At 45.4% G+C, this 72089-nt stretch overlaps 2 protein-coding genes across 10 annotated transcripts; both read right to left on the bottom strand.

Annotated features, from left to right (window-relative positions):
• Positions 1-21492: 21492 nt before the first annotated feature.
• On the bottom strand, positions 21493-50790 carry ubox5 (U-box domain containing 5). The gene is made up of 5 exons (XM_041190914.1): positions 50764-50790; positions 34138-34234; positions 28728-29889; positions 26216-26359; positions 21493-22939 (listed from the first exon to the last, which is right to left on the bottom strand). The coding sequence occupies exons 2-5, from the start codon at positions 34189-34191 to the stop codon at positions 22731-22733; spliced, it is 1569 nt and encodes a 522-aa protein (XP_041046848.1). The 5' UTR covers positions 34192-34234; positions 50764-50790; the 3' UTR covers positions 21493-22730.
• Positions 34137-51456, bottom strand: LOC121279640 (FAST kinase domain-containing protein 5, mitochondrial). 9 transcript variants are annotated; one of them, XM_041190903.1, is made up of 7 exons: positions 50764-50780; positions 49142-49262; positions 48145-48233; positions 47956-47979; positions 46631-46842; positions 44169-46410; positions 34137-34234 (listed from the first exon to the last, which is right to left on the bottom strand). In XM_041190903.1, exons 6-7 carry the CDS (start codon positions 46377-46379, stop codon positions 34205-34207), a joined length of 2241 nt encoding a protein of 746 aa, XP_041046837.1. In that variant the 5' UTR covers positions 46380-46410; positions 46631-46842; positions 47956-47979; positions 48145-48233; positions 49142-49262; positions 50764-50780; the 3' UTR covers positions 34137-34204. The 9 variants fall into 9 exon arrangements, with proteins under 9 accessions (XP_041046837.1, XP_041046824.1, XP_041046775.1 ...); XM_041190890.1 differs by lacking the exons at positions 34137-34234; positions 49142-49262 and adding an exon at positions 51319-51456 and having other exon boundaries at positions 43733-46410; positions 50764-50845; XM_041190841.1 differs by lacking the exon at positions 34137-34234 and having other exon boundaries at positions 43733-46410.
• Between the last annotated feature and the right edge of the window lie 20633 nt (positions 51457-72089).

Below are 72089 nucleotides of genomic sequence, written 5' to 3'. Positions count from 1 at the left end.
GCAGCCCCCTTGATTGGCACCACATCACAGAATCACAGAATTGTTACGGTGTAGAAGGAGGCCTTTTGGCCCATCATGTCTGCAGCAGCTCTCTGAGCATTTTAATTTAGTGCCAATCTCCTGCCTTTACCCCGTAACCCTGCACATTGTCTCTATTTAAATCATCATCCAATGCCCTCTTGAATGCCTCAGTCGAACCTGCCTCCACCACACTTCCAGGCAGTGCATTCCAAACCCTAACTACTCGCTGTGTGAAAAGGTTTTTTCTCACCTCACATTTGCTTCTTTTTCAAAACACTTTAAAGCTGTGCTCTCAGGTTCTCGATCCACTTATGAGCGGGAACAGTTTCTCCCTATCTACTCTATCCAGATCCCTCATTATTTTGAAAACTTCTATCAATTCTCTAGTCTTAGCCTTCTCCTCTCCAAGGAAAACAACCCCAACTTCTCCAATCTTTCCTCATAACTGAAATGTCTCATCCCAAAACCATCTCGTAAATCTCTTCTGCACTCTCTCCAATGTGTTCACATCCTTTCTACAGTGTGGTGCCCAGAACAGTACACAACACTCCAGCTGAGGTCTAACCAGTGTCTTATATAAGTTCATCAAAACCTCCAAATGCTCTGTGCCCCTATTAATGAAGCCTAGAATACTATATGCTTTGGAAACAGCTCTCTCAACTTGTCCTACCACCTTTAATGACTTATGTACATATGAACCCAAGTTTCTGCTCCTGCACACCCTTTAGAATAGTGTCCTTTGTTTTATACTGTCTCTCCATGTTCTTTGTACCAAAATATATCACCTCACACTTCTCCGCATTGAACTTCATCTGCCACCTATCGGCCTACTCCACCAATGTGTCAATGTCCTTTTGAAGTTCTACACTGTCCTCCTCACAGTCTGCAATTCTCCCAAGTTTTGTGTCATCTGCAAACTTTGAGATTGTCCTCTGCACACCAAGATCTGGATCATTTATATATATATCAGGAAAAGCAAGGATCCCTATACCGATCCCTGGGGCATACCACTACAAACCTTCTTCCAGCCTGAAAAATACCCATTAACCATTCCTCTCTGTTTCCTATCCCTCAGTCAATTTTGTATCCACGTTGCTACTGTCCCTTTTATTCCATGACCTGTAACTTTCCTCACAAGTCTATTGTGTGGCACTGTATCGAATGCCTTTTGGAAGTCCATATACACCACATCAAAAGCCTTTCCCTCATCAACCATCTCTGTTACCTCTTCAAAAAACTCCAGCAAGTTAATTAGACATGATTTTCAAATAACAAACCCATGCTGACTCTTCTGTATCAATCCACATTTTTCCATGTGACTATTAATTCTATCCAGAATAATTGTTTCCAAAAGTTTCCCCAGGGCAGATCTTTACAACCTTTTTTGAACAAGGACATAATGTTTGCAATGCTCCATTCCTCTGGCACCTCCTCCAAATCCAGGGAACATTGAAAGGTTATTGCCAGTGCCTCTGCAATTTCCACTCTCACCTCCTTCAATATTCTTGGATGCATCTCATCCAGTCCCGATGCCTTATCAACTTTAAACACTACATAGACTGCAGCAGTTCAAGAAGGCAGCTCGCCACCATCTTCTCATGGGCAACTAGGGATGGACAATAAATGCTGCCCCAGCCAGTGAAGCCCACATCCCGTGAATGAATAAGAAAAAATACACCTGCCCCTTATACTATACCTGCCACTGTTGTTATTTTCAGTTTCCACCCAAAAAAGCATTCATCAATTTAGCATCTCTAGAACGATTGTGTTTGTGCCAGAGTGGAACATCACAAAGTTCATTTCTCCTTACAAACTGATGAAGTTAAAGACTGAAATTAGAAAGAAAAGCTTTTAGTTAAACTCAGTGAAAGAAACATGTTGCCGCACTCTCAACAAAGTCCATACAAACCAAGCTTATGTAATCTATCCTCAATATAACTCTTGTATAATTCTGGTGAATCTGCATTTCAACTCATCCAAGACCAATAAATTTCCTGAAGTGCAATCCTGATTTTGCAAGACACAAAACTCCACATGGGATCTGGCTGAGTCTCTGTCCAATTAAAGCATCATTTTTGAATTCCAACCCAATTCCATGAATGTTTTTGATTACATTCTGTACCTGTTTATTAGCTTTCAGTGAGTTCTGTACATGGACAGCTGACTATGAAAAAAATATCCTGATTTGTCTTCAGGTTGGCGTCCAAAGTGATGCACCATCAGGTCATGAAGATTTGTCTATCTTAAGTCCTATTATTTTCCCCATTGCCATTTTTCTTTTTAACTATATTAAATCTTGAATATATTATATATACCTATATTAAATATATTCCTCTTGCCTTATTTTTAGGCTCTCCTGTACTGCTGGAACTTTGTACTCTCTCTCCACTGTGAAAACACATGCAAAGTACTCATTTAATAAGTCTATCATTTTCTTATTGATCATTATATTCTATCTGACTTGCATTTACCATTAATGGATTATATTCCCTCTTGTTTCTCTTAACTCACTGATAGAACTTTTATTCTTTGATATAACTTGAAAGGTTTCTTGCTTAATATTCCCTTTTGCATCTCTTGTTCATTTCTTTCTGTCCATTTGTTGAAATTCTCCGTCCATTGGATTTCTACCTTTCATTCGTGTAAGTCTTTTTCTCTTAGTTTGATATTGTCTCTTACCTCATTTGTTTACCATGGCTGCTTAATTGCACAAATGGAGCCTTTTAAGTTTTATAATTCCACCAAATACATCTTCAAATACTTCTCACTCTTTGTCTGTGAGCCTTTGTCTCAGCCCATCTGTTGCTGAAGTCTTTGATTCTAGACTTAGAACTATGGAACCATAGAAGAGGTACAGCACAGAAGGAGGCCATTTGGCCCATCTTGTCCATGCCAGCCTGAGGAAACCCAGGTGCCCTTTCTAATCCCACCTTCCTGCACCCAGCCCATAGCCCTGCAGCTTACAGCACTTTAGGTGCAGATCCAGGTACTTTTTAAAATAGTTTCAAGTTTCTGCCTCTACCACCAACTTTGGGCAGCGAATTCCAGACACCCACTACCCTCTGCATAAAAAAGTTCTCCCTCATGTCCCCCCTACATCTTCTGCCACTTATCTTGAATCTATGTCCCCTGATTCTAGAATTCTCCATCAAGGGAAACAATTTTATCCTGTCCACTCTATCTATTCCCCTCATAATTTTGTACACCTCAATCAAGTCACCTCTCAGCCTTCTTTGTTCCAAGGAAAATAACCCCAACCTATCCAATCTCTCCTCACAGCTACACTTTTCTAACCCTGGCAACATTCTTGTAAACTTCCTCTGCACTGTCTCCAGAGCTATTACGTCCTTTAATGTGGTGACCAGAACTGCACACAATACTCCAGTTGTGGCCTCACCAGTGTTTTATACAATTCCAACATTATATCCTTACTTTTATATTTTATACCTCTGCCAATGAAGGAGAGCATTCCATATGCCTTCTTTACAAACTTGTCTACTTGAACTGCTGCCTTCAGGGACCTGTGTACTTGTACGCCAAGATCTCTCACTTCATCTATCCCTCTTAGTATATTCCCATTTATTTTGTAATCCCTGTAACTGTTTGACCTCCCTAAATGTATGACCTCACGCTTCTCTATGTTAAAATCCATCTGCCACTTTACCGCCCAATCCACCAACCCATCTATATCGTTTTGGAGATTATGGCTATCCTCCACACTATCCACTACTCGGCCAATCTTTGTGTCATCTGCAAATTTCCCAATTGTGCCCCCCACGTTCACATCCAAATTGTTAATATATAACACAAACAGCAAGGATCCTAACACCGGGCCCTGTGGAACACCACTTGAGACAACTTTCCATTTGTAAGGGCATCCATCGATCATTACCCTTTGTTTCCTGTTACAAAGCCAACCTTTTATCCGGTTTGCTACATTGCCCTGAATCCCATGGGCTTTTACTTTCCTGACCAATCTGCCATGTGGGACCTTGTCAAATGCCTTGCTAAAATCCACGTACACAACATCCACTGCACTACCTTCATCAATCCTTCTTGTCACTTCCTCAAAGAATTCACTCAAATTTGTGAGGCAAGACCTTCCTTTAACAAATCCATGCTGACCATCCCTGACTAGTCCATGCCTTTCCACATGACAGTTAATCCTATCTCTCAGGATCGATTCTACTAATTTGCTCACCACCTGTGTAAGACTAACTGGCCTATAATTGTTTGACATTTCCTTTGATCCTTTTTTAAACAATGGAACTACGTTTGCATTTCTCCAGTCCTCCGGTACCTCCCCTGTATCTAGTGAAGATTGGAAAATCATCCTCAGAGCATCTGCTATCTCCTCCCTGACTTCCTTCAGCAGCCTCGGAAACAATCCATCTGGCCCTGGTGACTTATCAACTTTCAAGGATTTCAACCCTTGGAGTAATTCCTCTCTCTTTATGACTATCCCATCCAATACCTTGCAGTGTTCCCCCTGGACTACTATATCTACATCCTCCCTTTCCTTTGTAAATACAGAGACAAAATATTCATTCAAATCCCTTCCCACAGCCTCTGCATCTACACACAAGTTTCCATCTTCACCTCTGATAGGTCCCACTTTTTCCTTAACTAACCTTTTAGCATTAATGTATTGGTAAAACATCTTTGGGTTATCTTTAACTTTACTTGCTAATCTTTTTTCATGCCCTCTCTTTGATTTCCTTATTTCCTTTTTTACCTGCACTTCCTATATTTGTCTAGGCTATCTGCAGTGCTTAGTTCTTTATGCCTATCGTACACTTTCTTTTTCTGTTTGATCTTCCCCTGTATTCCTCTAGACAACCAGGGATGTCTAGATTTGGCAGTACCACTCTTATTTTTGTAGGGGACATGTCTACTTTGTACAATTAGGATCTCGCTTTTTAGTGCTTCCCACTGGTTTTCCACTGTTTTATCCTCCAGCAGTGCTGTCCAGTCCACCTCAGCCAAGTCCCTTCTCATTTCTGCAAAATTTGCCTTCCCCCAGTTCAAGACTTTTACTCCTGCCTTATCTCTGTCCTTTTCCATGATAATGCTAAATCTAACTGAATTGTGATCACTGTCCCCAATATGGTCGCCAACTGTCACTTCACCCGCTTGCCCTTCTTTGTTCCACTGCATCTCCTCTCGTTGGGTTTGACACTAATTGATTGAAAAAAATTTCCTAGACACACTGTATGAATTTTTCTCCCTCAGTGCCCCTTATATTGTTTGAATCCCATTTGATATTAGGATAGTTGAAATCTCCTACTATTATTGCCCTCTTGCAGAAATTTGCCTACATATTTGTTCTTCTATCTCCCTTTCACTATTTGGGGGTCTGTAGTATACTCCCAGTAGTGTGACTGCCCCTTTTTTATTTCTAAGCACAATCCATAAAGCCTCATTTGTTGACCCATTTAGTATATCATCCTTTCTCATAACTGGAATTGATTCTTTAACCATTAGTGCTACCCACCCCTCCTTTGTTATCTCCCACTCTAGCATGTCTGAAGACTCTATAACCAGGGATAATAAGCTGCCAGTTTTGTCCCTCCTTTAGCCAGGTCTCTGTTATAGCATGACATCCTGCTGCCATGTGTCTACCTGTGCCCTTAACTCATCTACCTTGTTTGTAATACTCCTTGCATTGAAGTATAAACAGATTAATCCCGTCAATTTCCCTTGCTGGACACCTTGTAAACTTTGCTTCTCCTGTAACTCCATGTCTATCACAACGTCCCTAGCTAATGTTCTACCTCCATTTTTCTGATCTGAATCTGACGTATCTGATCCTACTCCTGGGATCTCATCCCCCTGCCACAGTAGTTTAAATACTCCCCAAGAGAACTAGCAAAAGCCCCCACAAGGACACTGGTCCCTGCTCTTCCTGGGTGCAGCCCATCCGGTTTATACAGGTCCCACCTTCCCCAGAACAGGTGCCACTGCCTCAAGAATCTGAACCCCTCCCAGCTACATCATCTCTCCAGCCACGTGTTCATATAGTCTATCCTCTTATTCCTGCTCTCACTAGCACGTGGAGCTGGGAGTAATTCTGAGATTTGAGGTCCTGCATTTTAATTTATCTCCTAATTCCCTGAACTGAGCTTGCAGGTCCTCATCCCTTAGTTTACATATGTCATTGGTACCAATGTGTACCACAACCACTGGCTGCTTACCTTCCTTCCCCAGAATGTCCTGCAGCCGCTCCGTGACATCCCGGACCCTGACACCAGGGACGCAACATACCATAGATAAAAGCAAAAAAATGCGGATGCTGGAAATCCAAAACAAAAATAAAAATACCTGGAAAAACTCAGCAGGTCTGACAGCATCTGCGGAGAGGAACACAGTTAACGTTTCGAGTCGGTATGACTCTTCAACAGAACCAAGGAAAAATAGAAGAGAGGTGAAATATAAGCTGGTTTAAGGTGGGGGGTGGGGTGGTGGGGGGACAGGTAGCGCTGGATAGAGGGCCAGTGTTAGGTGGAGATAGCCAAAAGATGTCATAGACAAAAGGATAAAGAGGTGTTGAAGGGGGTGATATTATCTAAAGGGTAGAAAGCGGGACAAGCAAGGTACAGATAACCCTAGTCAGGGTGCGGTGGGGGGAAGGGATCAAAATAGGTTAAAGGTAGAGATAAAACAATGGATGGAAATACATTTAAAAATAATGGAAATAGATGGGAAAAGAAAAATATATATAAATTATTGGAAAAAGGGGGGGATTGGAAAGGGGGTGGGAATGGAGGAGAGAGTTCATGATCTAAAATTGTTCAACTCAATATTCAGTCCGCAAGGCTGTAAAGTCGGGAGATGAGGTGCTGTTCCTCCAGTTTGTGCTGAGCTTCACTGGAACAATGCAGCAAGCCAAGGATGGACATGTAGGCATGACAGCAGGGTGGAGTGTTGAAATGGCAAGTGACAGGGAGGTCAGGGTAATGTTTGCGGACAGACCGAAGGTGTTCTGCAAAGCGGTCACCCAGTCTGCGTTTGGTCTCTCCAATGTAGAGGAAACCGCATTGGGAGCAGCGAATGCAGTAGACTAAATTGAGGGAAGTGCAAGTGAAATGCTGCTTCACTCGAAAGGAGTGTTTGGGCCCTTGGACGATGAGGAGAGAGGAAGTAAAGGGGCAGATGTTGCACCTTCTGTGGTTGCATGGGAAGGTGCCGTGGGAGGGGTTTGAGGTATAGGGGATGATGGAGGAGTGGACCAGGGTATCCCAGAGGGAACGATCCCTGCGAAATGCCGTCAGGGGTGTAGGGGAGATGTGTTTGGTGGTTGCATCATGCAGGAGTTGGTGGAAATGGCAGAGGATGATCCTTTAAATTTGGAGGCTAGTGGGGTGATGAGTGAGGACAAGGGGGACCCTATCATGGTTCTGGGAGGGAGAAGAACGTGTGAGGGCGGATGCGTGGGAGATTGGCCAGACGCGGTTGAGGGCCCTGTCAACTACCGTGGGTGGAAAACCTCGGTTAAGGAAGAAGGAAGACATGTCAGAGAAATTGTTTTTGAAAGTGGTATCATCAGAACAGATGCGACGGAGGTGAAGGAACTGAGAGAATGTGATGGAGTCCTTACAGGAAGCTGGGTGTGAGGAGCTGTAGTCGAGGTAGCTGTGGGAGTCAGTAGGCTTTTAATGAATATTGGTGGACAGTCTATCACCAGAAATAGAGACAGAGAGGTTAAGGAAGGGAAGGGAAGTGTCAGAGATGGACCATGTGAAAATGATGGAGGGGCGGAGATTGGATGCAAAATTAATAAATTTTTCCAGGTCCAGACGAGAACATGAAGCAGCACCGAAGCAGTCATCGATGTACTGGAGAAAGAGTTGTGGGAGGGGGCCGGAATAGGACTGGAACAAGGAATGTTCCACATACCCCATAAAGAGACAGGCTTAGGTGGGGCCCATGCGGGTACCCATAGCCACACCTTTTATTTGGAGGAAGTGAGAGGAGTTGAAGGAGAAATTGTTCAGTGAGAACAAATTCAGCCAGACAGAGGAGAGTAGTGGTGGATGGGGATTATTTGGGCCTCTGTTCGAGGACGATGTGAAGAGCTATCAGACCATCCCAGTGGGCGATGGAGTTGTAGAGGGATTGGACGTCCATGGTGAAGAGGAGGCAGTTGGGGCCAGGGAACTGGAAATTGTTGATATGATGTAGGGTGTCAGAGGAATCACGGATGTAGGTTGGAAGGGACTAGACAAGGGGAGAGAGAATGGAGTCAAGATAGCAAGAAATGAGTTCCATGGGGCAGGAACAAGCTGACACGATTAGTCTGCCGGGACAGTCCTGTTTGTGGATTTTGGGTAGGAGGTAGAAGCGGGCCGTCCGAGGTTGGTAGACTATCAGGTTGGAAGCTGTGGAAGGAAGATCTCCAGAGGAGATGAGGTCAGTAACAGTCCTGGAAACAATGGCTTGATGTTCAGTGGTGGGGTCATGATCCAGGGGGAGGTAGGAGGAAGTCTACCCCCGGCAGTGTGGTCTCAGCCCCAGGACAGCCTGTTCAATCTGTCCCCCGACAGTGTGGTCTCTGCCCCAGGACAGTCTGTTCAATCTGCCCCCGACAGTGTGGTCTCTGCCCCAGGACTCTCTGTTCCATTTGCCACTGACAGTGTGGTCCCAGCCCTAGGACAGCCTCTTCAATTTGTCCCTGACAGGGTGGTCTCAGCCCCAGGACAGAATCAATTTGAACACCCTAGTGTCTTCCCCCCACAGAAGAACAGGCCCTAACATTACCTTCCCCTCTCTGCAGATATCGCCTGACCTGCAAAGTCTTTCTTGAAGCTTTGCTCTTCATTTCAGACCATAATTTATCTAAAATCATTAAAGGTGGTTAATGTTTCAAAACCATGTTTGTCACATTAGAGTCCCAACTTTGGATATATGTGAACATCTGCAATGCTATGGGGAGGAGTTATTAGCTTTTCCTATCAAGCATATTTTGAATAGATCTTGCATCTCAAGACTGGGCATCCATGAGGTGCTGTGGGCCATCAGCAGCAGCAGAATTTTACTCGAACACAATCTGTAACCTCATGGTCCAGCATATCCCCCACTCTACCATTACCATCAAGCAGGGGATCAACCCTGATTCAGTGAAGATTGCAGGAGGGTATGCCAGGAGCAGCACCAGACATATCTAACCTGGTTTAAAAACAAAAAAACTGCGGATGCTGAAAATCCAAAACAAAAACAGAATTACCTGGAAAAACTCAGCAGGTCTGGCAGCATCGGCGGAGAAGAAAAGAGTTGACGTTTCGAGTCCTCATGACCCTTCGACAGAACTTGCGTTCGAGTCCAAGAAAGAGTTGAAATATAAGCTGGTTTAAGGTGTGTGTGTGGGGGGGCGGAGAGATAGAGAGACAAAAAGGTGGAGCGGGGGGGCGGGGGTGTGGTTGTAGGGAAAAACAAGCAGTGATAGAAGCAGCTCATCAAAAGATGTCAACGACAATAGTACAATAGAACACATAGGTGTTAAAATTAAAGTTGGTGATATTATCTAAACGAATGTGCTAATTAAGAATGATGCATGATGCCACCACCAAACGCATCTTCCCTTCACCCCCCTTATCGGCATTCCGTAGGGATCGCTCCCTCCGGGACACCCTGGTCCACTCCTCCATCACCCCCTACTCCTCAACCCCCTCCTATGGCACCACCCCATGCCCACGCAAAAGATGCAACACCTGCCCCTTCACTTCCTCTCTCCTCACCGTCCAAGGACCCAAACACTCCTTTCAAGTGAAGCAGCATTTCACTTGCATTTCCCCCAACTTAGTCTACTGCATTTGTTGCTCCCAATGTGGTCTCCTCTACATTGGAGAGACCAAACGTAAACTGGGCGACCGCTTTGCAGAACACCTGCGGTCTGTCCGCAAGAATGACCCAAACCTCCCTGTCGCTTGCCATTTCAACACTCCACCCTGCTCTCTTGCCCACATGTCTGTCCTTGGCTTGCTGCATTGTTCCAGTGAAGCCCAACGCAAACTGGAGGAACAACACCTCATCTTCCGACTAGGGACTTTACAGCCTTCCGGACTGAATATTGAATTCAACAACTTTAGGTCGTAAGCTCCCTCCCCCATCCCCACCCCCTTTCTGTTTCCCCCTTCCCTTTTTTTTTTCCCAATAAATTATAAAGATTTTCCTTTTCCCACCTATTTCCATTATATAAATAAATAAAAAAAAACCCCACTAGAGCTATACCTTGAGTGCCCTACCATCCATTCTTAATTAGCACATTCGTTTAGATAATATCACCAACTTTAATTTTAACACCTATGTGTTCTATTGTACTATTGTCGTTGACATCTTTTGATGAGCTGCTTCTATCACTGCTTGTTTTTCCCTACAACCACACCCCCGCCCCCCCGCTCCACCTCTTTGTCTCTCTATCTCTCCGCCCCCCCCACACACACACCTTAAACCAGCTTATATTTCAACTCTTTCTTGGACTCGAACGCAAGTTCTGTCGAAGGGTCATGAGGACTCGAAACGTCAACTCTTTTCTTCTCCGCCGATGCTGCCAGACCTGCTGATATCTAACCTGGTGTCAACCTGGTAAAGCTACAACAGAAAACTACTTGCATGCCAAACAACATATGCAGCAAGTTATTATTTTTTTTTATTCAGGTGGTGGTGAGCTGCCTGCAGCGGTTCAAGAAGGCAGCTCACCACCACCTCCTCAAGGGCAATTAGAGATGGGCAATAAATGCTGGCCTAGCCAGTGGCGCCCACATCTCATGAATGAATTTTTTAAAAAATCACTTGCTGCTTATGATGTTTGGCATACAAGTGTAGCTTCACCAGGTTGACTCCTGCACTCTTCATTGAAACAGGGTTGATATCCTGGCTTGGTGGTAATGGAAGAGTGGGGACCACGAGATTACAGATTGTTGTTGAGTACAATTCTGCTGCTGATAGACAGAACAAAGCAATTCCACAACCAACGGATTAGGTCTAAGCTCTGCAGTCTGGCCACATCCAGTCGTGAATGGTAGTGGGCAACTAAACAACTCACTGGAGGAGGAGGCTCCACAAATATCCCCATCCCCAATGGCGGGGAGGCAAGCAAATCAGTGCAAAAGATAAGGCTGAAGGATTTGCAACAATCTTCAGAAGTGCCGAATGGATGATCCATCTCAGCCTCCACTGGAGGTCTCAGTATCACAGATGCCAGTCTTCAGCCAATCAATGACCTTCCTTCCATCAGAAGTAGGGATGTTCACTGATGATTGCACAATGTTCAGCATCATTCACAACTCCTCAGATACTGAAGCAGTCCATGTCGAAATGCAACAAGACTTGGACAATATCCAGGCTTGGGCTGACAAATGGCAAATAACATTCACACCACACAAGTGCCAGGCAATGACCATCTCCAACAAGAGAGAATCTAACCATCACCCCATGACATTCAATGGCATTACCATTGCTGAATTCCTCACTATCAACATCCTGGGGGTTACCATTGACCAGAACCTGAACTGGACTAGCCATATAAATACTGTGGCTGCAAGAGCAGGTCAGAGACTAGGAATCCTACGACATGTAACTCACCGCCTGATTCCCCGGAGCCTGTCCATCATCTACAAGGAACAAGTATGATGGAATACTCCCCAATTGCCTGGATGAGTGCAGCTCCAACAACACTCAAGAAGCTTGACATCATCCAGGACAAAGCAGCCTGCTTGATCGGCACCCCTTCCACAAACATTCATTCCCCCCATCATTGACACACAGTAGCAACAGTGTGTACCATCTACAAGATGCACTGCAGGAACTCACCAAGCCTCCGTAGACAGCACCTTCTAAACCCATGACCACTAGCACCTAGAAGGACAAGGGCAGCAGATAGATGGGAACACCAACACCTGGAAATTCCCCTCCAAGTCACTCACCATCCTGACTTGGAAATATATCGCCATTCCTTCACTATTGCTGGAACCCTGGACCTCCCTTCCTAACATACCATCCTTGATTCACGTTTGCAACCATAGAAGCGTCTGTCTGTGCCCCTAACTATTGAATCCCCTATCACTATAGTCCTGCCGCTTGTTTTCCTCCCGCCCCTCTGAGCAGCAGAGCCACCCACGGTGCCGTGAACGTGGCTGTTGCTGCTTTCACCTGAGAAGCCATCCCCCCCAACAGTATCCAAAGCGTTATATCTGTTAGAGAGGGGGATGACCACAGGGGACTCCTGCACTACCTTCCTGAGTCTTTTACTGTTCCTAATGGTCACCCATTCCCTTTCTGCCTGTGTAATCTTCACCTGCAGTGTGACCACCTCGCTAAGCGTGCTATCCACAACTTGCTCAGCATCGCGGATGCTCCACAATGTGTCCACCCGCAGCTCCAGCTCTGAAATCTGGTTAGCTAGAAGCTGCATTTGGACACACCTTCCGCACACATGGTCAACAGGGACGCTGGAAGCGTCCCTCATTTCCCACATCTTGCAGGAGGAGCATATCACGGGTCTAAGATCTCCTGCCATGATGCCCCTCTCGATTTAGCTAGTTACTCCCTTAAAAAAAAATGCTAGCTCGGGGCCTTATTTATGTTAGCTTCTTATGTTATGTTTCTTGAATAATTATACTTTTACAGTACTACTCTATACTTTTTTTTAGCTCCTACCTCAGTATTAAACAATGAATAACTTTAATAGATTGAAAAAAAACTCACCAGGATTTACTCACCAATCAGCTGCTTTTTCTTTAAAATCCACTTTCAAAAAAGTGTCCCTCGCAGGTCTGGTGAACTTCTGAAGGCACTGCCTTTTTCTCTCTCTTTTTTTTGGCTTGAGGAGGAAGGAGGGATGGAAACACAACAGCAATGTAATGTTTGGGGCTATTCCATTCTTTGACAGTGGGTCCTCCTTGATTCCCTCCTAAGTCGTGGTGTCTGCGGTGACTTCTCCCAGAATGCTTCAGTCACTTCTCACCAGCACTCTGTTGGATGCTCTTCCACCTGTTGAGCACAAGAGTCCTTCTCTTTGATTCCCTCCTGAGTCACAGTGTCTGCGGTAACTTTTCCCAGAATACTTCGGTCACTTCTCACCAGCTCCCTCTGTTGGATGCTCTTCCTCCTGTTGACCGCAAGAGTCCTTCTCCTCAATTTCCTCCTGAGTCGCGGTATCTTCTCCCAGAATTTTTTTTCAATCCCTTCTTTATTCCTCTAACTCTGGAAAGATTCAGCAGTCTTTAGATCTTGTTAAAAGCCGTAACATCTACACTTTGCACGTAATCCTCAAACTTGGTGATTTCTTCCTCCAGCTGATCCGTGCCAACCTTATCATCTTCCACCACGCAATGAATCTGCAGTTTCTTGTTCCTGGCTCTTCCACACACCCCTGTCCCCATACAATGAGCAGTGCATGTGCCACGTCAGTCTGCACCATTGAATCCAAGAGGTTGGGCTCCAGGGTGCTTCAGTCACTTCTCACCAGTGCCCTCTGTTGGATACTCTTCCTCTGTTGAGTGCAAGAGTCCTTCTCTTTGATTCCCTCCTGAGTCGCGGTGTCTGCGGTGACTTCTCCCAGAATTATTATTATTATTTTTTGAAAAATACACTTTATTCATAAAATATCTGGAAGAACATTCCAAAACATTTCCAAATCACCATCATAAAAGTACAATTAGATTCAACTTTTACACATGGATCACGAGGTGCATCAAGACAATGAATATTACAATCATTTCAATATGGTCATTGATGCCAATCAGACAATGGTATTGGAGTTATCAACATACATCATGTTGCACTCTGAGGTGCTTCAATACAATTATAATACAATTAGTATTCAATACATACATTTATTTTGAGCTGTACAGCCTGAAGGGCTCTATACATTTCCCAGCTCCTCAGTGCACTGTGGCAGAAAGGTCTTAGGCAACGACCTTCCCCATTGCGCCTTTGCGGCGGCTGCCCCAAGCTTTAGTGCATCCCTCAGCACGTAGTCCTGGGCCTTGGAGTGTGCCAGTCTGCAACACTCGGTTGGGGACAACTCTTTGCGCTGGAAGACCAACAAGTTTCGGGCAGACCAAAGAGCATCTTTCACCGAGTTGATGATCCTCCAGCTGCAGTTGATGTTTGTCTCGGTTTGTGTTCCTGGGAACAGCCCGTAGAGCACAGAGTCCTGTATCACAGTTCTGCTCGGGATGAACCTTGACAGAAACCACTGCATCTCTCTCCAGACTTTTCTTGCAAAGGCAAAATCCACAAGGAGGTGAACAAAGTTCTCGGCCCCACCGCAGCCACCTCGAGGGCAACATGCACAGGCGATGAGACTCCTGGCATGTTGGAAGGATCTGACGGAGAGGGCCTTTCTCACCACCAGCCAAGCTATATCTTGCTGCTTTTTGGAAAGGTCTGGCGATGAGGCATTCTGCCAAATGACTACTCAGTCTACTCAGGGAACCACCCCACAGGGTCCACCCTCTCCTTAGAGGCAGGGCCTCTAAGATGTTACGTGTCGACCACTACCTGATGGACTTGTGGTCAAAAGTCTTTCCCTGCATAAATTTTTCCTTGAGGAACAGGTGGTATGGCACGGTCCAACTACTTGGAGCGTTCCTCAGCAGCATGGCCAGACCCATCCTTCGCAACACCAGGGACAGGTAGAACCTCAGCACGTAGTGACACTTGGTGTTTGCGTGCCGAGGGTCTACGCACAGCTTGATGCAGCCACACACAAAGGTGGCCATCAGTATGAGGGTGATGTTGGGCATGTTTTTACCCCCTTATCTAGAGGCTTGTACATTGCATCCGTGTGGACACGATCCATTTTCGACCTCCAGATAAAGCGAAAGATGGCTCGGGTGATTGCCATCGCGCAGGAATCTGGAATGGGCCAGACTTGCGCCATGTACAGCAACAGCGAGAGTGCCTCACACCTGATGACCAGGTTCTTACCCGCAATGGAGAGGGAGTGTCGCTCCCACATGCCCAGTTTTCTTTTCACCATAGACACTCGCTCCTTTTAGTTTCTAACGCATGCCCCGATCCCTCAGAACCATATCCCCAACACCTTCAGGCCGTCAGCCCTGATGGTGAAGGGGACAAAGGATCGGTCAGCCCAGTTCCCAAAGAACATGGCTTCGCTCTTCCCATGATTTACCTTGTCTCCCGAGGCCAGTTCGAACTGGTCGCAGATGTGGATCAGTCTGCGCACCAACAGCGGATCCGAGCAGACGACGGCGACATCGTCCATGTACAGGGAGACTTTGATCTGAGTGCCTCCACTGCCTGGGATCATCACTCCTCTTATGCCCGGATCCTTCCTGATGGACTCAGCAAAGGGTTCTATGCAACACACAAACAGGACAGGGGAGAGAGGGCAGCCCTGCCTGACTCCAGATTTAATAGGAAAGCTATTTGATTCCCACCCATTGATTGAGGTTGCGCTACTGATGTTAATGTAGAGCAGTTGGATCCAATTGCAAATTCCAGAGAGCATTAGGGATGAGCAATGAATGTTGGCCTTGCCAGCAACACCCACCGGCCATGAAAGAATAAAGGAAAAAAACTGTACCACAGATTAGCAAAGCTGCAAATCAAGCACTCGGCTTTATTTCTGTAGAGATAGAATTGAAAAGTGGACAGGTTATGCTAAACCTGTATTGAACCTTGGTTAGGCCACACTTAAGAGAAGTGTGTGCAGTTCTGGTCACTGTATTATAAAATGGAGAGGGTGCAAAGAAGATTTAAGGGATGCTACCAGAAATGTGCGGGCATACAAATTAGGAAAGGATTGACAGGCTGGATCTCCTTTCCCTTGAAAAAAAGGCTGAGGGGAGATCTAATAGTTAAAATGATGAAAGGTTTTGGTAGAGTGGATGCAGAGATAACGTTTCATCTTGTGGGGAACAGCATATCTAAAGGCCATCAGTATAACCAAGAGAATTCAGAAGAAACTTCTTTATGCAAAGAGTGGTAAGAATGTGGTACCTGCTACCACAGGGAGTGGTTGGAGCGAACAGTAGGGATGCATTTAAGGGGAAGCTAAAGAAGCTTTTGAGGGAGAAGGGAATAGATGTTTACAATGGTGGATTTAGATGAGAAAAGATGGGAGGAGGCTCGAGTGGAGCATAAACATTGGCATGGTTTAACCAACTGGCCTGTTTCTGTGCCATATATCCAATGTAGTCCTATGTAAAATCAACATATGCATTCAAGTTCACTTGAGGACTTGGGCCCACTGCCGAAACTGACACTTCAGAGCAGTGGTGAGGGAGTGCTGCATTACCAGGGGTGTTATCATTCAAATGAGACATTGAACCGATGTAGGTGAAGGCAAACGATCCTATGGCATTATTTGAAAAAAAAAGGTAAAGGGAGGTCATACCTTAAGCACATCATTAAAAATAGATTAATTGGTCATTCATTTCCTTTGCTGTTGGTGGGAGTTTACACTGTGAACGTTGGATGCTGCATTTGCCAAGATAACAACACTGATTACACTTTAGGAGTAATTAATTGACTGTGAATGAGCTTGGGACATGCTGGGGATGTGAATGGTGTTATATAAATGCAAATTTCGTCTTATCTGTGCTTTCCAATTTTTATACTCCTGACAGAATATACATGCCAAATACAGGTAAGTTCTAGGCAATAGCACCTCATGTAAATTTAAAGCTTTGACTATTTCTCATTTAGAGTTACTTACTTTAGGAAGGCAATTAAAGTAATAGTTCACAGTATTCTTTGATGAGGCTCAACATTTTAAATTATGATGTTGGTACTATTCTAGTGCACAATTTATTTGAATGTTTTAAGTATGGGTCAAGAAATCTGAGCAACACTAAATTGATGGGCCCAAAGTGCCCATGATTTTGGGCCTCAAGCTTCATTACTAAAAGAGCTGGCAAGCTGCCATGAGATGTCTATTAAGCAAGGAATGCAATATTTAATAGAAAAGTCTTTAATAGGATAGTCCCTTGGCACTATTTTGAAGAAGAGCAGCACCTTTCCTCCCCGTGTCCTGACCAACATTGATCCCCCAACCAAAATCACTAAAATATATTATCTGGTTATTGACATTGCAGTTTGTGGGATCTTGCTGTGTGCAAATTGGCTGCAACATTTCCTAGCATTTTGAGACATCCCGAAATGGTGAAAGGCTGTATAGAAATTCAAGTTCTTTCTTTTCAAAATCACAATTTTGTGCTTTGTGCAAAGGCACTGTAAATGCCCTGATATATTCATAGTGGAAGGCACATTGTAATGTACAGAACCTGCAACAACATTATCACGAAGACAGCTTCACAGGTAATTTGAAACTGCGGTGGGTTGTTATAGACCAGGCTCCATCCCATAAATCAATGACATTTAATCCCTGGTCCTACTGCTCCAATTAGTTGGGGCTGCTCAGTGCAAATTGGAGGCAGACGAGACAACACCAGGCGGCAGTGGAGTTAGCAGCAGAGTTCTCTGGAAATTAAAATAATTGCAAAGTTCAGGTTTCATTTTATATACTGAAAGTGAACTTTAAGTGCGGTTGAAATCTTCACATATATGGTGTTCCAAAGAAGAGTCATATTGGACTTAAAACTTTAACTCTGTTACCCTCTCCGTAAATGCTGCCATACCTGCTGAGTTTTTCCAGCATTTTCTGTTCTTCTTCCAGACTTACAGCATCCAGCAAAGGAGGACCAATTCAGCAAAGGAGGACCAAGGGATTGATTAAGAAGGGGAAAATAGAGTACGAGAGTAAGCTTGCACGGAACATAAAAACGAACTGTAAAAGTTTCTGTTGGTATGTGAAGAGAAAAAGATTGGTGAAGACAAATGTAGGTCCCATACAGTCAGAAACAGGGGAATTTATAATGGGAAATAAAGAAATGGCTGACCAACTAAATACATACTTTGGTTCTGTCTTCACAAAGGAGGACACTAATAACATACCAGAAATGTTGGGGAACACAGGGTTTAGTGAGAGGGAGGAACTGAAAGAAATCAGTATTAGTAGGGAAATGGTGTTGGGGAAATTGATGGGATTGAAGGCCAATAAATCCCCAGGGCCTGATAATCTACATACCAGAGTACTTAAGGAAGTGGCCCTAGAAATAGTAGATGCATTGGTGGTCAGCTTCCGAGATTCTATTGACTCTGGAACAGTTCCTACAGATTGGAGGGGAGCTAATGTAACCCCACTATTTAAAAAGGGAGGTAGAGAGAAAACAGGGAATTATAGACCAGTCAGCCTGATGTCAGTAGTGGGGAAAATTCTAGAGTCCAATATAAAAGATTTAATAGCTGAGCACGTGGAGAACAGTGGCAGAATCGGACAGAGTCAGCATGGATTTACGATAGGGAAATCATGCTTGACAAATCTACTGGAATTTTTCAAGGATGTAACTAGTAGAGTTGATGGGGGGAGCCAGTGGATGTGGTTTATTTGGACTTTCAGAAGGCTTTCGACAAAGTCCCACATAAGAGATTGGTGTGTAAAATTAAAGTGCATGGGATTGGGGGTAATGTGTTGAGATGGATAGAAAACTGGTTGGCAGACAGGAAACAAAGACTGGGAATAAACGGGACTTTTTCCGAATGGCAGGCAGTGACTAGCGGGGTACCTTGGGGATCGGTGCTGGGGCCCCAGCTATTCACAATATATATTAATGATTTAGATGAGGGAATTAAATGTAATATCTCCAAATTTACAGAAGACACAAAGCTGGATGGAAGGGTGAGCTGTGAGAAGGATGCAGAGATGCTTCAGTGTGATTTTGACAAACTGAGTGAGTGGGCAGATGCAGTATAATGTGGATAAAAATGAGGTTATCCATTTTGGTAGCAAAAACAGGAAGGCAGATTATCTGAATGGTTATAAATTGAGAGCAGGGAATGTGCAATGAGACCTAGGTGTCCTTGTAACCAGTCGCTGAAGGCAAGCATGCAGGTGCAGCAGGCGATAAAGAATGCAAGTGGTATGTTGGCCTTCATAGCGAGAGGATTCCAATACAGGGGCAGGGATGTCTTGCTGCAATTATACAGGGCCTTGGTGAGACCACACCTGGAATATTGTGTGCAGTTTTGGTCTCCTTATCTGAGGAAGGATGTACTTGTGATAGAGGGAGTGCAGTGAAGGTTTACCCAACTGATTCCTGGGATGGTGGGACTGACATATGAGGAGAAATTGAGTCGATTAGGATTATATTTGCTGGAGTTCAGAAGAATGAGTGGGGGGACCTCATAGAAACCTATAAAATTCTAAGGACTAGACAGTGCAGATGCAGGAAGGATGTTCCCGATGGTGGGGGAGTCCAGAACCAGGGGTCACAGTCTGAGGATATGGGGTAGACCATTTAGGATTAAGATGAGGAGAAATTTCTTCACCCAGAGAGTGGTGAGCCTGTGGAATTCATTGAGACCAAAACATTGTATGTTTTCAAGAAGGAGTTAGATATAGCTCTTGGGGCGAAAGGGATCAAAGGGTATGGGGAGAAAGTGGGAGCAGGTTATTGAGTTGGATGATCAGCCATGATCATAATGAATGGCAGAGCAGGTTGAAGGGCCAAGTGGCCTACTCCTGCTCCTAGTTTCTATCCACAGTATTTTCCTTGAATGAAATTTTCACGTGGTAATCTGGGATTGTATTTAACAGTCCTAGAGTCAAAATGGAACAGCAATTTGGCCCATCCATAGGAGAACATTTGCCAATGGAGAATCTTTAATGTTTTATTGCAACGCTTACACATGTTAAGTTTTTTGTGCTGTAAAATAATTTTATGCACTTGCCTGGACCATGAAAATATCTGAATTATGGAGCATATGCAGGCAAAAGGGAGTCACTCAGGTTTAAAATGTAGCCACATCCCCACTCATGGAACATAGGGTTGGACAGCAAATGCTGGCTTAGCCAGCGGTGTCCACATTCCATGAAAGAATAATAAAACTCTTTGTTGTGCACAATTCAACAGCCCACAGCTCTGGTCCACTTAAAGAAAATGATTTGATGTTTAGCAATTCAAACAGAAATGATGAATAGCCAAGCACGTGTGTGGCTGCAAAATGGTCACAAGTTTTGAGTCCAACCTTGCCCATCAACCAACCTAACTAGCCTAGGTGGGGTCTTTCAGCCAGATTGCTTCATTCAACATGGCAGTAACATATTTGGGCCAGAATTTGCTGTCAAAATAATTGCAAGATTAATACCCACATTGTTATGCGTATGTAAATTCCCCAGCATATCATGGTGAAGGAAAGATACCCCAGAGTTATGAGCCACCACAAATTTCTGGACGATTTGTGCCACACCACCATCAGTCTTGCAAAATTGGCAGTTTGGCCTCACCCTCCCCAGGAGTTTCAAGGGATTGCTGAACTTTCACATTACTTAGCCATTGAAATCACCGCAGAAAGTCAAGGTTGACACTTAACAGGAAAAAAGAACACTTTTAACAGTGAGATTTATATTCATGTGCTGCCATTCAACCATTCTGGACCAGAAAAGGAACACTGTAACTGAGGTGTCTCATTGCTGCAGGTAGTAAATTGTCCTTTGAGGTTTTTGAAAACAGTCCCTGGAAAAGTGAGTGAAGAGGGAGGTGTCCAAGGTGATTGTGGTGAGGGGGACAGGAGGCCAAAGGTTTTCTTGTGGGATAAGGAGGAGGAAAAATTGAACTATCTGGTTCGCTTCTGGCCTCGATATTGCACCTACAACCTGTCAAGACTTCTCCAGGAACACATCCCGGACCTGTGACCTCCAACATTTAGAAGAACAAGGGCAGCAAGTACATTGGAACACCATCACCTCCAAGTCACCGACCATCTCAACTTTGCACATATATCAGTCTTCCTCTGTCATTCCAGAGTCAACCTTCTGGAGCTCCCTACTTAACATCGCTGTGGGTGTACCTACACCACATCAACAGCAGCAGTTCCTTCAGAAGGCCCACATCATCACATTCTCAAAGCAACTAGGAATGGGCAATAAACACTGACTTTGCAGGTGATGCTCATGTCCAGAGACTGAATATTTTAAAAGCTTGTTGTCCAATACACAATCCTCTCTCAACCTCTAACCTCTCTCACAATCACAGCTTTTCATGTTCCTGTTTTAATTAAGGCTGATATGGTTGCTGTTTCATTAAATTTTGCTATTTTATTCCATTTACTAAAAATAAAATTATCCTCCTTGCAATCCTCTGTGTTGAAATGCAAACTGTTGTACTGTCTTCTCGACCCCCTTTTCCAAGATGTGATAAAGTATAAAATTCCCTACCTCCCGCAGTCTTCCCATCTTCCATTAATCTGCGGGCTCGTAAAACCCAAATTTTCTAACTACTAGTCAGTCATCTGACCACTAGTACCTCTGATATCCCACCTTTTCAAGCTTGTTGTTGTCCTGCATCATGGGTCTTGGCTCTATACCTGGGTGTCATATTAATAAAATCAAGTTCAACAGATGCTAATAATATTATACCTGACATAGTAATTTGCAAACATGGATTTGATGCTGAAAGTTTTATTTCATGGCTTTTCAGGACAATTTGCAATGTTGAAAAAAAAAAACATACTTTTCTGTCTCATGACAAGTATTGTGCAAAAATAAAGATTGCTTGAGAAAGCTCATGTATTTATTTACAGGAATTATAACACCAAAATGCTGGTTAACACAATTGCTCTTTTTAATGTTAGGCTTCGTATTAAGATAGCAACAAGTCAATCGTCACTAATATATTCAGTCAGGCGTTATTTATTTCACAAAAAATAAAACCTCATATCCCTCAAAAATAGTAGGCAAATAGGAGGCATCATACCTTAATGTATCTCCCACAATTTACTGTCACCGGTTCAAGTCACTGTGTTTTTTTATTTATCTTTTTGGAACTTATAAATAAATGTATTTTGCTTTTAAGTTCCACCAGAGAAAAGGAGGAATCAATCCTAGAAATAGCAAAGACACTTTATTTCACAGTACGCAGAACAACCTTGGAATATCAGGGCAGATCTGTCTCCCTAACAAAAACAGAATTCCGTGGAAGGGTCATGAGGACTCGAAACATCAACTCTTTTCTTCTCTGCCGATGCTGCCAGACCTGCTGAGTTTTTCCAGGTAATTCTGTTTTTGTTTTGGATTTCCAGCATCTGCAGTTTTTTGTTTTTATATCTGATCTGTCTCCTTGTTGGAGAGCACAGGTTTTTTTTTTTTGGGGGGGGGGTTGCGGGGGGCAGTCATTAACTGAGTCAACAGGCCAATCAAACAGTCAGACAGGCCTGAGGCAGCTCTAATGCTGTTAGGCTGTTGGAATGTAAGAGCAGTAAAGCAATATTTGTGCTCATTAATTCTTCACACTTTCCTTGTGGCTTTTAGAGTGCTTATGGCCTTTTAATTCCTTCTTACTAATTGGGATTTTTACTCTTCTGAGGAGAGATGTTTTGCATTGTTTAACCCAGCCAGGAACCAAGTTCCAGACTGCATTGTGAAGCTAGCACCTTAGCCACTATGATGCAACACTGATAAATTTTCAGGTGTGCTCCCAGTCAACACTGCAATTGAAATCTGCTACAATACATTAACATTATAAATAATCCATTTCAAATATGAGAAAGATTTATATTTAAATGCCGTTTCCTGCTCTTTCATTTTGCCAGCTCCAGCGGAATGCAGATTAAGTTATTTGTTAAACCAGCAGCATTTAAAGTTTTTGCTCAATGCATTTAGAGCGGCTTCAAGTGTCAGGACTCTAAAGATGAACCCGCACCACTTCACTAGTACAGATTATCCTGTTGCATTTCAAACAGGAGAGTGAAGAAGATTTCTGCCTCTCTGATAAACAGGGCCTGCAGATCAGGTGCCCACACAGCATTCTGTACACAACCATGTTCTCGAAGTATGCAGAGAGTGTCTTGTTGCAGGAGCTGCATGCTTCATCAGAACTGGCTAGATGCCGCTCTGCGGAGAAAGAGACAACACATTATTTTTAAAGCATTTCGAAGATTATGTTGCACCAAACACGATTTAAGAAGGTGGTATTCCTTTCCTGTTCAATTTGGTCTCTACGACAGAGTGAATTGCAATCAGCAGCAGTGATATCTTTAAAGTGTTACAATCCTGGGAGGGACCGTTAACATTTAAAGAGAAGTTCAAACACCCAGTGATCAACTGAAAGAAATTACACCACAAGATTCCATGGTTTAAAACAACTGAATTTTACTATACAAGTAACAAGTAAAGCAAACACTATGAAATAAACACTGTCTTAGGTGAACACATCATAAAACATTATAAAACACAATCACCTGTACTTTAGGCTAACATTCTCAACTGAAGCTCCCCTTTTCCCCTCACGACCTTACCCCAGAAAGTATCAGGCTCTTGAAGGTTTTTTCACTTCCTGGGACCAAACCAAAATACCACAGCTCTCATGTATTCACTTTGATTTCTACTCAGTGTTCCAGCTATTCTCCAAGCTATGAAATTTCATGGGGGTCCTTCCACTAACTTTTGCTAAGCAATCCTCAATCATTTCTTCAAACCTCATGACTGGGCTTCTCAGCTCAAACTTAGGCTTCACTGCATTCCTCCACCTCAGAAATACCCCTGTTTTCCATAATCCTTTTGCTTCTGGTCTACAGCTGCTTTTCAGCTCTTATCAGACTCCTTCTTTCTCAGCCTGTGGAATACCCCACCATTTGGGTGCTTTTAGCTCCAACCCCAGAGGACCTTTTAGAAAAATCCCACAGACAACTTTCCAGAATTCCAACCAAGGCTCCACCCTGGATTACTCATCTCCGTGGTAACAAGTTAGTTGAGATGTCTGATTGATTTTTAGGTTAATTAACTTTTAGCTTCAAAATCAAATCTTTTGACCCTGAGGTCTACATGAGTAAATCAGGGCAATTCTCTTCAGACTTACTGTCTATAGTTCCCCAACTCAATGAAGGCCACCTGGCGTTTTTATGGCTTTCACCCTCCTAACTCTAACCTCAAGTACACATGGAACCCTTTGAACTGCCATCATTTGAGGTCTTCTGGCAAAACTCCAGCATTCTAATTACCTTACCCATACAAATTTAATCTTCCCAAAACTAAAGGTTGCCTCTACAATATTAATATAAACCATGAACTAGATGATTATGACACTTCCTCTCTCCTCACCGTCCAAGGGCCCAAACACTCCTTTCAAGTGAAGCAACATTTCACTTGCATTTCCCCCAACTTAGTCTACTGCATTCGTTGCTCCCAATGCGGTCTCCTCTACATTGGAGAGACCAAACGTAAACTGGGCGACCGCTTTGCAGAACACCTGCGGTCTGTCCGCAAGAATGACCCAAACCTCCCTGTCGCTTGCCATTTCAACACTCCAACCTGCTCTCTTGCCCACATGTCTGTCCTTGGCTTGCTCCATTGTCCCAGTGAAGCCCAACGCAAACTGGAGGAACAACACCTCATCTTCCGACTAGGCATTTTACAGCCGTCCGGACTGAATATTGAATTCAACAACTTCAGGTCTTGACCTCCCTCCTCCATCCCCACCCCCTTTCTGTTTCTTCCCCCTTCCTTTTGTTTTTTTTATTCCAATAAATTATATAGATTTTTCTTTTTCCTACCTATTTCCATTATTTTTAAGTATTTTTAAATCTTTTATGCTCCCCCACCCCCACTAGAGCTATACCTTGAGTGCCCGACCATCCATTCTTAATTAGCACATTCGTTTAGATATATATCACCAACTTCCAACACCTATGTGTTCTTTTGTTCTGTTGTCTGTGACATCTTTTGATGATCTGCTTCTATCACTGGTTGCTTGTCCCTACAACCACACCCCCACTCCACACACACACACACACACACACACACACACCTTAAACCAGCTTATATTTCACTCCTTTCCTAATTCTACTTAGTTCTGTCGAAGGGTCATGAGGACTTGAAACGTCAACTCTTTTCTTCTCCGCCGATGCTGCCAGACCTGCTGAGTTTTTCCAGGTAATTCTGTTTTTGTTTTGGATTTCCAGCATCCACAGTTTTTTGTTTTTATGACAACAGTGGGGCTAGTTTAGCAAGAGGACATTTCAATAAGGTTGGAAAGTGTTTATAAAAATCAAAAAGTTCCAACAGAAATATGTATTGTAGGCCCTTCTACTGAAAAGAAATTGATTCCCAATTTAACTCGGCAGAACACAATCCTTACTCAGTTATTTGCCTGATAGTCATAACACAATTCATAATTTAGATCAACCCATTTTTCCTTAAGCACATCTATGGCTCAACAGTCCATGATAGATTTCTCCTTCAAAAATTGCCTTCAAATTTTGAACGTAGACAAACTGCTAAACAATGTACCATTTTATCCAAAGGAATTGGGGCAACTGATCCTTAACAGGAGACATAAAAATGCACATTGCAGCCATTGCAGACACATTACATCTGTCATTCTGACCTTCCCAGTATTCTGTTCTCTTTTCTGCCTTCCACCTTGATCTCAAGGTAACAAAAACAGAAAACGCTGGAAAAACTCATTAGGTCTGACAGCACCTGTGGAGAGAGAAACAGAGTTAATGTTCCGAGTCCGTACGGGCTCGAAACATTAACTCAGTTTCTCTCTCCATAGATGCTGTCAAACCTGCTGAGTTTTTCCAGCATTTCTGTTTTTATTTTAGATTTCCATGCATCCGCAGTATTTTGCTTTTACCTTGTTCTCAAGGTGTTAGCTCCTTGCTGGAGGACCATTGGTTTCATTTCCTTACCATTTGAAAAATCACTGACAAATGTTCTGAAATAGTTCTGTTTGTTTATCTGGTGAACAGCTGTACGATGCTGAACTTCCACTTATACAGTGCTTTATCAAATCCTCAGGACAAGCAAAGCATTGCAATTAATGAAGTACTTCTGAAGTGTAGTCATGCTATTGTTATGCTGGAAAATGCAGAAGCCAATGTGTGGACAGGCTTCCACAGATAAATGAGGAGATGATCTGTTTATGCTGGTGTTATTTGAGGGGGTGAATTTTGAGCAGGACATTTGCTGCTCTTCCTTGAATTCTGCCACCACCTTAAGATATCAATGAGGCCTTGGTTTAATGTCTCATCCAAAAGAGGACAACTCTGATTTTGAAGCATACCCTCTCTTGTTACATTAGACTGCTGCATTAAAAGGTGCTACAGGGTTGCAGCATATTATTACACCATTACAAACTAGCTCTGAGCCACTACCCACACACAATACCTTGCATATAGTCAGAGATGCTTCCAACTTCTGGCTGTTGTTTGTCTTGTCTTTGCCTGGCAGTGAACGACGGAAATGTACTTAAGGCAGAAGCCAAGGCACTGTCCAGACTTTGTGATAACCGTTGCTCATGGGAAACCATACCTGTTAGATACAGCCAAAAAGCAAATCACTTAGGAACAAGTAACATTCATGCCACAAGTGTCAGGCAATGACTATCACCAAAGAGAGAATCTCCTTGACATTCAACCATCACCAAATACCCTACCATCAACATTGATTAGTAATAACAGTAACAGATTTAAAGTAATTGACAAAAGAAGTAATAGTGACATGAAGGAAAACTTTTTCATGCAGCAGGTGGTTCAGGTTTGAAAAGCACTGCCTGAGAGTGCAGTGGAGGCAGATTCAATTGAGGCCTTCGAAAGGAAATTAGACTGTTACCTTAAAAGGGAAGAATTTGCAGGGTTACAGGTAGAAGGCACGGGAATGGCACCAGGTTTTTTGTTTATTTGGAGAGCTGGTGCAGACATGACGGGCCGAATGGCCACCTTCTGCGCTGTAACAATTCTGTGATAATGTTTAGCCAATAGTGCTTTCAATCTTTTGTTACAGTAAAAAAAGTCTTAAAACATGAAATCTTGTGTCATCCTTTCAGCTATTACCTGGAAATCTGAAGTCTGAATTTCTTTTTAAAAAGTTATTGGTCTCTACAGAGATCGTAACAGGTTTTGGACAAGTCCAGAACTGAATACTAGCAGTAATACCCACTCTGACAATTCTTATCCACCCAGCCACACCAGGATGAATTTTTGGGATACGCCTCTTTGACCTGCATTTCTGTTTGCACCTTAGACTGCAGTAGGGACACTCTCCTTTCTGCTGACCGCATTAGCCTCTCAGTGAGTCCTCCCTCTCTCTCTCTCTCTCTCTTTCTGTCCGAAATCTCAGAGACTGAAAATCTATCTCCAATTGCTCTCACCTTTGTTTTCAGGTGTGAACATTTTACATTCTGCTGTCAGGAGTCTCACCCTGGGTCTCCCTGTCCCCATTGTAACCAAGCACCTGGGCTTGTCGTTGGGCAGAATTTGAAGCAGATCACATGACCCTCTTTACCATTCCATTTTACCAGGAATTAAAGAGACAGTCCCAAAACATAAACATCTTATAAAACCTCACATTCATAAAACCTGCTCAAGGGCAATTAGGGATGGGTAATAAATGCTGACATTCCAGTGATGCTCATGAACGAATAGAAAAATTGCCAGCGTATTAGGTACTGGAACAGAGAAGGTTAAGTGCTGACTTAATAGTTTTCAAGATGATGAGCAGGTTTGACAGAGTAGATTGAGAAAAACATATATCCTCTGGCAAGTGGGTCAATAATCAGAGGTTATAAATTTAAAATCACTGGCAAAAGATCTAGAGGGGAGATGAGGAGAATTTATTTTCCACTCAGAACATTAACTGAAAAGCTGGTGGAAGCTGATTCCGTAAATAATTTCAAAAGGAATTTGAACAGGTACTTGAGGATGACGAACATACAAGGTTACAGATAAAGAAACAGGAACGTGGGGCTACGAAACTGTCCCCCTAATTTCCCTTTGCTGTACATGGGCCGTTCCAAGCACTCCACAGTCCCTTTAAGATTGCTGCGTGGCCATGCATATGTGCAAGTTAAAGGGCCCGGTGCTTGTGCACAGCAGCGGGGCCTGTTTAGTCCAGTGTAGCATTCCCAACTCCAGTGTGACCAAGCACCCATGCAGCTTAGAAGGAACACTGAGACTATGCAGTACTGCTGTTTCAAAGAGCCAGCATAGACACGATGGATCAAATGGTCTCCTTCTGTGTTGTATCATTCTAAGATTCTATGAACTTAAGTGTACCTGCTTTGAAACTCTGGTTATCAGCCAGAAGAATATAGCCTTAAATGATCAGCTTTCTTTCTCTTTTTTCAAATATATAGTTTTACATGTATAACAAGTGTTATACATGTATAACAGGTGCAGACGGCAAGATTACAAAAAACAGATGCACTTTAATGCTGGGTCAGCCAGGGTTGCTACTCGTGATTACCGTCCAGCGACCCTGCTGGGAAGTGCACAAGAGCAGAGGTGACAACATGATCCAAATCAGCAGCACTGACCTCAAATTAAGAAATACATTATCCAAGTAAATTGAGACAAGGTGTCTTGTCTGCAGTGAAGAGACATAAGTGAAGCAAGCTTGGAAGGAATGGGGTGTCATTGGTTTCCAATTTCTCAACCACTTGGGGTATTCCTCATTTCATGTCTGGGTTAGTCGTAGATTAATTACGTAACATTTTACAGCACAGAAACAGGGAATTCGGACCAACTAGTCTATGCCATTGTTTATGCTCCACATGAGCCTCCTCCACGAGGAATGATTGCTTCTGGTGGATAACTGACACTGGTGGATCTGAACCCTAGTTATAATCAATACCTTCAGGAAAAATAGCTCATGTAAAGGAGGAAATGAAAGATAGTTATACCCAAATCTTGCCCAGGCTCTTGCAGTTCTTTCACTTCTGCCTTGAATCTCTTTTCACCACAATCTGACACAACAGTAGAGTTTCCACTAGTGCCAGCACTTATTCCTTCCGAGACAGGATTCATGATTATATCTTGTGTGGAGTCCGATTTTCTCTTCACTGCAGACGAGGCAACAAATCCAACGCGAGTTCTCCCCACAAAGGCGCGATCTGGTATTGTGTTATGCAGCAGGAAATAGTCTAGCCTTGTTTTAAGCGTTGAGTAAGGGACTGGTTTGGAATGCCGGCTGAAGGGGACACTTGTGAAGGGATCATTTGGGACTCTGCCCCATGTGGCTTCGCACCGACTGTATTTATCCAGAGTACTCTGATCAATCACTTTACCACAGGGAAGCAACATAGGAAGGACCATGATCTCAGAAGTGATAGGATCTAGAAATTCTTCTGGAATATTCCCGTTAGTCATCGGAGGTCCGCTAACAACCGGCTGTAGGCTCTGTGTATGGCTTGATGGTGCAACAGTAACATTTTCCTGCTTGACTATTGGAATCGATTGTCCGGCCTTGTATTTCTGATAAACTCTGAAGGCGCTTTCTATAACTTTACGAGGGGATGACCTAGATGGTTGGCCCCAGATGTCCAACCTCCTTAAGCAGGGCAAACTGCCACCTGACACGTAAGTAATGCAGATCCTGAGGTGATTTATATTTGTCAGTGAAAACTGTCCCTTATTCCACAAATCTTGCACAAAAGTACCGTCAGCAACAGTAGATTGGTCATTAAACTCGTTAAAGGGAGCCCTGGGCTTAAAGGCTTTGTGCCTGAAGGATATTTTATTTTGGTTTTTCAGTGTGGCCTTCCCGACCAATGTGAAAACATCATTGTCCGAAAAGGTCTGGTCTGCCAGCTGAGAGTCTTGTGTGGAAACTTCATTCCATGTCATCTTCTTACTACATGTGGTACATGTATAAATGTCCAATCCCATAGAGTTTTGCAAGCTAGCTGAGACATCTATGTCAATCTTACACAGTTCCACATTAAACGGGAATGAAATGGTAACATGTAGAGGAGGTTTGATGAAGTATTCAGCACGGAATCCACATTTTCTTTTTGCAGGGTCCGCAGAGATCAGATTGCTCACTTCATAGCCGTCAGCGCAGACCTGGGCAAAATGTAACAAGAAGGTTAAAAGATGGAAATTTTTGTCCTTGCGCATCTGATGCATAAAAACTTTCTTCTGTTAATTCATCAACACAGAGCTGCTGGGCCAGAGAGCAGGAAGGGACAAGCCCAATCTCCCACTCTAGTTGGTTCCCAACTACAGCAGCACTGACCAGGGAGAAACTGGACAAACTCTGTGACACCTCGTTGTGAAGGGAGAGGAGAGGAAGGGAGGTTCATCATTAATTCTCCATTTTTAGCTCCCACTGCCATCCAAAGAAACTGCTAGTAGAGCTATGGAAGGGGATTGCCCAGGTCCCTCTGAGCAGCAGAGAGCTAGGACCCAGTGAGATCTTGTACACTGATGGCCTGCAATGGAGGAGAAACCTCAGTTAGGAAAAACATTAATAATATAGATCTTTAAAATTACGAAGGAGTTTGGTGGTGTAGATTAGGAGAAGTCATTTCCACTTGTTGGGAGCCCAAAGCTAGGGGCCACAAGTTTAAGATAGTCACTAATAAATCCAATGATGAATTCAGGAGAAACATTTTTACCTAAAGAGTGATTAGAATATGCAGTGGGCGGCCATGTACAGTCATTGAGGGAAACAGCATAAGTGTCTTTAAGGGGAATCACAAAGTATTCACAGAATTGTTACAGTGCAGAAGGAGGCCATTTGCCCCATTATGTCTGCATCGGCTCTCCAATGAGCAACTCATCCAGTGTCACCACCCCACCCTCTCCCTGCAACCCTGCACATCCTTCACCCGCAGATAACAGTCCATTTGAATGCTTCAATTGAACCTGCCTCCACCACACTCTCTCTGGCAGTGCATTCCACCCATTCCACCAAACTGTCTCTGTCCCACTTGTTTTTCAGGAGGAGGATGTATAGTGGAGCTCCCCAGGGATCAGAGTTGGGGCCCCTGGTTTTCCTGGTGTATATTGGTGACCAAAACCTTGGTATACAGGGCACAATTTCAAGGCTTGTAGGTGATAGATGGAAGTATTGTGAACCATGAGAATGGTCATGTAGAACTTCAATAGGATGTAGAAGCTAAAGAAGTACATAAAGGAAAAAGAAAGAGAAGGAAATGTGCTGCGGTTAGATGAAGCAAGACTGGAGGAGGTTTGAATGGGGCTTAAACACTAGCAAAGACCAGCTGGGCCAAATGGTCTGTCTCTGAACATTCGAACAAAAAACCATATGGCCCCTCTAGTCTGCCCTGCCATTCAATAAGATCATGGATGATCTGATTGTGGCCTTAACTCTACTTTCATATCTGTCCCCATAACTTTTGACTCCCTGATAGATCAAAAATCCATTTAAGTCAGCCTTGAATATATTCAATGATCAAACCTCCAAGAGAATTCCCTCAGAGAGAATTTCTCCTTAACTCTGTCTTAAATGGGAGGACCCTTCTTTGTAAACGGTGCCCCCTAATTCTAGATTCCCCCATGAGGGGAAACATTCTCTCAGCAGCTACCCTGTCAAGCGCCCTTCAAAATCTTATGTTTCTGTTCTGTACATTTTTTGTAATTAATATGTGATGTAAAAATGATTCACCATATTTTATCACATGGCCAAAAATAAGGATTTAATGAACTTCCATTTTAATCCCACAGTTTTCCTTCCCAGTCTGGGTATACTGCTTCTTTCTGAAACAATGACTCTAACCGACACAGATTTTTGATGCTGTGCCTTGTTCAGCTCACAGCTGGTTAGCTCCACTTTGAAAAAGAAAGCTGCACTGCTCTGAGTGCCCCATCTTGTGGTGAACAAAGAAGATGAAGAGGAAATCTGATCCAAGTGTTCAAAATTACAAGGCGCTTTCATAAAGAAAAGTGGGAAAAACAATTCCTGACTGGTGGGTGAATCAGTGACTAGAGAGCATAAAATTAAAAACAAAACAAAGGGACAAATTGCTTTTTTTAAAAAAAAATAAATGCAGTGTGCTGTTACCACATAATGGAATGCAATGTAATGCCCTCCAGAAAGGGTAATGAAGTCAAATTCACAGCAGTTTTAAGGGGCATTCTGACAGAGACAACTGAGGCTGGCAGGGCATGTATTACGTCACCTGGACAAACTCCAAGATTGTCCATAGAATGGACACTGCCAGATGGAAGAAGACGGGGCTGGCCAAAGAAGATCTGCCGCAGTACTTCTAAGAAGGACCTTCAAGAGTGGCACCACCTGGGCTGGAGTGAAAGAGACTGTGATGGACTGTGGCCAGTGGCAGAGTCTTGCTGCCCATAGTTATTCCAGTCCTGCGCAGGATAGAGTTCTAATTAAATTAAGGGAAGTGGATAAATATTCCAAAAAGGAAATATAAATTGGTATGGTAAATCGGACTAAGCTGTGGTGCAGATGCCTCCCTCAAAGCTGTGAAAATACATGGCCTGCTTTTACCTGCTCCCACCAGGCAGAAACAGAGTCAGGGAGGGGATGCAGTTAAAATAACAGGGTCAGTTACCACCCCCCATCCCCACACTCCGACCTTGTTTCTATCCTGCCATGTTGTGTTATTAACCTGCTCTTCCTGAAGGAAGCAAGGGCCTTATTTTAAAATGCAGATATTCATCTACAATTATAGAAACATAGAATGCAAAGAAGGAGGCCACCTGGCCAGTCATGTCTGTGCCAGCTCCGTGCAAGAATAACTCGGCTAATCCCATTCCTTCACCCTTCAATCTGATGCTTTTTGCAGGTGGTAGTGATGGCAAGAGAATAAGTGTGGGGGTTGTGGGGAGGCTGGAGAGGGGAGGGGGGAAGTGTAAGGACAGTGTTCCTCAGTCAGACAAAGTCTGCCTGGAGTGCTCTTCAGGATCTAACAACACTGGGCTATCATCCTCCTCCCTTATTGTGGCTGATCTACTTGGTCACAAATACATCCTCCATGAACTGCCAGAATCTGTCCCTGTGGCACCCAACCGTGGCCTCCTACTGCAAACTCTGACTCTCACCCGCCAGCTAGCCTGTCAATTTTTTTTTATCCATTCACAGGCGTCACTGGCTATGCCAGAATTTATTGCATATCCCTAACTGCCCTTGAAAAGCCCTTGAACCGCTGCAGTCCATGTGGTGTGGGTACACCCACGGTGCTGTTAGGGAGGGAGTTCCAGGATTTTGACCCAGTGACAGTGAAGGAACGCGATATATTTCGAAGTCAGGACAGTGAGTGACTTGGAGGGAACTTCCAGGTGGTGGTTTTCCCATCTATCTGTTGCCATTATCCTTCTAGATGGTAGTGGCTGTGTGTTTAGAAAGTGCTGTCAGACAGGAGTCTGCTTCAGGTTACTTCAACGAGTGTTAAAGATCAACAGTACCTCAACATTCCTGGCTTTGCCAGGTTACCCCATGCTCTCTTCCATCTCCTTGTTAATATTGGGGTCTATGCTTCTGGTGGTCTAGCACCAGAATTGTATGATCGTATGTCTCAGCATTTCTGAATGGATGAATTAGGATAAGCGGAATGACTATCCTCGTCCACAGCCATCTTGTGATTTTTATGGCATTTTCCACCATGGTTAGTGGGGAGATGGTGGCATCATGGCAGTGTCATTGGGTTAGTAACCAGAGGCCCAGGCTAAGCGCTGGGGACACAGGTTCAAATCCTACCACAGCAGCTGGTGGAATTTAAATGCAATTAATAAATCTGGAATTGAAAGGTAGTCTCAGTTATGGTGACCATGAAATTATCATCGATTGTTGTAAAACCCATCAGGTTCACTAACTTCTTTTAAGGAAGTAGATCTGCCACCCTTACCTAGTCTGGCCTGCATTTGACTCCAGGTCCACAGCAACATGGTTGACTCTTAAATGCCCTCAAAATGGTCTAGCAAGCCATTCAGTTTAAGGGCAGTTAGGCTGGACAACAAATGCTAGCCTTGCCAGTGATGCCCACATCTCATAAAAGAATTTTTTTTTTAAATGTGATAACTGGAACAGAGCGAACTGACAATATGAGTTCATCTTTGTCATGGCATATTTTATATCTAGTTTGAAAAGCAGTGTTGCATTTTCGGCTACATTTCATGAGGCAACTCCTTAATCCGTAGCCACTGACAAGGGGAGAGTTATCTTGCAAACGATGGCTGGAAGCAGTCAGGGAAACTGGCTGTTCCTCAACAATACTCATCCCTCATCCTGTTAACTTTAAAAATCCTTGTGTAAGCAGGGGCGTTAAGGTGGACGTTGGGTTTCTTTGCAAATTTAACCAAGTGCAGAACAAAATGACCTTTTACCTTATTGCACTGAATCCTTGGGCTGAAGTGTGGGAGGCAGAGGTTCAATGTCATTCTGTGTGTTGAATCAAGAACTAACGCTGACAAGTTTTTTTTTCTGTAACAGGGGAAAATAAGTCAATTAGTTAACTGCAATCATATAACCTGTGCATAAGTCCATTGAATGGGCTGAGTGGTAGGATAGAACACAATCTTGGTCTTCACATACAAACTTTCACTGTTCGCCAACTCATCCTCTCCATACTGTTCAACTTAAAGCAGGTATCTGTACAAGGCAAGTAGTTTGCTGCAGCAACAATTGGCCATTGCTCAGATTTGCATAGAAAGTGACATTTTGATGCTTCTATGACATCTTAGGCAAAGTGGCAGAACTTGGTAAATATAGACATTTGTGACCATGTGAACAAGGAGCAGGAGTAGGCCATTTGGCTCCTTGAACTTGCTCTGCCATTTAATAAGATCATGGCTGATCTGATAGTAACTTGAAATCTGTATCCCACCTACACCCGATAACCTATCACCCCTTGCTTACCAAGAATCTATTTGGCTCTGACTTAAAAATATTCAAAGACTCTGCTTCCACCACCTTTTCAGGGAGAGAGTTCCAAAGGCTCATGACCCTCTGAGTGAAACATTTCGCCTCATCTCTGTTTTAAAGGGTGACTCCTTATTTTTAAACAGTGAGTCCCTAGTTCTAGATTCTTCCACAAGAGGAAACATCCTCTCCATATCCATCCTGTCAAGACCTCTCAGGATCTTATATGTTTCAATCAAGTGATTGCATGCTTGTACTGCTCCAGACCACTTGCCCCAGCACAAGGCATACTAAGATAAAAGCAAAAAACTGCGGATGCTGGAAATCCAAAACAAAAACAAAAATACCTGGAAAAACTCAGCAGGTCTGGCAGCATCTGTGGCGAGGAGCACAGTTAACGTTTCGAGTCCGAATGACCCTTCAACAGCATACTAAAGCTGTCAAGTGTCTTTACAGTAACTATATTTAAACCATCTAGGACTTAGTTGCAACATAATTGCATTTTACATCACATTCCATTGGTTGGGAGAAATTCATTCTAATATATAGTCAATGGAAATGTCCTGCATAAAACTCAAGGATTTGGAGGTATATGCTAGCGAGGGATCCTGCAGCGGTAGAGATGATACCAAACTTGGAGGAGAGGCAAAAAGTGAGGACGGTATGAATTGCCTGCAACAGGATTTAAATAGATTGGCAAATTGGGCAGACAAGTGGCAGGTGGAATTTAATACAGAGAAGTGTGAGGCGATGCACTCTGGCATAACACATAGAGAGAGGCAATATAGACTTAACAGTACAGTTTTAAATAATGTGCACAAACAGAAGGACCTGGGATCTACATAAAACTTTAAAGGTGGCAGGACATATTAAGAGAGTGGTTAGAAAAATATATGGGGTCTTGGGCTTCATAAATACAGGAATTGAGTACAAAAGCAGGGAAGTTATGCTGAACCAGCATGGAGCTCTCGTTAGGCCCCAACTAAAGTATTGCATCCAGTTCTGGTCACTTTTGGAAAGTGAAGGTCCTTGAGAGGGAACAGAGGAGATTTACCACAATATTTCCAGGGGATTGGAGATTCTAGCTACAAGGTTAGATTGGAGAAGCTGGGGTTGTTCTCCTTGGCCTAAGGCGAATTGAGGGGAGATTTGATAGAGGTGTACTAGATTATGAAAGCCTTAGGTAGGCAAGGAAAAACTGTTCCCATTAGCTGATGAAACAAGGACTAGGGAGCATAGATTTAAGGTTTTGGGGAATGTGAGGAATAACTTTTTTACGCAGCAACCTGTAAAAGCCTGTATCTAATGACCTGGAACTCACTGTCCACAAGGGTGGCACAGGCAGAAACAATGATTTCAAAAGGAAATTGAGTGGGCACTTGAAGGAAATAAACCTGCAGGGCTACAGAGATCCAGCGGGGAATTGGCATTGACTGGATTGCTCCACAGGGTGCCAGCATGGGCTCAAATGTGCCGAATGTCCTCCTTCTGTGCCATAAATGACTTTATATCATTTAGACTTGGCTAAAATGCATGTAGTGAGAGAGATGGAGGAGAAAATGAGAGTGGTGAGATTGGGGGACTTCATTTACTCAAATACTGGTTGGGATGTTATAGTAAACAGTAAGGAGGGAGAGAAATTTCTGAACTGTATGGTCTTGGCCCAACTAGAGAGGAGACTTTGCTGGATCTGTTTCTGCGAAATGAGATGGGGCAAGTGGACCAAGTGTCTGTAGGGGAACACTTGAATAAGAGTGATCATTGTATCTTAAGGTTTAGACTAGTAATGCAGAAGAGCGAGGAACAATCTAAAGTAGAACATTTAAATTGGAAGAGGGATAGCTTCAATGTGATGAGAAGGAATCTAGTCAGGGTAAAATAGACCTAAAGAATAACAGGAAAAACTGCAAGGGAGAAGAGATGCTTCAGGGACAGGCTAGGTAAATTCCGATGAGGACAAAAGGTAGGGGACCAAAAGCAGGGCTCCTTGGGTGATGAAGAAGATAAGAGAATGTGATGAAACAAAAACAAGAGTGTATGATCCATGTCAGCTGGCTTCTTCATGTGGGAACCAGGTCAAATACAATAGGCTGATAGTGGATGTGAAGAGGAAAATAAGACTGGCAATAAGAGAATATGAGAATAGAATGACAGGCAACATAAAAGGCAGCCCAAAAATCTCCTACCAGAATGAAAATAGTAAGCAGATAGTAAGAGGTGTGCTGGGGACAAAGGGAGTGCTTAAGGGTGCAGGGTATGGCTGGAAAATTTAATAAGTATTTTGTATCTGTGTGGACTAAGGAAGAGGAATCTGACAAAATATCACTAAGTGGAGATAGCAGAGGCTATACATATTGTGGAAATTGAGAGGGAGGCGGTACTGGAAAGGCTGGCTATGCTTTGAGTAGATAAGTCACCTGGTCCAGATGAATTGCATCTTAGGGAGTGGGGGTGGAGATAGCAGAAGGCCTTGCCATAATCTTCTGTTCTTCCCTAGATATGGGGGAGGTACCAGAAGATTGGAGAACAGCGAATGAGACACCCTTATTCAAGAAAGGGTGTAAGGACAGTTCTAGCAATGGCTGGTCAGGCAGTTTAACACCAGTAGTGGGGGAAAGGCTTTAGAAACAATAATCAAGGAAAGAAAAAAATCAGCAGGCACTTGGAGAGGTTCGAGTTAATTAAGGTGAGTCAGCACCGATTTGGAAATGGCAGATTCTGCTTAACCAATCCAACTGAATTTTTTTGATGAAGTAATAAAGAGGGTTGATGAAGGGAAAGCAGTGAATGTTCTCTATATGGATTTGAAAAAAATGTTTTCCAAGTAACCATAAAGAAAGCTGATTAACAAAATTGACTCTCCTACTCCATGAGCCTTAATGTCAACATGAGAAATAGGAACAGGAGTAGACCATTCGGCCCCTCAAGCCTGCTCAGCCATTCAATACGATCATGGCTGATCTACTTGTGTTTCGATTTCCACATTCCCATCTAACACCAATAACCTCTGATTCCCTTGCCTAACAAGAATGTATCTACCTCTGCCTTAAAAATATTCAATGACCCCGCCTCCACCACCTTCTGAGGCAGAGAATTCCAAAGTTGCACAACCCTCAGAGAAAAAAATTCTCCTCATCTTTGTCCTAAAGGGCAACCCCTAATTTTAAACCGCTGTCCCCGGACACACTCACAAAAGGAAACATCCCTTAGACGTCCACCTTGTCAAGGCCATTCAGGGTCTTGTATATTTCAGTCAAATCACCCTCACTCTTCTAAACTCCAGTGGAAACAAGCCCGATCCATCCAACCTTTCCTCAAGACAACCCACTCATTCCAGGTGTCAGACTAGTAAATCTCCTTTGAACTGCCTCCAATGCATTTACATCTTTCCTTCAATAAGGAGACCAAAATTGCACATAATATTCGAGGTGTGGTCTCACCAATGCCCTGTATAACTGAAGCATAACATCTTTACTTATATGTTCAATCCCTCTCATAATAAAGAATAGCATTCCATTAGCCTTCTTAATTACTTGCTGTCAACTTGGATAAAAAATTGGCTTAAGAACAGAAAAGTGTGTGTTTTGCTGAATGGTTATTTTTCAGACTGGAGAATGGTAGACAGTTGTGTTCCCCAAGGGTCAATGCTAGGACCACTGTTGTTTTTGCTATAAGTGACTTGGATATTGGAAAACAAAATAAAATTTCAAAATAGCAAATTTGGAGAGGTAGAAAAGAGTGAGGATGATACAAATCACCTGCAGCAGAACATAGATAGGCTCACAGAAAGGGCAGACAAATGGGAGATGGAATTTAATACATAGAAGTGTGAGGTGATGCATTTTGGCAGATGACAGAGGGAGAGGCAATATAGACTTCATGGTACAGTTCTAAAGTGTGTAAAAGCACCAGAGGCACATGTGCATTGAGCTTTGAAGGCGGTAGGATATACTGAGAGTGGTTAGCAAACCAAAGGCATCTCGGCTTCATAGAGGCATTCAGTACAAAAGTAGTGAAGTTATGCTGAACCTTTATAATTGATTACCTTTGGCCAGAAACTGACCTGGACCAGCCACATAAATACTGTGGCTACAAGAGCAGGTCAGAGGCTGGGAATTGTGCAGCAAGTAACTCACTTCCTGATTCCCCAAAGCCTGTCCACGATCTACAAGGCACAAGTCAGGAGTGCAACGGAATACTTTACACCTGCCTGGATAAGTGCAGCTCTGACAACACTCAGGAAGCTTGACACCATCCAGGACAAAGCAGCCTGCTTGATTCGCACCCCATCCACTACTTTAAACTACCTCCACCATTGACACACAATGGCAACAGTGTGTACCGTCTACAAAATGTACTCCAGCAACTCACCAAGACTTCTGCGACAGCACCTTTCAAACTCGCCCTTCTAGGTGGTAGTGATCACAAGGGCAACTGATGCATGGGAACATGCAAGATCCCCTCCAAGCCATTCATCATCCTGACTTGGAACTACAAGGCTGTTCCTTCACGTCACTAGGTCAAAATCCTGGAACTGTCCTAACAGCACTGTCGGTGTAGCTATGCCACATGGACTGCAGCGGTCCAAGAAGATGGCTCATCACCACCTTTTCAAGGGCAATTAGGGATGGCAATAAATGCTGGCCTAGCCAGCGACGCTCACATACTGTGAGAAAAATATATAAAAGTCCTGGCCACTCACCACATTTTAGGAAGGATGTGACGGTCCTTGAGGGGGTTCTGAGATTTACGAGAATGGTTCCAGGGATGAGGGATTTTCGTTACAAGATTAAGTTGGAAAAGTTGGGGTTATTCACATTAGAATAAAGAGATTGAGGGGAGATTTGATATAGGTGTACAAGATTATAACAGGCTTCGATAAGGTAGACAAGAAAAAACTGTTCCCATAGCTGATAGTACAAGGATACAGATTTAAGGTCTTGGGCAAGAGATGCAGGGGAAATATGAGGATGAACTCTTTTATGCAGTAAGTGGTAATGAACTGAAACTTACTGCTCATGACGGTGGAGGGAGCAGAACCAATCAAAGATTTCAAAAACAAATTGGATGGGCACTTGAAGGAAATAAACTTGTAGGGCTATGGGTAACGAGCAGGGTGAATGGGGTTGATTGGATGGCTTTGCGAAGAGCCAGCATGGACTAGATGGATTGCATGGACTAGATGGGCTGAATGGCAACCTTCTGTGCCGTAAATAACTATTTCATAAATGAATTTATAGGAACTTGACTAAATATATATAATGTACACAGGTTGGGAGGTGAACTTACAGAGGAATAAATTTCATCTCTGAGATTGAGAGAATGTCTAGCTTGCTGTGATAACAGAGGTAGAGAAATCTGGACTGGATACAAAATGGAAACACAGTTGGTCAAAGCCAGTGATGTATCCCACCAAGGTCAAGGAGAGAGACTAGACCTGAAATTTTATATTGAAATAATGAGAGCATGTATAGGATAAAAAGTCATTCTAAAGGTACGTTCAATTTACTAGGCATAAATCTGAACTTCTGAATTGCAGTAAAAGGAGTGAAATGTGTTTCTAGACATTACCCACTTGCCACAAATCTCCAGTGGTTAAGCAGCTCTCCCAGGGAAAAGGCAGTTTTGGAGCATGGAATACTTTGCCAAATGGGACAGTTGAACCAGAAACTATAATCAGAGGGTTGTGGATGCTCCATCATTGAGTATATTTAAGGCCGAGATCAACAGGGAATCAAGAGATATAGGGAGAGGATGGGAAAATGAAGTTGTGGTTGAAGGTCAGCCATGATTGTACTGAGTGGCACAGAAGGCTTAAGGGGTCATATGGTCTACTTCTGTTCTTTATTTCTTATGTTTTATGGCTTCATTCAAGGGAAAATTGGATAAATATTTAAAGAGGGAGATGCAGGATTATTGGGGAGTGCATGGCAGTGGCATTATTTCTTTTTAAAAAATTCATTCATAGGATGTGGACGCCACTGGCTCAGCCAGCATTTATTGCCCATCCCTAATTGCCCAAATTCAGAAGACGTTTAAGAGTCAACCACATTGCTGTGGGTCTGGAGTCACATGTAGACCAGGCCAGGTAAGGACAGCAGATTTCTTCTCTAGATGGGTTTTTCTGACAATCGGCAATAACTTTGTGGGCATCATCAGGCTTTTAATTCCAGATTTTTATTGAATTCAAATTTTACCATTTGCTGTGGCGGGATTTGAACCCAGATCCCCACAGCATTACCCTGGGTCTCTAGAATGTTAGTCCAGTGACAATACAGCTATACCACCACCTCCTGAGGACTGTTTGAGCTAAAGGCAGAAAGTCTGAATGGTAGCAAGATGCCACATGGTTCCTGTGTCAGACCTGCAAGGTTACAGGGTGGAAACAGAGTAAGAAAAAGTGAAGTTCTTCAAAAAACATCTTCACACTGCCCACACCACACTGAATCATAAGGAATTTGCCGATAGCTGGAAAAAGAATTAAAGTGTCAATTACACCTGTATCCATACCCAACCAGAACTATTCCAACTTCATAGCACACTGCTTCACTCAAAAGTGAAGGCAAAGCATCAAGAAACAATGCAAATACTACTGTGGAACTCTGGCTGAGGCCGAGCAAAACACCAGAAAATTAACCCAGGAAAGGTTGGCATCATCAAACAAAACATCAAGGCAAAGAGAAAATTATCAGCACAGTCAACATGGCTTTCAGAAAGGAAGATCCACTTAACAAACATGATTCTTTGAAGTGACAGATATGGCAGATGGGGAATTGCAGTAGGTGGCAGATCGTAGCAACATTCTGTTACAGAGAGGAAGCGCAGCAGGTAAGATTAAACTTTTCATGTGACTTTTTTCAGTATATAAAACTGAAGTTTACATTAGGGGTTTTTAACAGAAACCTTATGAACCACTCACATTCAGTTTAAATATCTTAATACATATAACCAGCTCATGTTTATAGATATTAGCTTAAGCATTAACACATAAAATGGTAAAATTAGAACTACTCAAAGCAGAATCATAGAACAAGCAAAAGATTTCTCCAGAAGTTGTTTATACAGCAGCCAGTTTGAAGCCTGGGAAAGAGATGTGGAGAAAACTCAGACGTTAAACCAAGATACAAGAGGTTTACACATTCCAGAGTCTGGAACAAGCGAGATAAGAAACAGGCAGCTGTGAACAACCATTGGTGACAGCCTCACTACAAGACGGGTTATAGTGTCTCTAATAGCCCTCCCAAATCCACACCTGTCTTTCCCTCAACTCCATGTTTGTATCTCTCCAATCAACTCCTATCACAAATTACATGATGTGATTGTAACCATCATGTACTATTCCATCACTTCTGTCTCAACCTGTCTGCAGTCTTTGACATGGTTAACCACACCACCCACCTCCACTGCCTCTCCTCCGTTGTCCAGTAGGTCGGAGTAACCTTTGCCCAGTTCCATTCTTCGGTATCCAGTTGTAGCCACAGAACCACATGCAATGGCTTCTCTTCCCACTGTGGCACCATTACTGCTCGAGTCCCCCAAAGTTCTAACATTAACCCTGTCCTATCTACATAGTGCTCCAGGCCAACATAGCATTCCACACGTACACTGATGACACTCAGCACTATCTCACTACTATCCCTCTTAACCTTTCCATCATCTGATTTGTGACACTGCTTGGCCGACATCTAATATTGGATGAGCTGAAATTTCCTCCAACTAAATAATAGGAAGACCAAAACTATTTTCTTCAATCCCTGCTTCCGACTTCATCCCAGATGACCAGATTTTTTTTAATGACCTTATTTGTGAAATAAATATTGGCCTGTGTACTGCGAAGAACTCACCTGCTCTTCTTTGAAACAGTGCCGGGGGTATTTTACATCCACCTGGGAAGGCAGACGAGGTCTTAGTTTAACACCCCGTCTGAAAGACAGCACCTCCACCAATCCAGCACTCCTTCAGTACTGCACTTGGTGGGGGTCAGCTTAAATTTCTGTGCTCAAGTCTCTGGAATGAGACAACATTATAACCCAAGAGGTGAGAGTGTTACCAGCTGAGCCACATATATTACTCTTTTGTTTTAAGATGCTCTGTACACAAGTTCAAAAAAACTGCACATCAATTCAGTGTTGATTTGCAAAAGGCATTTACAATACTCTCAGTTTGACTTTTATTACTTGGTATACTGAGGTTGTTGGTATCAAAAGCAATCCACTGATTGTGATTTTCACACAATGCCGCCACCTTTTGATTTTCTGGAGCAAACAGGTTTTGCTGACATTGTTTTTAAAATGGTGGGTTAACGTACTGCTGAGTGCATCGGGTAACAACCAAGGTGTGATTCACCTCACCAACCCTTAGCTGGGGAAGGGGGAAAAAAAGTAGCCAGGGTTCCTGTTCTTGACTTCTATCCTGTGTCTCACAAGATCTTGTGGATATATGCATATGTAGATGTCAGACAAGAACCAGAACTGAGTTGAGGAGAAATGTCCTCAAAGGATTACAATCTTTGGAATCTCACGCCCGGAGTGTTTTAGTTTCTCTGTCACTGAATATATTTAAGGCTGAGATAGACAGATTTTTGGTCTCTCAGGGAATCAAGGGATATGGGGAGCAGGCAGAAAAGTGAAGATAAAGCCAAAGATCAGTAGAGCAGACTCGAGGGGCTGTAAGATCTATTCCTGCTACTATTTCATACATCTTAACAAGATTTTCCCCATGATAGAATAGCGCTCCAAATGCATGCTTCACATAAGAAAAATGAATACACAGACAATGTACTCATCCAGAGTATCCCAGCACATTCCAGGCCTTTGGCGGACAGGAAAGGAGAAAATAAACAAAAAAACACTGTAAAAAGCAAGAGTAAAAGAAATTTTCCAAAATAGGTCTTAAAACCTTACTTTTCATTGAAAACCTAACAGCTAACTATTTACATCTATACACAATTAGCAAACCAGTTAAATGCACCTGTCCAATCAATACACAGCTCCTGGCAGCAGTTCTCACAAAACAAATATTTCATTCTAAAACAGTGAAATGAGTTGGACATAGAACAAGTAGTGCAAGGTTTTTTTTATTGCATTAAACTCAGCAACTTTACTCAGCTCCAGAATGTATTAAATTCAAGTAAAAAAAACAGATTGTCCACTTCCTAGAAGGCACCCTTTCGAACTCAATTCAGTGAACTGTAGAGTTTTTGGTGCAAATAGGACAGTTTCTTGGAGCGAGTTTGTCTGAGCAATGGGAACCACTCCCAGTGGGGCAGCTCTACAACCACATAGCCAGCTTGAACTAGCTGCCTCCTCTTCATGCTGTGCAATCCCAGGAGGATGCGGGAGCTGTAGCAGTAGTGATTGCGGTTGGATACCTGAATGGCAAGCTTTTGGATCTCCGATGGGGCTTTGGGCTGGACAGCAACTTTCTTTACTGGAATATTTGAATTGGTCAATGAGTTTACAGGTCCGTTTGTTCGCGGCACTCCATTTCGAAATACCTTTAGATTCAATCCTGTATGATCTCTATCTTCCACGCCAACTTCAGTTCTGAGCATGTTCTTAACAGTCTCTACACCTTTGCCCCCAGCCACGTTGTGGGGCTCAGGCTCACTTTTTAAAATGGGCCGGCCAGCTGCGCATTTTGTGAGTTGGGAAATTAATTGGTCTGTGATTGTGACCCCGCTGAGCTTGAACTCAAGTTTCTGCACCTCTTCATCTGACACTTCCATGTTAAGTGGCAACGGATTGCGAGTGGGGTCAAAATGTACCTCAAGGTCAGCCGACCTGGTGTGAGGCAAAATCATGTGGTTCTTGACAAACTGAGGGCCGCCCAGCATGACCTGCAGCAACATGGCAGCTTCAACCACCTCCGGTTTCACGCAAATGTCTTGCCTGGCAAAATTCCAGAGCATTTCCGTAACCTCCTGCTGCAAGTTCAGTGGGAGACGATGGCCTTGGTAATCGGGGCATTCGATTGCCACCGTTCCATCAAGTGTGAAGAGATCTTTCTTTAGTTCGAATGGACTTCCTTCGGTTGCTAGCTTTACAAATTGTGGGCTCAAAGCGGCGTCGATGAGGTCATAAGGGAAACGTCCCATAAACGCCAGCGCTAGCAGGGCGGTGAGCAAGTGCTCTGGGAAGCGCTGAAACTCGTGCATTTTACAGTGCAGCTGCTCTGTTAAGCTGCAGAAAAATTCCTCAGCGTTCTCAGGCTCGAAGTTCAACGTCGAAAAAGACCAGAGATATTTGGCGACATCTTTGCTCCGACAGTAGTGAACTTTTGAAGGGACCTTGGAAGCGACGGTGTCCAAGAGACGCTTATCACGGTAGTGCAACGACGCACACGCCAGCACAATATGCATGACCCCCTGAGTGCCAACATTAGGAATCTTTTCATGCGCCACCTCTCCCAGGCGCTTTAAGAAAGGCAGGTGATCCACATGGGTGTAACGGAACATTTTCATCACGTTGACCAAGCTATAATTGCTAATGTCATCCATTTTGGCGGCGACCTTGTCACCAATTCTTTTCATCAGCTGTTCAGAAAATCCATTTTTAGACTTAAAGAAGCCCAGGCAGGCAGCTCCAACTTCCTCCACATTCAGCTGCTCCAAGTGCGAGGACAGCAGCATTTCCAGTTTTTGCATCACTTCGGGAGGCGCCCGACGGTTTTCCCCAATCACGTAGAGGAGTTGAACCAGCTGGGGCACGGTCAACCTCTTCCACCGCAAGGCGACGTAGCTCAGGACAATCTCCATGTACTGTGGCACGCTGCGGCCAAGGCAACGCCACAAGTCAGCAACAAATAAGAGCTGGCTGAATTCCATGTCCCACACACGGCGGCAGAACTCCGCCTCGTAGAACTTCAGGAATGCTTGGGGGGAGGAAACCCGAAGGCGGACGATGGCCTCGAAAAGCTGGAGCAGCTGCGACAAAGTGAACGTGCCCCGGCTGCTGGCGCTGTACCGGCAGAGCATTGCAAAACGGGAATCTGCCTTCACTGCTTCATGCTGCTCGGCTGGCAACCAGCTGAGCTGATGAAAGTAGTCCGAGATATTCCCCGGGGTCAGGCTACTTTTCAGGAAGGAGACGTTGCGCAGAATCTTCTGCCCCTCTTCTGCAGACAGGGGGTCTCTCTGCTCCGAGCTGTTGAAACAAAGAGCCCTATAGGCATCGCGAAGTTTTTGAAAGCCCCGAGGGTCCTCCTTTGTATCGTAGATCTCTACAATGTCCAAGTCTAGCTTTTGCTTTGTAGTTGCAGGCCATCGAGCAGCACTGCACTGTTCCTCATCGGACTTATTATAGGCCAGGTTCAGCAGAGTGTTTCTGACACTGGACAGTTGGCGAGAGCAGGTCACAGTGTACGTGTTATGCACTTGCTTGATTCCAAAATTGGATGGAACATTTTCCAATAAAAGTGGGAAACTATCACTGCAATCATCTGTCTCATTGGAGACATTCTGCTTTGGCCTCCTTTTAGTGCTGCTGTATGCTGACGGTTTGGAATTAACTTCATAGTCCAGCAACAATGAGGCTTCCTTACACAAGCAGAGGATGGTCCGGCCATACCTTTCACCTTGCCTGGTGTTAACATCCTGTCCCTTTTGTTCTGGTTTTGTCACTTCGGTGCACCCCGTGGTTTTCAAATATGCTTGCTGGTTGCAGATTCTTCTGGGAAGCTTCCGCCAGATGACAGCAGCCATGTTCATAAAGAGTGCGGGATTCAGCTTGTTTCCAGTACTGAAAAAAGGTAGAAGGGTAAGTGACTTTGATGCTCTGAGAGTTTCCAAGAACACCTCTATTTATAATTTAATGGGAAGCTACCAGTAGATTAATAACCACCTTTAGCATCCAACTCCAGTATTACAAACACAAAAAAGGAAACTGTTCCTGTAGAGTATGTAAAAATTAGACAAAACCCACTCGCTAAGTCTACATGAAGATCCAATGTGATACTCACCTTCACTAGCTGTGGGGCATCACCCCCCCATCCAATGAGTTGTGAGAACCCATAAAATCCTCCATCATTTAGCACTAATCACGTATCAGTTGTTAATCAGCCTGCAAATCCATACAATAATTCACTACGTTTTCCAAGGGAAGAATGCGAAGGTATCAATATGAGATCCTCACCAAGAAATCCAATAGGGAGTTCAGAAGAAACTTCTTTACCTGATGAGTGATGAGAATGTGGAACTTGTTACCATAGGGAGTGGTTGAAGTGAGTAATATAGTGTGAGGGAAGCTGTGGTTGAAGTGAGTGAAATAAATAGTGTAAGGGGAAGCTGTGGTTGAAGTGAGTAATATAGATAGTGTGAGGGGAAACTATGGTTGAATTGAGTAATATAGATAGTGTGAGGGGAAGCTGTGGTTGAAGTGAGTAATATAGATAGTGTGAGGGAAAACTATGGTTGAAGTGAGTAATATAGATAGTGTGAGGGGAAGCTGTGGTTGAAGTGAGTAATATAGATAGTGTGAGGGGAAGCTGTGATTGAAGTGAGTAATATGATTAGTGTGAGGGGAAGCTGTGATTGAAGTGAGTAATATAGGTAGTGAAAGGGGAAGCTGTGGTTGAAGTGAGTAATATACATAGGGAAAGGGGAAGCTGTGATTGAAGTGAGTAATATAGATAGTGAAAGGGGAAACTATGGTTGAAGTGAGTAATATAGATAGTGAAAGGGGAAGCTGTGGTTGAAGTGAGTAATATAGATAGTGAAAGGGGAAGCTGTGATTGAAGTGAGTAATATAGATAGTGAAAGGGGAAGCTGTGGTTGAAGTGAGTAATATAGATAGTGAAAGGGGAAGCTGTGGTTGAAGTGAGTAATATAGATAGTGAAAGGGGAAGCTGTGGTTGAAGTGAGTAATATAGATAGTGAAAGGGGAAGCTGTGATTGAAGTGAGTAATATAGATAGTGAAAGGGGAAGCTGTGATTGAAGTGAGTAGTATAGTGTGAGGGAAGCTGTGGTTGAAGTGAGTAATATAGATAGTGTGAGGGGAAGCTGTGATTGAAGTGAGTAATATAGATAGTGTGAGGGGAAGCTGGACAAAGGCATGAGGGAGGAAGCAACAGGTGGTTCTTCTAATAATAGATTTTTGAGGAAAGATGGGAGGAGGCTCGAGTGGAGCATAAACACCAACATCGACTGGTTGGGCTGAATGGCCTGTTTCTGTGCAGTTTATCCTATGTGAGATGAAAACAACTGAAAGGCTGACAGTGTGCAAAAATGTTCATCGCCAAAATAATGTTACAAAATATTAATCTTACTCTGATAGGTCCAACTTACCATACAGCTGTCTATTATTCGACACTGTGGAAGAATCAAAATAGACTAAATTAACCTCAGCTCTATCTAACAATGCCTAGGAGGGCTGATTATAACTGACGAACAGTACAATCCACCATTGGGCAAAAAGCAGAGCACCACTAACAGTAACACTGTCTCACTCAACTCTACCAGATAATTTGTACTTACTGTAGAACACCAACCACTGGAGCTTTACTCAGTATAACTGAGAAAAAAATATCCTGTTCAGCTGGGCTGCTTTATTCATAATTGCCATTCTAAGGGAACAGAAACACCACTGTCAAGATACCAATGAAGAGCACTTCACTGTTGCCATCTCCAGAAGGATCAGAAAAATCTACAGAGAACCTCTCAATGTAACAATGAAGACAACGTTGTTTTAATTTGAATACTTCCATGTGTACATCACAATCTGAGCATCAACTTCTGCCAAAACCATCATGAAGATAAAGTATTTTCAGGGCTGACTTGCCCCCCTAGTTTCACTTTCTTCCTCTCCTTGGGGAGGAGAGAATCTGGCATCCGCTTATTAATTTCTGACAACACTGCAGGGACTTGGAGACCAACATTCAGAAAACTGTGGGCACAATAGTGATTGAACCTTAACTTGAGGAACCCTTACAAAAATAACAAATGATAACATGCTTTCTTTCAACAATTTCACACCATTGCTCAAAAAAAATGCTGATCTCGCACATATTGTAAACATAAAGAGGTGGAAAATCTTTCTAATATCTGGCAGCCTTTAAAAGTTCTGAGCTTTCTTTGTAACTTCGAATCTTCGTTTAACTTGACTTTAAGATCACAGGAGATTCAAGGGACAAAGTTATATTCATCATTCAACAATGCTCAATGTTAAAATAGAATATCTGAATGTTCGAGCTCGTTAAGATGCAGGCATGACATTCTTTTTCACTTTCAGTGCTCAATGTCATCATCAACAATCCGCAATGATAAAGTGCGGAAAGAACTTCAAACTGAAGCTCCCAATCTTTATTCCGTCTCAAGTATATGTTAGCATTCATACATTATACACTGGGACTAACATTTCCACCTGGCAATGCAAACTTCCCCACACTAGAGGAAGAACAGGTTAGAGTCTGGATTACTTTCCCAATATATTTAAGTATTTTCTGTAAAAGTTATCTTCCACAGGGAAACTCACATTTCCTATTAACAGGTACTTAATCATGAGATCGCCAAGGTGGGCAGTAATCCCTTATTTTATTGGAACATTCACCAGAAGTAGCACAGGATATTGTCACCCATTCCAGAGCGCAGAATCACTGGAAAATATCACAAAAATCAATTACATAACACGGGTTGGTAACTACTAATCAAGTTTGTTATAAGATAAAATTCTACAGAGGCAAAAATAAGTCAACTGACCAGATAAGACATTACTTTAAAAATTCAATGGCGCATTAAGTGGTATTGAGATTCTTTAGTCTTTCATAAGAATCTCTAAAATATAATATAAAAATACTAATCACATCAACGGATCTGGAGATGGTGTGGGGAAATGGTGTTGAGATAGATGATCAGCCATGATCTAGCTGCTTGGTGGAGCAGGCTTAAGGGGCTGAATGGCTGAACAACTCCTCCTATGTTCCTTTATGCAAAAATAGAACCAGGAACATTACAAGCTCCATGGAGTAGTCTTACAGTGTTGCAGACATTTGTTACAGACTACATCTGACTCATACATCTTCAACCATCCTGGCAGTTGCGGGATACAATGATAATGGAGATATGGGCTAAATATAGCAATCCATCTCCATCAATGAATCCACAACTGACCCGGACATGGCCTGAGGAAACTCCTGGTGGAGGAAAGCTTTGGGAACCATAGGTCCAAAATCAGCTGTTCCTCCTAAGCATGCTACACTTACTACATGTGTTGTCTCAAATTGCTCATGTACTGCAAAATATAATGTTCTGAAAGATATCTATTTAATTTACATTTGAATGAATCAACAATGTCTCTCTAAGTCTAGGGAGTCTGCTCCATACTTTAATTCACTATTTTGAGTAGCTCGTCAAAGCACGTCATGCTTCATCAATTCCCTGAATAAATGATTTCTTTTACCCTCTCCTCTCAGTAACTATTTTAAGTTGGTGATCTGTTCATTATTGATTCCCCCACCGTTGACAACCTCAGGGCCACCACTGATCACACGGGAGCAGCCCAATCAACGTCATGTCAGCTGAGCTGGGTACTCTGCAATGAGTGCCTCATCTCCTGACTCCACAAAGCTTGACTAAAAATATGATGGAATACTTGCCTGGATGAGTGCAGTTACTAGAACTTGGCCTGATCCTGCAAGAAGCCATCCACTTGTTTGGCACACCTCCCACTGAACCAATACCAGCACAATGTGGCAGAAATAATTCCATTCCACAAGGTGCACTGCAGCAAACCACATCAACAACAGTTCCCAGCCCTGTGACCTGTACCGCTGAGAAAGACAAGAGCAGGAAGATCATGGAAGCCTCATTGCCATCCTGTTAGGGACATTTATCACTGTTTCTTCATCATTTTTGAGTCAATATTCTGGAACCTCCAACTAAACAGCATTCTGGCAGCATCATCACAAGGAATGTAATTATTCAAGGTCCACTAACATTTTTTTAAGGGAAATGAGGAATGGTTAATAAATTCTGACCTTCTCAACATCACTCACATACAAGTAAATGCATGTTTTAAAAAAAACTGCATAACCATCCAGTCAGACTCAAAACAACATGCTAATCAACTGTGTTGTGCATCATACATGCCTCCCTTACCTTAATATCCAGTCAGGACCAGGCCGGATGATCTCAGGAGGGGGTGCTACCAATGTTCCCGACACCCTGGACTAGGAACGACCTGGGTTGAACCATGTTAATTAGCAAAACGAAAAAAAAGAGGAGAGATGAGAATTTTTTGTTATGATCCAGAATGTAAAGCCTGATAGGAGCTGGGTGAAAGAAAATTCAATAGTTCACTTTCAAAAGTGAATGGGATAAATATTTGGAGGAGAAAATTTTGCAGGGCTATGGAGAGTTGGACTAATTGGAAAGTTCTATGGAATCAGTACAGCCAGGATAGCCCTCCTTGTCCAGTGTCACACTCATGGTCTGATGACATTACAGCTCTGAGTCTCTCTGACCCCAACCAGGGCCTCCTGCACATGCGCACAACTACCGAGCCGCTCCGCACAGGCGCCGAGCCGCCCCGCACAGGCGCACAGCCGCCGAGCCGCCCCGCACAGGCGCACAGCCGCCGAGCCGACACGCACAGGCGCACAGCCGCCGAGCCGACACGCACAGGCGCACACCCGTCGATCCAGCCGCTGTTACCAGGGAGATGGAGATGGCCTGGCCTCATCCAGTCTAATGTAATCTAATTCGACCCGTCTGCAGCCTGCGGGGGGTCTATCGACTCATCCCGCTTCGTTTACCCTCGGCAGCAGTAGCCGCCGCCATTTTTCTGGGCTCCGGAAGGAAGGGAAAGACCAGGACGGACCGGCCGTAAGGTCAAAAACAAGAAGCGCTGATGCAAAAGCGCAATGGAAATTCAGACAGTCATTTGGGGGGGGGGGGTGGGGTGGAGAGAGGACATGAGAAATGTCCCCCCCCCGCCCCCCCCTCCCTCCTCTCCCACAATGATTACGTACGTTTCACTTTGAAACATTATCGCCTTTGAGTCAGAGGTTATTGGATCACGTCCCACTTCAGAGCATAAGCCCAAAAATCAGGGCTGACATCCCAGTGCGGTACTGGAGGGAGTGCTAAACAAAAACAAAAATACCTGGGAAAACTCAGCAGGTCTGGCAACATCTGTGGAGAGGAGCACAGTTAACGTTTCGAGTCCGAATGACTCTTCAACAGAACTAAGGAAAAATAGAAAAGGGGTGAAATATAAGCTGGTTTAAGGGGTTGGGGTGAGACAAGAAGAGCTGGATAGAGGGTCAGTGATAGGTGGAGATAACCAAAAGATGTCACAGACAAAAGGACAAAGAGCTGTTGAAGGTGGTGATATTATCTAAAGGAATGTGCTAATTAAGGGTAGAAAGCAGGACAAGCAAGGTACAGATAGCCCTCGTGGGGGTGGGGTGGGGTGAAGGAATCGAAAAAGGCTAAAAGGTAGAGATAAAACAAAGGATGGAAATACATGTAAAAATAATAGAAATAGGTGAGAAAAGAAAAATCTATATAAATTATTGGAAAAAAGTGGGGGGGGGGGGGATTGGAAAGGGGGTGGGGATGGAGGAGAGAGCTCATGATCTAAAATTGTTGAACTCGATATTCAGTCCGGAAGGCTGTAAAGTGCCTAGACGGAAGATGAGGTGCTGTTCCTCCAGTTTGCGTTGAGCTTCACTGGAACAAGGCAGCAGGCCAAGGACGGACATGTGGGCATGGGAGCAGGGTGGAGTGTTGAAATGGCAAGTGACAGGGAGGTCTGGGTAATGCTTGCAGACAGACCGAAGGTGTTCTGCAAAGCAGCCACCCAGTCTGCATTTGGTCTCTCCAATATAGAGGAAACCGCTTTGGGAGCAACGAATACAATAGACTAAATTGAGGGAAGTGCAAGTGAAATGCTGCTTCACTTGAAAGGAGTGTTTGGGCTCCTGGACGGTGAGGAGAGGGGAAGTGAAGGAGCAGGTGTTACGCCTTCTGCGGTTAAATGGGAAGGTGCTGTGGGAGGGGGTTGAGGTGTAGGGGGTGTTGGAGGAGTGGACCAGGGTGTCCTGGAGGGAATGATCCTTGCAGAATGGCACAAGGGGTGGGGGGGGGGTTGGTGGTGAAGGGAAGATGTGTTTGGTGGTGGCATCATGCTGGAGTTGGTGGAAAGGGAGTGCTATACTGCCTGAGATGTTAAACTGAGGCACTGCCTCTTAAGTGGACGTAAAAAATCCTATGGCACGACTGCGAAGAAGAGCAAGGAAGCTATCCCAACTGTGTATCAGCGAGGGGGTAGGATGGGTCGGGTGGTTCGAGTGGGATCGGGAGGGTAGTTGGGTTGGGGGGGATGTGGGGGGTATGCGGCATGCTGGGAGGGTAGTCGGGGACAGTAAGGGGTGGGGTGTGGTCCCGGGGAGGGCAGTATTATAGTTACCCAGGAGTTACAAGTGGTTTTAATTCTTTTAACTTTTCCAGGGTAACTAGTACAGTTGAAACCAACCAAAGTATCCGATTTAAATCTGATGGCTCCCATTGCAAGGTAATTACCCATCGGAAGTTTGAACTTCCCAGGCAATTCCCATGCAATCCTTGTGTCCTGAAGCGCATCTCCTGGGGTACCTTCTGCGTGCGACCCTCTGGAGATAAAGTTATGGGCCATGATTCATGGTGATAATGGAGACCTGATTCAAAAAAGGACTGGACTAAATCCTAGATATTCTTGGATACAAAGGGCTGGATGTTCCCCTCTGCATTGGGAAATGCGAATTAGGTCATACCTCAATTTCAAGCTCCTGAATCTGTCACCTCCTCCTACTCCCAAAGTATTTCCATCTCTGTTGGTTGTGAGTGAGCAAGGTTTTAGGTCTGCCACCTCCCTAGGCAGGCCCGTGGTAGTGACGGCGCTGGGTAGGTGCCAAGCCGGGCTGGTTTGAAGGCTTACCTCGGTTCTCTGGGACATTGGCGCAGTCCTCCACATGATTAATGAGGCCATTTGGAAAAGCATATGCCTGTCCATCTGTTCAAACTGGACTCGGATCAATAGGGTCTGTTTACTCAGCTTGAAGGTGAATGCTAGCTTTGTAGCACCTCTGCATCCCAAAAGGCAGGAGGGGAAACCCAGCCAGAGCTTAAAAAATAGAAAATTCCGTAAACATCCAGCAGGTCAGGCTTCATCCGTGTGGAAAGAAACAGATTTCCTGTAGGCTTGTGAAAACCTGACCACACTTTTTTTTTATTCATGGGATGTGGGCTTTGCTGGCTGTCCAGTATTTATTGCCCATCCCTAGTTGCCCTTGAGAAGGTGGCAGTGAGCTTCCCTTTTGAACCACTGTAGTCCACGTGGTGTAAGTACACCCATTGTGCTGTTAGGAAGGGAGTTCCAAGATTTTGACCCAGCGATGGTGAAGGAACAGCGATATATTTCCAGGTTAGGATGGTGAGTGACTTGGAGGGGAGCTTCCAAGTGGTGGTGCTCCCATCTATCTCCTGCCCTTGTCTTTCTAGATGGTAGTGGTCGTGGGTTTGGCAGGTGCTGTTGAAGGAGCCTTGGAGAATTCCTGCAGTGCATCTTGTAGTTGGTACACACTGCTGCCACTGTGCGTCGGTGACGGAGGGAGTGAATGTTTGTGGATGTGGTGCCAATCAAGTGCTTTATTCTGGATAGTGTCAAGCTTCTTGTCTGTTGTTGGAGCTGCATTCATCCAGGCAAGTGGGGAGTATTCCACCACACTCCTGAATTGTGCCTTGTAGATGGTGGACAGGCTTTGGGTAGTCAGGAGGCGGGTTACTCATCACACTATTTCTAGCCTCTGACCTGCTCTTGTAGCCAGAGTATTTACATGGCTAATCCAATTCAGTTTCTCGTCAATGGTAACCCCCAGGATGTTGATAGTTGGGGACTCAGTGATAGTAACATCAAGGGGCAATAGTTGGATTCTCACTTGATGGAAATAGTCATTGCCTGACACTTGTGTGGCAAGAATGTTACTTGCGCTTGTCAGCCCAAGCTTGGATATTGCCCAGGTCTTGCTGCATTTGGACATGGAATGCTTCAGTATCTGAGGAGTTGCGAATGGTGCTGAACATTGTGCAATTATCAGCGAACATCCCCACTTCTGACTTTATGATGGAAGGAAGGTCATTGATTAAGCAGCTGAAGATGGTTGGGCTGAGGACACTATCCTGAGGAACTACTGCAGTGATGTCCTGGAACTGAGATGACTGACCTCCAACAACCACAACCATCTTCCTTTGTTCTAGGTATGACACCAATCAGTGGAGAGTTTTCCCCCTGATTCCCATTGACTCCTGTTCTGCTAGGGTCTTTGATGCCACACTTGATGTGCCTTTAAGGGCAGTCACTCTCACCTCACTTCAGGAATTCAGCTCTTTTGTCCATGTTTGAAAAAGGTTATAATGAGGAGGTCAGGAGCTGAGTGGCCCTGGCGGAACCCAAACTGGACATCAGTGAGCAGGTTATTGCTAAGCAAGTGCCGCTTGATAGCAATGTTGATGACCCGTTCCATAACTTTACTGATTATGGATGGGGCGGTAATTGGCCGAGTTGCATTTGTCCTCCTTTTTGTGTAAAGGACGTACCTGGGCAATTTTCCATATTGGCAGGTAGATGCCAGTGTTGTAGCTGTACTGGAACAGCTTGGCTAGGGGCGTGGCAAGTTCTATAGCACAAGTCTTCAGTACTATCGCCGAAATATTGTCAGGGCCTTTGCAGTATCCAGTGCCTTCAGCTGTTTCTTTTCTGTTGTGCCTTCCAAAATGTGCAGAAACTCACCAAGGCTCTTTAGGCAGGACCTTCTAAACCCAGGACCACTACTATCCAAAAGGACAAGGGCAGCAGACAGATGGAAACACCACCACCTGGAAATTCCCCTCCAAGTCATTCACCATCCTGACTTGGAAATATATCGCCGTTCCTTCACTGTCGCTGGGTCAAAATCCTGGAACTCCCTCCCTAACAGCACTGTGGGTGTACCGACACCTCGTGGACTGCAGCTGTTCAAGAAGGCAGCTCACCACCACCTTCTCAATGGCAATTAGAGGTGGGAATAAAAGCTGGCTCAGCCAGCGAAGCCCACATCCCATAAATGAGTAAAAAAAGAATCAATAGTGAAATTTGCAGGTGTCAAAACATTTTGCACTTACCTTTCAGGATGTGCCTGTCTCCTCAGCAGACTTCTCCCAGTGGTCACAAACTCTCCAAGGAGGTGCGATTTTTTTTTTCAGGGCTTTCAGAACCCACACTGGTACCCAAAAATAGTGTGCAGGAGGAATCGCAAATTTCCTGTGTTCCTCTCAATGGGGACCCTGACCTCTGAAGGGTTGGTGCGTGTTTTGCACCCAAGGCCTCTCTGCCCCTCAAAAGGCCACACAAAAATCGTGTGGGGTCAGGAAGGCAGAAGAAAATGGTATGTAGATCTTTATTGCAATGCATTGAGCACAAGAATAAAGAAATCGTCAATTGTACAGATGAGACCACACCTAGAACACTGTGTGCAGTTTTGGTGTCCACACCTAAGAAAGGATATATTAGAGACAGTACAGCAAAGGTTTCTGGGGTGTGCGGATTGCCCTATGATGAGAGACTGAGTAAATTGGGTCTATACTCTGGAGATTAGAAGAATGAGAGGTGATTTCATTGAAACATACAAGATTCTGAAGGGGTCTGACAGGGTAGACAGGAAGAGGTTGTTTCCCCTGGGGAATCTCGAACACGGAGGCACAGCCTCAGGATAAGGGGTACTGAGGTGAGGAAAAATGTCTTCATTCAGAGGGTTGCGAATTTTTGGAATTCTCTACCCCAGAGGGCTGTGGATGCTCAATCATCGAGTATATTGAAACAGTGACTACAGTCCCGCTAACACCTTGAAGGACAAGGGTAGCAGACACATACCAACATCACTCACTATCCTGACTTGGAAATATATCGCCATTACTTCACTGTCGCTGGGTCAAAATCCTGGAACTCCCTAACAGCACTGTGAGTGTACCTGCACCACATGGACTGTAGCGGTTCAAGAAGGCAGCTCACCACCACTTCTGAAGGGCTATAAGGGATGGGCAATAAATGCTGGCCTAGCCAGTGACACCCACATCCTGTAAATGAATTTTAAGAAGCACAAAAGTGCTTAATTGGCTGTAAAGTGCTTCCGGTCATCCTCAGGTCATGAAATGTCCTTTGGAAAAATGAGTCAGGTGCTTCTTTCAGATGATCCTGTTGCGAAGTTTGCACACTTGTAATTACATCGTAGCACCACTGGATGGCACTTGTTTATCATTTAAGAAGTGCCCAGAGGCGCTCAGAGTTGAAGCTGTAAAGCTTCATGTGGTGAAAGTAAGGACGCTGAACAGGAGCATGGAATAAATCTCAATGATGGCAACAAACAAGTGATGGCAACACAGCTAGAAGCACAGTGGCAATAGGAGCTTCAATGGTTTGAGGAGCTGGCAGAATGGTGGCAATATTGATTTTGATGTAAATGAGTATCAGCAGGGATGTATAATGGAAATAAAATCAAAAAAACTGCGGATGCTGGAAATCCAAAACAAAAACAAAAACAGAATTACCTGGAAAAACTCAGCAGGTCTGGCAGCATCAGCAGAGAAGAAAAGAGTTGACGTTTCGAGTCCTCATGACCCTTCGACAGAACTTGAGTTAGAGTCCAAGAAAGAGTTGAAATAATTTGCACTAGAATAGAGTATTGCGTGCAGTTCTGGAATCCTCATTATAGGAAGGATGTGATTGCACTGGAGAGAGAGCAGAGGAGATTTACCTGGATGTTGCCTGGGCTGGAGAGTTTTAGTTATGAGGAGAGATTGGATAGACTGGGCTTATTTTCCCTGGAGCAGAGGAGATTGAGGAGGAAAATGACTGACGTGTCTAAAATTATGAGGGGCATAGATAGGGTAGACAGGAAGGAACTTTTCCCCTTGGTGGAGGGATCAATAACCAAGGCACATAGATTTAAGGTAAGGGACAGGAGGTTTAGAGGGGTATGTGAGGAAGAATTTTTTCACCCAGAGGGTGGTGGGAATCTGGAGCTCACTGCGTGTGGGAGTGGTAGAGGCAGAAACCCTCATAACATTTAAGAAATATTTGGATGTGCACTTGCAATGCCATGGCATACAAGGTTATGTGCCAGGTGCTGGAAAATGGGATTAGAATAGTTTGGTAGTTGTTTGACCGGTGCAGACTCGATGGGCTGAAGCGTCTTTTTCTGTGCTGTAGATCTCTATGACTCTATGACTATGAGGGAAAAAGGAAGGGAAAGTTAGGAAAAGGGATTCCACTTCATTAGACACTGGCACAGTTCTGGGACAGATGGGAATTAGTCCACAAGGCTGGACTACACCTGAACAGGGAGGTCACTTAACATATTGACAAAGTGGTAAATAGGGAAGTGCCAAAGGATTTAAAATAGGAGAATTGGGAGGGAGCGGGGAGGGACTGGGAAATTATAAGCAACCAGGATCAGAAAACAGTGAGGAATAGATATAACAGAACAGGTTAAAGTATAATAATGAGGGGTAGAGAAAGGAGTAGGGTTGACAATGTTAATGAAAGAGGGAATATATTGTTTTGAGAACTGACCTGGAGTTCCATGGAGTCTCAGGAAGTTCCCCAGATCTCTCTGGAAGAAACCTATTTACCTTCATTTTAAAGGTGAATAGTTTCTTAAGGAGTAAAGACATTTCTCTGGTCCTTAACCCTTGCTGGGAAGCTCACTGAGATAGCTGCTAATGTGATGGTTCTGGGCTAAAGGACAACACGGAAAGAGGCCCTTTGGCCCATTGTGTCTGTGCCGGTCATCAAGCCCCTATCTACTCTAATCCCATTTTTCCAGCACTTGGCCCGTGGCCCTGTATGCTATGGCATTTCAAGTGTTCACCTAAATACTTCTTAAATGTTGTGAGAGTTCCCGTCTCTACCACCCTGTCAGGCAGTAAGTTCCAGATACCTCCCACCCTCTGGTGAAAAAATTATTCTTCAAATCCCCTCTAAATCTCCTGCCTCTTAACTTAACTCTATGCCCCCCGGTTATTGACCCCTCCACTAAAGGGAAAAAAGTTTCTTCCTCTCTACCCTATCTATACCCCTCATAATTTTGTACCCCTCAATCAGGCCACCCGTCACTGCTGTAAGGAAAATAACCCTAGCCTATCTAGTCTCTCTTCATAGCTGAATCGCTCCAGCCCAGGCAACATCCTGGTGAATCTCCTCTGCACCCTCTCCAGTGCAATCACATCCTTCCTATAGTGTGGCGACCAGAACTGCACACAGTACTCCAGCTGTGGCCTAACTAACTTTTTACACAGCTGCATCATAACCTTCCTGCTCTTGTATTCAGTACCTCAACTAATAAAGGCAAGTATCCCATATGCCTTCTTAACCACATTATCTACCTGAGCTGCTGCCTTCAGGGATATATAGGCATGCACACCAAGGCCCCTCTGATCCTCTGTACTTCCTAGGGCCCTACCATTCATCATGTACTCTTTTGTCTTGTTAGTCCTCCAAAAATTCATCACCTCACACTTTTCAGGATTAAATTTCATTTGCCACTGCTCTGCTCACCTGACCAGCCCGTCTATGTCGTCCTGTCGTCTAAAGCTTTCATCCTCGCTATTTACCACACCACCAGCTTTCGTGTCATCTGTGAACTTACTGATCATACCTGACATTAACCTACACTACAAACAGCAAGGGACCCAGCACCAAACCCTGCGGTATGCCAGTGGACACAGGCTTCCATTTACAAAAACAACCTTCGAAGATCACCCTCTGCCTCCTGCCACTAAGCCAATTTTGGTCCAATTTGCCAAATTGCCCTGGATCCCATGGGCTCTTACCTTCTTGACCAGTCTCCCATGGGAGACCTTGTCAAAAGCCTTACTGAAGTCCATGTAGACTACATCAACTGCACTACCCTCATCTACGCACCTAGTCAACTCCTTGGAAAATTCAATCGAATTTGTTAGACATGACCTTCCCCTGACAAAGCCATGCTGACTATCCCTGATTAATCCCTGCCTCTCCAAGTGGAGATTAACCCTCAGAATTTTTTCCAAAGATTTCTCTACCACTGATGTTAGACTCACTATAGTTCCCTAGTTTATCCATACCACCCTTCTTGAATAATGGTACTACATTAGCTTGTCCTGCAGCCCTCTGGCACCTCTCCTGTGCCCAGATAAGATTTGAAAATTAGTGTCAGGGCCTCTGCAATCCTTGCCTCACGTAGCAGCCTGGGGTACATCACATCTGGGCCTAGGGATTTATCTACTTTAAGCCCATTAAAACTGCTAATACCTTCTCTCTCAATGTTAATTTGTTTAAGTATATCACAGCACCCCCCTCTCCCTGATTTCTACATCTACATCGTCCTTCTTTATAGTGAACACAGATGCAAAGTACTCATTTAAAAACTCACTTACATCTTCCGGCCCCTCATACAGATTGCCACTTTGGTCCCTAATGAGCCCTACTCTTTCCCTAGTTATCCTCTTGCCGCTAATATACTTATTAAACACTGTTCTGCCTTCTAATGCAGGACTCATAAGTGTGCCCCAAATGTGTCCTTAAACAGTGAGAAGACTGCCCAGAGTAGGCTAATGATCCAGTCCCTCCAGGATTTGTGACCACAGGCAATGATGGATGTCTGATCCACTCTACCGCACTTCAGCTGATAGAACAGTCTTTATTCGAACTGTGGATAAGAAGTGCCTTCTTCTGAATGCCATTTAACCCTAAATGCTATGAAGGGAGATAACTTAACAGAGTTCCTAAAATCTCCCACATTCACCTTCATTTCCTGTGAAAATTGTTCATCAGAACCATCAAGGAGCAGATGTTTGTTCAGAATCCTGAATTTAATGTGATCTCTTCATAGCTTCCAGGCCTATAAACTGAGGCCTTAGGAGCAGAATCATAGAATCATAGGGCAGAATCGCCCAGATTTGCACTAAGTGCTGTAGCGGGTGGGAAAAAGGATGTTTTACCTATTGGCTGCAATGGTGGATTTTCACACTGTATTGTCCCAATTCCGCCTCGTTAATCCTGCATTCCTGGGAAACATGCCATTTCACTGGTGGATGGCCTTTGGTTCACCCGCCACGCCATCACCTCGCCGCTTCCTCACGTGGGGCGCTATTTTTAAAGTGCAGCTGCATGTGCGCACCTCTCAGTGCTTCCAGCCCAGGACTGCTGCACAGAAGACATGGCCCTGAAAGGTAAGAAGGCTGCAGCACCCACAGTTCAGTGATGTGTCCCTGGAATGCCTTCTGAATGCCGTGGAGGCCTGTTATGATGTCCTCTACCCCAGCTCTGGCTGCAGAAGGGGCATCAACGTCACCAGTCTGGCTTGGGCGGCATTGGTAGAGGTGGTCACTGCCAATGTTGCCCACATAAGGTTAGCCATCCAGTGCAGAAAGAGGATGAATGATCTCATCCGTGCCACCAGGATATGTCAACCATCTCATCACTCTAAACTCACACACTCACAAGTCTGTCACACATTCACTGGCATCTCACTCACTGCCAGTTCAAGGGACATCACCACTCAGTGTCTCACAGAAACCCTCACATCTCCATCTGACCTCATCTCCTCTGGACACTGCCTCCTCATCCTGTCCATGGCTCCACTCAGCAAACACGCAGGCTTGGTGTCTGTCTCATTTGGCTTGGCTTGCGCCTTGCCCACGCTCTCTCCATCTGTCTTTATGCAGAACAAGATCATGCACATTAAAAGGGAGAGGTCCCAGACCGGGGGTGGAGGGCCAGACATCAAGGTCCTCACGCCCTTCAAAGACCGTGCACTGGAGCTGAGTTCCCGCGAAGGGGTGAGGGGAGACTCGGAGGGGGCACCAGGGGATTCACCACCTCACCCAACAACAACTCTAAACCATCTCCGGTGCTGACCACCAAAACTCCATCCAGCACCACTATCCAGCCCCTCCCCCGTATTGAGTACGGGGGCTGGTTCGGAGCTGCCAGTCAGCTTTGCCTCCACCTCAATCCCACACCCAGGATAAAGGCCAGAGGGTCCTCCCTGGTCTCCTTTTGGGGATATGGGCCGAAGGGCGGCAGCAGCTCAGAGCCCTGCTTCTCCCAGGCACCGGGGCACCCGGAGAGTCCGGAAAAAGCTCCGGACCTAGCACGGAGGTGCCCAGTGCTAAAGGATGGGAGGGAGTGGGGAGGCCCTTCCTCACCACCGCCACCCGATGACCCAGTGGTCAGGGCATGAAGGGACTGCCGCAGTCCCCTGGTGGGCCAGATGGCATCTTGGGCATTCAAGGTGGGTTGGGGTGGGGCACCACCGCAAAGGCGATACACTCACCCACCCCCGAGAGGCGCTGCTCAGGGGACTGCAGCAAGGGAACAGGGGTTTGAGCTCCCCCCAGAGGGCAGAGTGAGCAGCTACGGGGCAGAGACGCCATCACCTTTTCATTGGTGGGGGGGGAGACACATCCAACCTCGCGGGTCGCAAGGTCCTCCTCCTCCGATGGGTGGGGTCTCTTACAGGGTAGGCTGGGGGGCTGGGGAGACCTCCATCTGTGAGGCCCCCGCTGCCTCATCCAGCCCCTCTGGACACTCTGCCCTCTGGGGTTTGGGCAGGTCCACTCTCTGTAATAGGACCACCTGCTCAGAGTCGCACGCCCCACCCCCACTGGACCCAGGAACCCGCACGGAGACGACACTGGGCCCAGCACAAGGTGCTGAGGCACACACGGGCCCAGGAGCACACGTGGACACATCACCAGGGCTGGATGATCTTTGGTCTCATGAGCTGGTCAGGGGTGTGGGGATCGGGGCGGGTGGTGGGAGACTGCCCCTGTCTTACCAGCAGCCGAGATGGCGGTGGCTGCCAGCGGCACCTCCCCTTGTGGGGAGCAAGATGGAGCGGTAGAGGGAGGGGAAGCGGTGGTGCCAGGTGGTACCGGTGGCCTTGGAGGTGGGGCAGTTCTACCCCACGTGCCCTACCCCCTTGCAGGCACGGGACCGCACGCCATCCGCTGACCAAAAAGTGTGATAGGCGGCCCCCCCCCCCCCTCAAAGATAACATCAAAACCCCCCCTTGGTGCTCTCCTCCCAGGCCAAGTGGACAAAATCCTGATGTCGGAAGGAGGGAGGCTGGCATCCTTCAGGCTGACCAGGATCGGTGCCACCCCCAACCTCTCCTCCCCAAGATGGCAGAGGTGGGGGAGGAGGAGCCCATCGGGGACAAAGGGCTAATATTAGCCTCTATATGGTGGCCTCCAGAGGGTACACCCCCAGGAACATCCCGCCTGCCGTGAGCCCCTTTTCAAGGGCGAGGTGCACCTCCCGCTCGGCCTTGAGAAAGAATATGTCTTTCCCATACCTTTTCGAGACTGCGACCATGGCCGAGGGGCCTAGAACCCCGGCCAGAGCCTTTACACAGGCCTCGATGGTTATTGTGGGGCGGGTGTATCACTTTACCCCAAGCTGATGATTCAGCAATTTCAGTGGTGATGGGACTGCAGGAGACGCAGGGGCTGAAGAGGCCACCGCCCCTGCATACGTGGCCTGGGTGGGCCCCACCACCGGAGAAGATTGTGCTGCTACCGGGGAGTGCTACACCCATACCGACACAGGTAAGACAGAAGGGTCTGGAGCAAAGGGGAGTGGGAGTAGGGGAGAGGGAGAGTGGGAGGGAGAGAGGACGGATATGCAAACGCCTCGATGTTTTGGGGGTGGTGGTGGTGTAATCCAATTTTCTGCTGCAGCAGAGGACTCTTCCCCTGGGCAGCAGGCACTGGCCTGGCACAGTTCGGGATCAGATCTGAAAGTCCTCGGATGCAGCTGATTCTGCGCAGCACTAGTGTGGGGGGTTGGGGGGGGCGGTGGTGGTGCAGAGTGGGGTATGGTTTCTTTACCTCTTAAAGTCAAATCATCACAGCCCTCACTCCTTAGACCTTCCTCCCTCCCCCTGCAGACAACTTAGCAGCAGAATCAGAGCCTTTGCTTTCCCCCAGGCACCCACCTCCAGCATAGGAGCAGTCCCCCCACCCCTCTCCCCTTGGCTCTCCTCGGTCTCCCACACCCAGGATCTTCAGGACCTGCTAGGCCTTACAGTGGCAGGATGTAATAGCAGCAGCTTCGTTGGCATCAGTCTTCTTGCTCCAGTTAAGGACTAGAAGGACATCCAACAGCAGCAGGACCAGCCATAGGAAATCCCACAGTGGCAAGAACAGCCTCAGGAAATCCCATAGCAACAGGAGCAGCCACATTACAAGAGCAACAGGAACAGCCACAGGAAATCCCACAGAAGCAGGGACAGCCACAGGAAATCCCACAGAAGCAGAGACAGCCACAAGAAATCCCACAGAAGCAGGGACAGCCACAAGAAATCCCACAGAAGCAGGGACAGCCACAGGAAACCCCACAGCAGCAGGAACAGCCTCAGGAAAACAGCAGCATGAATAGCCACAGGAAATCCCACAATAGCAGGAACAGCCCCAGGAAATCCCACAGCAGCAGGAACAGCCCCAGGAAATCCCACACTGCAGGAGCAGCCACAGGAAATCCCACAGCAGCAGGAACAGCCTCAGGAAATCCCACAGCAGCAGGAGCAGCCACATTAAAACAGCAGCAGGAACAGCCACAGGAAATCCCACAGCAGCAGGAACAGCCACAGGAAATCCCACAGCAACCGGAACAGCCACAGGAAAACAGCAGCAGGAACAACCACAGAAAATCCTGCAGCAACAGGAACAGCCACAGGAAAACAGCAGCAGGAAATCCCACAGCAGCAAGAACAGTGACAGGAAATTCCACAGCAGCAGGAGCAGCAACAGGAAAAATGCAGCAGGAACACCACAGGAAATCCCACAGCAGCAGGAACACCACAGGAAATCCCACAACAGCAGGAGCAGCCACAGGAATACTGCAGCAGCAGGAACAGCCACAGGAAATCCCATAGCAGCAGGAACAGCTACAGGAAATCCCACAGCAGCAGGAACAGCCACAAGAATACTGCAGCAGCAGGAACACCACAGGAAATCCCACAGCAGCAGGAACACCACAGGAAATCCCACAGCAGCAGGAGCAGCCACAGGAATACTGCAGCAGCAGGAACAGCCACAGGAAGTCCCACAGCAGCAGGAACAGCTACAGGAAATCCCACAGCAGCAAGAACAACCACAGGAAATCCTACAGCTGCAGGAACAGCCTTCTGCTTTTTGCAACCTTCTCAGTACACTGTTGGTGTGTCTTCACAGTTCCTGGACACATCAGCCATGCTAGCATCTCGATGTGGCTTATCATTGCTGCCAGGACGTCCGGGGCCAGCATCACAGAGTTCCGTCATTCTCTCTGTGTGCTCCCAGCACCTTTGAGGTGGGGCTGGCCCCTCATCTCATCAGCATCTGTGTCCAGTGACAGTGCGGTCCTGAAGGGTTCAGCTCACAAAGGATGCCACAGGATCAGGAGGAGTTAAAGTTTCCCTGCTGCACCTCCATGATATGACCCTGTTCACAGAGCGCAAGTGACCTGCCATCAGCCAGACAGGAGTGAGACATTCACATAAGCCATGTGAGGATCTATGGAGTGTCCCCGCTCACTGCATGTCATCATCATCCTCCACAAATCCAGCAGCTATGAGGCTTCCCAAGTGCATCTGCCTCGTCTGGCCAATGCGGGGGCCTCATCGCCGTCATCTTCACCTTCAAGGACCACCTCACCCTCATTCCTGTCAATGTCCTCCTCATCAGAGGAGAGGTGCAGCTCCTCCACCTCCTCCTCAGCCAGCTCCTCTCCCCATTGCAGTTTGTAAAGGGCGCAGCAGGCGACAATGATGCGTGATACCCTCTGTCAGTTGTATTGCAGGGCCCAGACAGACTGGTCCAGGCACTGGAGCCTCATTTTCAGCATCCCGATGGCTTGCTCAACCAAAGTGCAAGTTGCAGCAAGAGCCTCGTTATACCATCGCTCTGCTGCAGCCTGAGGCTGCCGCACGGGTGTCATCAGCCTTGCCCTCTGTGGTCAGCCCTTGTCCCCGAGGAGCCACCCCTGCAGCTTCTGTGGACCCTGGAAGACATCAGGGATCTGTGACCGACTGAGAATGTAGGAGTCGTGGACAATTCCTGGAAACCGTGCGCAGACCTGCAGGATGCGTTTGTGGTGGTCGCACACCAGCTGCACATTCAGCGAGTGGAAGCCCTTGTGGTTTAATAGTTGACAACGCGATACCACGGGGAATTGAGTGCCATGTGAATGCAGTCGATGGCACCCTGCACCTGTGGGAAACCTGAGATCTGTACACATCCCAGCGCCTTGCCTTCTGGCTTTCCTGATCTCGGGCAAAATGCATCAAGTTGTGTGGCCTTTGCGAAGATGGCGTCCATGACCTAATGGACGTATTTGTGAGTGGAGGCTTGTGATATCCCACAAAGGTCACCTGTGGAGCTCTGAAAGGAGCCACTGGCATAAAAACCGAGCGCCACCGTCACTTTCACGGTGGATGCCTTCCAAGTCCCAGTGGTGCCAAATCCTGCAGTAGGTGGCAGGAGTGACAGAGCAGTTCCCTGGACGTGTTCAGCCTTTGGCGACACTGGTTCTCGGTCATTTGCAGGAATGACAATTGCTGTCCATAGACTCTGGGTCTAGCTAGGCACCAACCAGTGACAGCTTGCTGTGGCTCTTCAGCAGCCTGCGCAGGATCCCTAGCTGCTCCTTCTTCTTGAGGGTGCTGCTCCTCCCTCTGCACAGCCATTGCCCCTGTTGCTCTCTTCTCCTTTGTCACAGCTCTCTGTAAGCAATGAGGCATAAAGCTAGTTCACCAGGCTCCATGCTCCCCATATACTTCTCCTGCAGGATGAAGGAGACGAATGGGTTAGCATGGGTTCACTAAGAACCTCTCTTGGTTAAATCTAAAGGCCCCTTAACGCACTCCAGAGAATGCTGGCCACCACTTGGAAGGCCAGAGGCCAGAGTATAGGGTGCTGTAAGTCTGCCCAAAACCCCATCCACATCCACCCCGCTCCACCTAATCAACTGGTGGCAGCATTGCCCACTGGACTACATGCTGTGCTCTCTGCTCAGTGGCAGGCATTCTCCTAACCCACACTGCAAGGCTGTATTGTTAGCTGGAACCATGGGGGAGGCTGGTCCAAAGCTGAATGATGACATTGCAAGGGGCTGTGAGCTCCTCCACCAGTGACCACTCCATGTCCAGCTTTCGCAAGGAGATTCTACAACGTATCCAGTCTTCCAACTATTCTGCCATCCACTTTAACACTCATTAATTTGCAGTCTGTGCCTGAGGGGTGAAAAGCTCTCGAGTATTTGGTGGCACTTTCAGGCCACTGTGTTGCTCGAGTCAGCAGATAAGCTAAAGACCCATGTCAATTTGGCTGTGCCTGAACCATTTCAGCTGTGGACGAATGGTCACTTTACACAAAGTTTCCCTAAGGCATGGCCACTTCCTTCCTGCTCCCACATGTGCTTGTGCACCACCATTGGACCGGGTTGCTTCGCACCCCCAACTCACCTCAGACGCAGGGTAGCCCTTTGCCACCCCCCGCCCCCCCCAACCCCAGATCGCTTCCCAGTGTGCTGCCCTGCCCCCCTCCGCCCTCAACTCAGCTCAACCGGAGTGCTGCTGTTGCCCCTCCCCCACCCAACTCGCCTCAACCACAAGGCAGCCATTGCCCTGGCATCACACTATCAACCGGCCGGGAAAAGGCGACTTGCCTGTGCCCTCGCCTAAATGCGCGGCGCCCCAACCTTGTTGTTGAACAGGCGGCCCTCACGAGTGCTGCGCCATGTTAGTGTGTACTCACCTCCGAGTTCCCCTCCATTGGGGTGACTCACTGCCACATTCCATTCTCTGAGGGACTTTTCCACAGGTGAATTGGAAACTGGGTCAGCTGCCTGCTCCCCAGAGGTGGGTAGTCAATCAAGACAAATAAGAACTCACCTAGCAGCCATTTTGGGCCTGTGACAGTATTTTGCTGCCAACACCCATTGCCGGGGCTGCAGGGCGCCAGCCTACACAACTGAAGCCCCTCATCCCTACAAACATTCTGCACCCTCTCCAGTGCCTTCACATCCTTCCTAAGGTGTGGTGCCCAGAACTGAACATAACACTCCAGTTGAGGCTGGACCAGCCTTTTATAGAGGCTCATCATAACTTCCTTGCTCTTGTGCTCTATGCCCCTATCTATAAAGTGCAGGAACCCAAGGGCAAGACTTTCTGCTCGGCACATGGGTGCACGCCAAAGCATGAAGTAGCGCACATTGACATCAGGCCAGCGCCCCAACGTCATCGCGCACTTGCGTGATATTTCGGCAAGTGGGTGCGTGTGAGAGTCAGCAGCGGGCCTGCTGACAATTAAGAGGCCTATTCAGGCCATTGATCAATCAGTTAACCAGTCGTTTTCACTGCCCGTCCAACGTCATGGTTGGCGGGTGACGAACCGGCCCTGCGGTCTTTGGATTTTTGAGGAAACCTCATCCACGGGCGGGGTGAGGTTTCTCTAACACAATTTTAAAAAATAAAAATTTTGGGCAGAGTTTTTCAAATCTACACGTTAAGGTGGGTGAGCCCGCTGTGTGGACATATTTTCCGGAATTTTAAAAACCTTGCTCATTGGTTTAAAGTACTTCAGCTGCCTTCGGGGAGCTTTCATTCCACGCTGCCCCACTCCTGCGTTGACTTCAGTGTTCGCCCTCTTCCCGCCCCCATCCCTGCAGCGCTGAGCTCCTCCGTGTGCCTTTCACACTGGTTGGCTGTTAATTGGCCAGCCCGCGTGAAATCGCTGCTGGGGGCCAATCCCGGGCGGCAGGCTGTTTCCCGGCCGCTCCCAGGCACGCCAGCCATGCCCACCCGACAACCCGAAAACCCTGCCCCATTTATTTTATTAACCGCTTACACAACCTGCCCTAGCTCCTTTAACAATTTGTGCACATACACCCCAGGTCCCTCTGCTCCTGCACCCTGTTTAGAATTGTACCCTTCATTTTAGAATGCCCCTCCATGTTCTTCCTGCCAAACGTTTGACTTCTCGCATTAAATTCTGTCTACCATGAGTCTGCTCATTCTATTAGTTTCTCTATATCCTCATGAAGTCTATCACTATCCGCCTCACAGTCCTTTCAAGTTTTGTGTCATTCTCAAATTTTGAAAATGTGCACTGTACACCCAAGTCTAGATCATTAATAAAGATAAAGTAAAGCAGTGGTCCTGGTATCGACCCTGGAAATCCAAAACTCATGTACCTCTATTGCACTTGAAGCACCTCCTCATGAAAGGCAACCTATCGTTCTGGTACAGTTTTGCCTTCCGATCTTTGATTCCAGTTTACCTGGGCCAGACCTGTTCTCACCTCATTGAAGTTGGTCTCCCCCCAGTTAATTATTTTTACTCTGGATTGCGCCTTGTCCTTTTCCACAGCTAACTTAAACCTTCTATGATTGCTGTTCCCTGAATGTTTTCCCTTCAGCCACTTGAACTACTTGACCTACCTCATTCCCCAGAACCAGATCCAGCAATGCCTCCTTCTTCAGTGGGCTAGATACATACTGATGTAGAAAATTCTCCTGAACACATCGCAGATACTCTTCCCTCTCATTGCCCTTTAAACAATTACCATCACTGTCTATATACAAATAATTAAAGTTCCCCTTTATCACTGTTTTGCACCTCTCTGTAATTTCCTAGAAAATTTGTTCCTCTATTTCTTTCCCGTTAATTGGTGGCCTATAGAGTATACCCTGTAGTGTAATGGCACCTCTATTGTTCTTTGACAGTAACCAAATAGATTCTGCCCTTGAGCCCTTCTCTCTCTCCAGCACTGTAATATTCTCCTTAATCAATACTGCCACTCCTTCTCTCTTCCTTCCTCCGCCATCTTTTCTGAAGGCCTTGATTCCGGGAATATTTAGCACCTGGTCCCGCCCTTTTTGAGCCAGGTTCCCAAGTCACCACAACATCATATTCCCATGTGGCTACCTGTATGTGCAGCTCAACAAACTTATATTCCATGTTTTGTGTAGTTACATAGAAGCACTGTGGATGTACCTACACCATATGGATGCAGAGGTTCAAGAAGGCAGTTCATCACGACATTCTAAAGAGCAATTAGAGATGGGCAATAAATGCTTGCCTTGTCAGAATGCTCAGATCCCAAGAATGAATATAAAAGTCATTTGGAGTACAGAAGCAGGGATGTCTTGCTGCAATTGTATAAGGCCTTGGTGAGACCACACGTGGAATATTGTGTGCAGTTTTGGTCTCCTTATCTGAGGAAGGATGTACTTGCTATACAGGGAATGCAGCAAAGGTTTACCCAACTGATTCCTGGGATGGTGGGACTGACAGATGAGGAAAGATTGAGTCGATTAGGATTATATTTGCTGGAGTTCAGAAGAATGAGGGGGGATCTCATAGAAACCTATAAAATTCTAACAGGACTAGACAAGGTAGATGCAGGAAGGATGTTCCCGATAGTGGGGGAGTCCAAAACCAGGGGTCACAGTCTGATGATATGGGTTAGACCATTTAGGATTGAGAAGAGGAGAAATTTCTTCACCCAGAGAGTAGTGACCCTGTGGAATTTGTTACCACAGAAAATAGCTGAGACCAAAACATTGTATGTTTGCAAGAAGGAGTTAGATATAGCTCTTGGGGCGAAAGGGATCAAAAGGTATGGGGAGAAAGCGGGAGCAGGCTATTGAGTTGGATGATCAGCTATGGTCATAATGAATGGCGGAGCAGGCTCGAAGGGCTGAATGGCCTACTCCTGCTCCTAGTTTCTATGCTTGTATGTTTCTAAGCATAATCTGGATCTTATTCCTACTTGTTCTGATGCCACCTAATACCTGGTATTTCTTAATCTAGTGCTATCTATCGCGTACAATCCTTTGTGCACCTTGCTTTTCCTTTCTAATGCTTCATCCTGGCTCCCATCCCCCCTACCAGATTGGTATAAGTGGCACTAGCAAACCACGTTAGGCCGGCTCTGATGAGGCGCAGCACATCCAACTTGTACATGACCCATTTCCTCACCACCCCCCCCTCCCCCCCAGCTCCCCAACCACCAAAACTGATCCCAATGTCATAGGAATCCCTCCCCCTTGCATTATCTCTCCGGCCATGCATTCATCAGCCTATCCTCCTATTTCTATACTCACTGGAACTGGAAGTTTAAGTTGAAATGCAGGTGCAGTCAATGGAATTATATAGCAGGTGCTGTGCATGATGGATGGCCAATCCAATACTGCCCGCTATGTGCCGTTGCCCATGAGGAATTTTTAGCCCAGAAGCTTTCGGAAAGGTGCAGCAGGTCGACCATTATCTGAGAGAGAAGGACAGCTTAATGGTCTTTCTCTTTCAGGTGATGGTTGACCTCCTGTGCACCTCTAACATTTTCAGATTTCCAGCATTCCCAAACCAGCATTTTCTTTTTACCTCTGAGAATCTTCAATCTGAACCCCCAGCTCCATCAATGATCGTTTAACTCCTGGGGCAGCATTTTCCCCCCATCGGCGGGGTGAGGGGGGATTGAGCGGGAGCGAGCGCGAGCGGGCAGTTCCCATTTTATGTGGGGCCAATTAAGGTCCGCCCAGAAGCGTTGTGCACTCCCTGTGTGGGCGGGGTGGGGATTCCCTGAGCTGGGAGTGTGCTCTTTCGCACACGGAAGAGCGCACAAATCTCCCTGAGGCAAAGTGCTTCCTCAGGGAGATGGGTTGAACTTTTAAAAATTTATTAAAGGTAAGAAAACATTTTCTTGACATGTCCCCTCACGTGACACTGTCATATGAGCTGGGACATGTCCGTTATTTTTATCTAAAAATTTTCCGAACATTTTAAATCCTTCATGAAAACTCACCCCTGCCGTGCGTGAGGTTCCATGCTTTTTCGGAAAGCCGCCTGGGGCTCTTCGCCTGTCCGCCAACCTTAAGGTTGGATGGGCAGGTCCATTAATAATTTTAATTACTTTTTTAATAGCCGACTGGGCTGCATGCCCACCGAACTGAAAATCGAAATGACACAGGGTGACTGTGATTCTGTGACGTCGGGACACAAGCCCAACATTGCCTTGTGTCATTTTACACATCAGCGAGCGGCCCCACCCCCGCTCACCGACTGGAAAATGTTGCCCCTGGTTTTCTGACGACATTTGTCCCACTATTGGACACATTCACTTTCTTTAACAAACTGACTGCCACAATTGTGTTTCTTTTGAACCCCTGATCAAACTTTTTTCCAATTATGTATTCATTATTGAGAGGTGGATATCACTGGCAAGGCCAGCATTTATTCCCCATCCCTAGTTGTCCTCAGAAGGTGGTGGCAGTGGGCCTTCTGCTTGGACTGCTGGTGGTGGGTTGATGCAACTGAGTGACTTGCTAGGCCAATGCAGAGGACAGTTATCAATCACATTGGTGTAGAACTGGAGCCATACAG

This window comes from Carcharodon carcharias, chromosome 1, assembly GCF_017639515.1.
Source record: "Carcharodon carcharias isolate sCarCar2 chromosome 1, sCarCar2.pri, whole genome shotgun sequence".
NCBI lineage: Eukaryota > Metazoa > Chordata > Chondrichthyes > Lamniformes > Lamnidae > Carcharodon > Carcharodon carcharias.
Note: the sequence above shows the minus strand (reverse complement) of the source record. Positions and strands in the feature narration are given on the sequence as shown.

Coding starts and splice junctions, on each gene's coding strand:
- ubox5 (XM_041190914.1), bottom strand. CDS start 34,191: ATGACATTGAACCTCTGCCTCCCACACTTCAGCCCAAGGATTCAGTGC. Junction 26,360..28,727: donor AGAGCCTGGGCAAGATTTGG/GTATAACTATCT, acceptor TGTATCTAACAG/GTATGGTTTCCCATGAGCAA. Junction 22,940..26,215: donor CATCTCTGACTATATGCAAG/GTATTGTGTGTG, acceptor CTTTCTCCGCAG/AGCGGCATCTAGCCAGTTCT.
- LOC121279640 (XM_041190890.1), bottom strand. CDS start 46,379: ATGAACATGGCTGCTGTCATCTGGCGGAAGCTTCCCAGAAGAATCTGC.